General features: G+C 41.6%; 1 non-coding gene across 1 annotated transcript; it reads left to right on the plus strand.

Moving 5' to 3' along the window:
• The first annotated feature begins 70072 nt into the window (after nt 1–70072).
• On the plus strand, nt 70073–70156 carry Trnas-gga (transfer RNA serine (anticodon GGA)). The gene is given in 2 exon segments: nt 70073–70112; nt 70122–70156. It is a non-coding gene; the product is annotated as a tRNA-Ser (tRNA).
• Nucleotides 70157–72089: the final 1933 nt, after the last annotated feature.

A 72089-nucleotide genomic window follows, 5' to 3' on the forward strand; every position in this document is an offset into this window, starting at 1 on the left:
AACCTGCTGTCGCAACATTATCCCCAGTAATTCACACCTCACCTGAGACCATCCCATCATCTCCCAAACATGCTCAATTTGAGAAAGACTGTGAACAGTGCACCCTATTATAGCTCTGTCCAGGATTTCCCAGACAGAAAAAGACATAAAAGGGTCGACGGCTACAGCTCCGGGTGGCGTGTGTGGCTCACAGTATGATTACTACATACCTACCCTCTTCTAATTATCAATAGACGCATTATGAAAATCTTTAGATCGACCTATTTTTCTATTGAGAGAACATGTTATTGGAGTGATGTTGCTCGATTTCCTTTTATTTAACGAATAGATACAAATAAGTGGATTTTCCTACTACTACAAGCCCATCTTTCCTTTCGTGACTGAGCAAAAGCAACAGTTAAGTTTGACTGACTTCATAGCTGTAATCTGTAATGTGTCAGCGACAATAGGCTACTTATTCATAAATTAATAATTGCCAAACAATGTTATAATCATTATTTCTGTCAGCTTACCCCGGTGGCACCTGAATAACCATTTCAGTCGAATAATTTAACTTTAGGCTTTGTGTATTGTATCTAAAGCGAAGTTTGCGCCTTTCATGCGCGCAGTCGAGTTCCTCATCATTTCTAGTGTAACAGAATTTAACTGTTACAGATGAATGTAAATGCTCTTCCAAACAGCATCCCGTATGAGTATACCAATTGCGCCCTTACCTGTGGTAGTTCATTCTGTAAGTACTTGGGCTATGCGCGGCTGTGTTTGAAAATAATAGCTGAATATAGTCATAGGGTCATGATGTGCACGTCTGCTTACCTGCCCCACAGCTAATTCGGTGAAAACAATAACCTGTAGCTGCCATCTTGCAATCAAATATTCCACGCATTGGCTAAATTGCGAATTAATAAAGTGTTGAAAAATACAAAATAAAAGTTAAATAACTACTTTGGTAAAAAATGGTTCCATTCTAACGTCTGTAATTGATGTAGAAGACAGAGAGTTACGTTGGACAAAGTTTTTCTAAAGAAAGGAAGTTCTCCTATCAAAAAACACACAGACATGCCCTTATCAGATGCAGTAAAGTTACGTTGAGAGCATTATGAGAATGGTAACAAAATCTACAAATTAGAGAGCCATTAACGATGCATAAGAATCAAGTCCAAATCGTAATTACAATACACAAAACATCCACAAGCTCAAAACAGTTCAGAGTTCAGCATGATGATTCACAAATCATCAAACATGATACAAAGAATATTAACTCATACTTTATCTTCAGTTCCATAATTTGAAAGGAAAAAGTTAGAGTCCTCCTCTGGAGCACATTCAGACCTCTCGAAATACACAGTCACGTCACAAATTAAAGTATGGTAGAGACCATTTGCCACTCACAAGCAAATACCCACATGGCCAAATCAAGCACGTTACCACTGGAAAGTCTGTCTTCTTCCAGCATAAACGTGCAAGTGTCCAGAATGGCTCTCTTGAGCTCCTCATTCCGCTTGACTCTCGTAGTTTTCCGCTAGTGTCTGCTTTTCCATTGACTGAAGGCCGTTCTCACCAAAAATACATCGTTATTAAGCTCTACAGCTATGATCTGACTCAACATGACCAACTTTCCTTCACTATAATAATATATTAAAACATTACTGAAATAAAAGGAATCTTGTAAACATTTCGTCGCATTCAGACAGTGCACAAGGAATAAAATAAAGTTTTGTCCATTAAAAAATAAGCCAGAATTCTTGAGTAAGTGCGCTCATTATAAATTACAAGAGGTTGTCGTTAAATATTATTTAAACAATTGTAAAGAATTGTGCTTCTCACAAGCATCGTTTGGCACTCTTTTATGGAGGTGGCATGAGCTAACAAAAGCGATTGACCACCTATAAATTACCACAGTGTTTTAATGTCTCTTGCAGTCAGTATTTAAATTAATTTAGTAAACAACTCATTAAATAACACACAAGTATGACGAAATATGAGGTACACACGCTGTTTTCATTTTCTGTGTAAATGTGAAGAATATTGTGTTCTGGCAAACATTTTTGTAATAAAAAGATATAAAAGACGTATTAAATCAAAAAATAAAATAGACACAGATACATAGCTTTCGTAGATGACATCTATAGTACAATGCTATCATCTGAGATATTGTATGATGAAATCGCATGAAGCATTTAAATGTTGTTAATTCAGAGCACCATTGCGAAGGTGTTTATTCGCTGTGAAACATTAACTTCTGTAATTTAGAAGCTATTGTAGTAGTGTTCTGTCATTGGATATGCCTCAGTTTTCTGAGATCGCAGGTACATTCAGATTTGGACTAATATTTGACTGTAAATTATTATAGGTTCTAAAATAGCTGTAAGAAGCCATCTTTCAGCTGGTCTGACACTTCGACATTTCTTGGAGCATTGCCTGTCCTCTTAAGCGTCAAAATTCCTTGTAAAGTGTGTCATCCATTTCCGGTGAAGCATTCGTGCCTGAACCTGAGCTCGCCATCAACTGTTGCTGCCTCTGGAGCGGCCGCTTTGGGAATGTTCGCCAACGCTCAGCCATACAACAAATTCACCTTATCCTGTACGAATACTGGGCGGCCGATTATCTTGCCTAAATATGCGTAACGTTACACTGTCTGCTCGATTAGATTATTACCAGCCACCATATTTGTAAACGGATCGACTTGCTGTGCACCTAGCACGCATCTGAAGCAACATGTGTGCGTAATCTACACGACAAGCATCTTTCATCACAGCAGCTCAACTTGGATTCTTATTATGTGTAGTTTTACAAAATACTTACACGGCGTGAACGAAGAAGCGGAAGCAAAAACCAGAAAAATGATACAACTACTTTCTTTCGCAGTCGCACCCCAAGGTCTGTTGACTGGGTTGGTAAAGCGAGTTGACGAGCAACTTGAAGAGAGCATTAGGTAACGTGAGAACTGTACTTACGAGTGGTGCCTGCGGGCAGGGTACATGTTATATGAACGGTAACGGATTGAGCTGGATGACGTTCTGTCCGTAACCTGCGATTTTCGGTTTTTCCAAGTTATACACAAAATGTGAAGATTATTCTAAGCTGAGGCACTACACGCCGTGATATTAGGAGTTGGTTTTGTATCGCCACCAAGCAGATGTTTCCCTCATCTATGAAACGCAGCTTTGCACCATTCATCCATCGAGTTATATTTCACTTCACCGGCGGTGGTGGACCAGTGGCTGAGTGCACCAGTTGCTTTCAGCAAAGTTTTCAATAAGAGATCCTCGACGGTCCTTCCTAACGCTCTGATACAACTTTGGTCCTAACCTGAATCTTGGTCGCGTGTGAGCAACAACAGCTTAAGATGGAAATTTTCTTTGTTAGTTCATTTATTTATGCATTTATTTTCTTTAGTATTATTTACGTTAACTGAAATGCTTAAATTTTATGTGTAAACATATAAGCGTATGCTTTGTGATTAAAGTACTATGTCCAGAGAAATTAAATTCGATAACAGTAGGAAAGTTTAGTCGAGAGACCAGAACGGTGTTTGTTGGACTGGCAGCTGGCAGGCTGCGCAAGACGCACGTTACAGGCTACTAAGAATTAAATATTGGCAATAGATCTGGTGCCAAGTCAGTGAAAGCAGTTGAAGGGCAGAGAATTAGAGAGAAGAGTATTGGCATTTTCAGAATCTGATTGGTGATTTGTTGTGCACAAGAGATATGTGAAGCTACTGTAGAGATTGTTAAAAAAATTAATCATCTGTGTGCTTTAAAGTAAAGCTAGAGTGTTGAAGTTCGAATGGTGAAGTTTAAAAAGAACTGCTAAGTAGCGTATGTGTCTGATGTACTACACGTGAACACTGTGCACTTGACTGTGACCTGAAACCTAGTGGTCGCTTTCTGCTTGTGACACTAGCATTTTGGTTGTCCGGGAGAGCGACCAGCTCAGAACTGCTGTCTGTTACTTTTACATATTTCACACAAGCTCTCTTACATTAGTGAACTACCACACTTGGAGTAAAGGTAGTGTAGAGACCGATTTAGCTGCTGTCTTGGTCTTAGCGTCAGAAAGAAACCTGTACTGCAATAGTGTTTTTGAAACAGACTCTTGTGACAGGTGAAGATTACACTTTGCCTCACGACCTGATATTGGATCATCACCTTTCCCGTTCAGCCATATGCTTCCAAAGACTATATGTAAAGAAAAAAAAAAGGCCCTTGGCTTCTGATAGAGAATAGTTCGGTAATTATTTAAAGCATCTTTTGGGTGATACAGAAACTGGGGAACCAAAACAAATGCACTTCTCTTACTGAAAGTGTTGTTTCGCGGATCGTACAGAGTTAGTAAATATTGCAAACGTACCGGAACGACATCCCTTAATTTACTATATTTCACGGAATTTGTACAATTCTTGTGCAGTGAACAGAATCGTCTTCTGAAGGTCTGCCCTGTATGTTGCATATGAAGAGTTAGCTGTGAATAAATCTTGATACCATCAAATGGTTCAAATGGCTCTGAGCACTATGGGACTTAACACTGAGGTCATCAGTCCCCTAGAACTTAGAACTACTCAAACCGAAGAATTACTTAAACCTAAGAACGTCACACACATCTATGCCCGAGGAAGGATTCGAACCTGCGACGGTAGCGGTCGCGCGGTCCCATACTGAAGCGCCTAGAACCGCTCGGTCACAGAGGCCGGCTGCCATTAAATCAAGGAATGAATGAAAGTAAAATGAATCGCAAGAAAACTGTAATTTGTGATTTATTTGTTGTCACAACGGGTTTAGCTAAATTAAAACAGCATCCTTAGGTGAACTACATCGTTATTTAATGCATCTTTTGGATGATATAGAAATGGAGGAACCCAAACAAGTGCATCTCTCTTACTGGAAGCGACCTGGACCCACGTAATACAATGATCAAAATACTACAAGAACCTTTAAAAATTTGTAATTTTTTCAAGAACAGAGAAGAGACATTTTAATATGTTTTAGATCCTATGTAAAGTACTTAAAAGGCATAAAAAACTAAAATTAAAGTGTACTTGCAGCCCACCAAGATGTCCCCAACGTTCGTAGTCAAAAACCTAAGTCCTAAAGAGGTGAAGTCGACAAAATAAATAAACAAAACAGAACATCAGGCGAATAGTGTTCACTGCTGCAAGTATGTTTTATTTTTGAATTTTTTCTGCCTGTTTAAATATTTCACGTAGGACCTACAGATGTATTATCTTTTTTATTTTAAAAATTCTCGAAAAAATTTTAATTTTTTAAAAATTTTTAAAATGTTCTTACAGTATTTTTGCCATTGCATTACAAGGGATCCCTTCCTTTTTATGTAGTTCACCTGAAGAGGCCGTTTTAGAGCAATGACACAGTTTGTGACAATAAAGAAATCGCCAATTACTGTTGTCTTGCGGTTCAGTTTACTTCCATGCATTATGAAGTTCAACGGCTGCGGCTACTCTCATTACAAAGTACTCAGTTGATCACGGAAGTTGAATACACTTGTAGCCCTCGCTCCAAAAGATAGCAACATAAAATATACTCCCGATTTGTTGCAATATAACAGCAGCATATAACTGCACGTTTCTTCACTACTTTTTTTCCGCTTCTTGTCTTTACTTCACAACTTACATGAGTTTGATAAAAAGTAGCCGGCCGTTGTGACCGAGCGGTTCTAGGCGCATCAGTCCGGAACCGCGCGGCTGCTACGATCGCAGTTTCGAATACCTCCTCGGCATGGATATGTGTGATGTACTACGTTAGGTTTACTTAGTTCTAAGTCTAGGGGACTGATGACCTCAGACGTTTAGAGCCATTTGAACCATTTGATAAAAAGTAGTGGCAACACGGTCGTAATTGATATCAGATTTTATTTATAGACGTTCGCCGTGTAACATGCCCTCAATATAGTCGTCCCGCATCTCGTTCACCTTCCCGCGTCGAATACCGTCAGGGCAATCTCTTCTGCCGGTGTCTCGCAAGAACCGCTCTGTGCAACGGATGATGTCTTCCCTTGTGTTGAATCGGCGAGCAGGTCGTAACCGCACAGACTCACATCGGGTGAATAAGGTGGATGCTACAGTGTCTTCAACCCCTGCGTACGCAGAAGCTCCTGCACAATGTTCGTAGTCTGTTCGTGCATTGTCATGAAGGATAACGGTACGCAATGCGCAGAAGGATACATTGTTGCGCACTCCCACCACGTGCCACTTCCATGTTGATCCGCTCTTTGCTCGTGTTTCCCAAACACCTGTTAGGCTGCTTGGGCTGGGCTCCTCGCCTTCTGCTATCAGCCACATAAGGCGCGCATGCCATATGGTGCGCATGACCCATGTTACGGCACTGTGGCCACCACTTTTTATCCAACACATGTACAAACAAAAATTTATACAAATACACTATAGTGGCACACAGAATTTTCACGTAATAAGGAACAGTTTATGCTAGCCAGACATTAATGCTAAACGTCATTAAGGAGTTTGTTTCCGGTTTAGAAAAAACTATCGGTTCGCTGGCTGTTATGGGGTTGCGGTTCGAATTGTCTGCGAACCGCCACCCAAGGACGTTTGTGTGGTGAGCGGGTACCTGCCAGACAACCGATGAGGCGCCAGTGAAACAATATTGATAAACCATCTATTTATTATTCCGTATACATCAGCAGTTACGACGTCCAGACAGCCAGCAAACGTAGGGCGTCGTTACAAAATGCTCGCTAAGGTAGTCACTGACCAGCACGCGCTTGCAGCTGCAGGCTGGTGTGGCAAGAAAAGCTGTGTCATCAGCACAGCGACATAGCCAGGACGCCGGCCCCGTTTAGCTGACTCGATGCACCATCCAAGTTGCCCATCGACCGCTAGGAACCTGCAGTCTAGTCTAGCATAGCCACGATGTAGTCTGTGTGGAGGACGAGCAGCCACCAACAGCGGAGTCTGTTCGCAGAAGAAAGTTTCCCATCAGAAGTGGTAGTGGACAAGGAGCTGCACGCCCCCAGTCACGAACCAGAGGCTACCAAGAGACTTTCCGGTTGCAGAGTGGCAAGTTCCCATCGTTGGACTCTGCATGAGCACAGAAGCACGGCTAGTAGCATCTACGTCCACAGGAGAAGACGTGTAGACGGATGGAACTCTTAGATAATTAGACGTCGACTATTAGGTCCGCCCTCATAGGTGCAAGCTAGCTACTTCTAACTGAAATTAGGAATATTTGTGTGGCTACTGCACTGGTTTTTTCTACTCAAGTCACAACAAAACCTCAACCTGGACAGGAGATAATCAGCTCACGGCGCCGTGGTCGTGCTGCCTCTGTTATGTGTAGATACTCCGCTGCGTTTGGTCGCTGTGCTGGGTGACAGCACGAGTTACAGAATAGTAGTTACCTCCAGATCATCACGATACACTGCGTAATGTGCCCAGCTGGCTTCACCCGCTTCTCTGGGTTCTCGCAGCGCCTCAGCGCGATGTCTTAATTTCATTCTGCCGTGACAAGTATATTGTTTTGCGACTCAGCCATAAGGGTATGTGATGCCCCTAAATCCTGATAATTACCTTTCAACCATACGTGCACCAGAAGGGCCAAGTAAGTATAGCAAATGCTCCTCTGCGAGAACACTTTTAAATCAATAGCTTGATTAGTTCAATAACAAAAGAAGGACTGTAAACAGTATTTTTGATCAAACTATAAATGCTTGATACATTTCTAACGTACATGTAACACTCTTTATTTATTTATTTATAATTTTGCTTGTATTGTCAATGTTTTTCGGTGACAAAAGATGGAAGCAATGAACTTGCTTACACTTGATAATGTCTGTAGGTGATGAGTGGTTCTGCTAGCTCCTGTGCTATATCTACTAAATCTAATTGGCGATTTCTCTTTGAATTTTTCGAAATCGCACAAGCTACAGATGATGCTAAATGAGCAAGGCTATAATACAGCAGTTTCTGGAAACCGAATATACAGTAGAGCTATAAAGGATGTTGATTAAATTCGTATAGACACTTGTCCTTACATACATTGGTGACAGAAGAATTTAGGCATTAGGAAATAAAAAATCGTGTCATAAAATCATACAGATTTCTTTCAGGAATGTAGATACGGAGTCCAAAAGTCTTCCAACTGCTAACGACTCATTTATGTAGAGCCCCAAAAGAGAATTTCAGAAAGAAAAACAGGTAATTTGTGGTTTAGAGCGGTGTGTTACGCATAAGGTAAGAGGTTTACGGTGGAAAAAGAGGCGTTGTCGGGCTGTTTGCGTAGTTCTTTTTACACGCTTTGCTGTTACCTACGCTCAAATAGCTAGAAATGCCTCAGGTCTGGTAATGACAGGAAAGCCACGTACATGGCACTGATCAGCAGAAACCTGCTTGCCTAGATAGCGTTGACTTTTTCTTATTACAGCGAACCTAGACAGTAAATGGATGCCGATCCTTTCGCAACTCAAATAAAATTCATGGTCGACAGAGTATCATGCACTAGAACTAATCCAAACAAAGGTTAATAACTAATCCAAACAAAGGTGAATCGTTCAATAATACGTAAGCGGCTTCTGCACAAAATAATTGATACACACAACATACTCTACATCAAATGCGTTCCATTAACACCAATTTAGCAAAGACACGAAGATACTTACAATAAAAAAGATTTACGAACAATAAAACTAAATATCTGGTGCTATGTTTCGACATTACGATAATAAAATGTTCAATAAACAGGATAACAAATTATTTACACAACATCCGCTTGACAATGGAGAGGTCAGATCTCCCAATAAAAAAGAGTCTCAGAATACAAGAAACATCTGCTCAATAGAAACTACAGTAGTTCGTGACATTGATTACGCAACGAGAGAAAGCTATTAGAAAGTACACCCATTACATTTATATATATATAAATATATATATGTTATAACCTGGTCACCAGGAGTACGAACACTCCAGACAGACTTGTCATTAATCAAATTCCAATTTATTAAATCACTGTTGCTAAAGTTTCTGCAAAATATTAGCACAGTATCACAAACTGCAGCATGTTTAATACGTTTTATACCCCGATCAACCAAACGATTATGATCAGGTGCGGCACAGTGGCCCATCTTTGGCACATAATACAGCAGCGCTTGTGCGTTGCATGCGTTCGAAAAGTCGTTGTTAGTTTTATGAAGATATGTAGATGTCCAAGCATAGGTTGCACAGTTCCCTAAATTACGAGTTGGTGGTCCGTGGACAAAGAGTGGGACGCAATAACGACCCAGATGAGTTCCATCGGGTAAAGGTAAGGAAAATTTGGTTCAAAAATGGTTCGAATGGCTCTGAGCACTATGGGACTTAACATCTTAGGTCATCAGTCCCCTAGAACTTAGAGCTAGTTAAACCTAACTAACCTAAGGACATCACACACATCCATGCCCGAGGCAGGATTCGAACCTCCGACCGTAGCAGTCGCGCGGTTCCGGACTGCGCGCCTAGAACCGCGAGACCGCCGCGGCCGGCGAAAATTTGGTGACCAAGGTATGTGAATTCATTAGTTGCTCTTTGAATCACTGTAATGTGTTTGTGACACTGTACACCGCAGTTATCCTATTGGAAGATGCCATCATCGTTAGGTGTGACACCATGTACGAAGGGACATTGGTGATCAACAATAATGTTTACATAATATCGGCTGTCGTGGTGCTTTAGGTTAATACCACAGGCCTGTTGAAAGCCGAAGTTTGTGTCCTCCACAGCATAATGCCCATCCCCAACCAACGACCTGCATTCGTGGCACAGCTCAAGTTTCGAGCATCTGTTCGTTAGACGATGGTGTATCTAGCTTACATCTATCGACCTGGCTTAACAAGATACGTGATGTATCTTTCAGAGTGAAACGCTTCCATTGATCCAAGGATGAATCACGGTGGTTCCATGGCCACTGTCATCATAAATGACGATGTCGTTGAGCTGACGTAAAGCACGTAGCGCAGAAATGAGGAAAATGTGGATATATTCAAAGTGTGAAGGCTTATGTGTTGGCAGCTCTGTGTAGCGCTTTGCATTGGATCTCTGACTGCGCTTTCTTTGTAAGAGTCTCTGTGGCTGATTGGACTCGTTGTTGGAAGTTAATCGCCAGTACTGTTGGGCAGTAGGTAGTTAGTCGCCAGCAGAGATGAACTACTGTTGGGCAGTTGGAGGTAAACAGCCAGCAGTGATGGATGTTAGATGTGAGAAGTTAGAGGCCTGAAGTGTTAGCGTAGGCTAACGACCTGGAAGTATCCGACTTGCAGATTGAAAATTATTCATGGTCATATATCTTTGTACTGGATGTCAATAACGATTTAGATTCGTTTCTGAACTGGATGTCACCTTACTAAGGTAAAAAATACATTATTTCGTTTGCAACAAAATCTGTCCTTTGCTAACCATACGCCTATTAGTAGTTAGTGGCTTTAGTAGTCAGAATCTTTTATTTAGCTAGCAGTATTGGCCCTCGCTGTATTGCAGTAGACCGTGTAATGAAGATTTTTGTGAGGTAAGTGCTTAACGAAATGTATAGGTTATTTGTTCAGACTTCTTTTCAGTCAGGGCCATTCTTTTGAATTAATTATTTGAGCTGAGGTTGTAATTTTTTGAGCAGTCAGATTGCGTTGCGCTAGAATATTGTGGGTCAGTGTTGACATGATATAAAAAGGTAAAGAGAATGTTGACATAGTACGTTCAGTTTTACTCAGCTTTTTCAGAATCAAATAACATAGAAGTTTCATCTTCTCAGTCATTCAGCAATTTAAGTACACACACATATTTAAATAAAGAAGTTTCATCTGTCGACCCTTAGCCGAGGATACCTCACTAGAATTTTCTGATTCATTTCGAATAATGAATGCATGATTAGAAATTATTTTTACTGCTAGGTGGTAATTATATAGAGAATTTCCTATGTGGTTGTAGTTTTTCATTGTTGTACAATATTCTAATTAGCAAAGCAGTTGTGGCATTCTTGTGGATAGTTTTTATTTTCAATGCTATTTTATTCTTCAGATTGTTTTTTTTTCTGTGTTATCGTGTGAAATTCTGTGATAATCATGGCGTGTGAAAGGCGCAACACTAGGCTACAAAGTAAATTGAGAAATGATAGTGACGATGAGTGTAGTGTGTCAGCACTACCTTGTAATGAAGTGACAAATATCCAAAATAATTTGGTAATTGTGCATAGGGAAATGGACCATACAGTAAATAATGGCGGAGACAGTGAAAAAATTAGTCAACAGGAAAGTATTGTCGATCGGTGGGTGAGCAACAGCTCGCCTCAGCAATGCGAAATGACAGGACAAAATCTTGCAAATACCATAGATTCAAGTTTTGCGTCCTTAACCCTTTTCGCAATAGAGTCAAGACTCACTCTCTGCTTTTCAAAATGCGAATGTTGCCAGTGCAAATGCACTGCCAAAAAGAACAAAGCAACATGTTCCAGACACTAATATATTGTTATTAAAATTAATGCAACAAATGGAACAAAATCAGAAACAAATTAAAGACACACTTGAACAAACGTGAAGGTTTAACCCCAGAGTTACTTAAAATCGAATCGAAATGCCAAAACATTTCTGACGCTGTAAAAACACAAATTTGCGAGCATTTTCAGCCTATTCTTTCGCGATATGAAAACGCCTTACAAAATCATAAAGCAGCCATAAATGAACTTCAGACTTTTGTTAAGGAAAATCCCGACACCTTGCAGGCTAAAACTGACTCAGTTGCGTCTACCGATACGGTCACCCAACTTGCACAAAATCAGAAAAACCTAAAGGACACAGTAGACACGATTTCGACACAAATGGACACTCTGAAACTTGTTACAGAAAAACAGAAGGAGGAAATCAGTACATTATCAGAAAAAGTAGTTGAACTTTCAGAAAAGCTAACCAATTTATCTACGAAGGTATATGTTGATCTGAATGACACAAGACCGGTAGCCTTTACTAACACAGAAAAGTACGAGCAAATTAGGAAATTCAAACAAAATCAGAAACAAATCAATACACAGTACAAAAGAGAAATGCGAGAAATATAAGTTCAGTTGGCTCACGTGATACAAGAATTAACATATTTCAGAGGGCACTCGCTCTTCGACACGGGAAGAGGGTTTTAGAAATAAGGAAAAGTCACAAAGTAACAACACAGGGTATTTTGGAGATTTTGAAAGGAGTTGGCAACGTGCACCGAAAATTGAGACGGAACTGCTGACACGACGTAACAATGATCGATTTGCAACTCGCTGACATGATGATTTCGACTATAAACTCTTTATCACTACACGTAAATTTAAAACATTCAAGAATTACGGTAATGATATACATCCACAAGCTTTTCTTTATCAGTTTGCCCATTGCTCATCGTGACCAAAATAAACACCACTCATACGATAACCGTCAGCAGAATAACTTCAGACGCAGCGGTCCACCTTGAAGTTACGCTTCCGGGAGAAATTCTCCACCACTTAATCGACAAGAAGGAATCTACAGAAACTACCGACATAACGACAGACGATATAATCATGACGACAGAACTGAATTCAATCAGAACTGGCGGGATTCAGACAGGGCAGGAGCCTCTGGACAAGTCGAAATCGTAGACGTTAGATCTCCAAATCCCAGTAATGACACACGACAACAAAGAGATAACAGAAAATGACGCACACCGCAGGCAGCCACATCCGCCGGCCGGCCTTGAGAAAAGCAACAGAGAAGCTAACCTTGCGAAAAATTTCAGTATTCTTTACATTCAAAAAGTAGCCTTTGGAAACTTCATCACTGCACCTTTAAAGGACATTGCTTGCAAACAAGATCTGATTTGGAAAGATATCAAAAGTAAATGGCATGAAAAGACACAAATGCAAATTCGTCGTTATTATTTGGTTAGAAACAACATACTCTTCATTCGTTGCACTGATGATGATAAGTTATGGGTACTTTGTATTCCTGACGACTTTGTTAATAAGCTCATCTGGAACGTACATTCATTGCACACTTTGGTCCACGAAGTTATCATATTCTTCGAACAACTTGTCATGTTAACAATACGGAAAAGAGAGTTCGGAGAGTCTAGTCTTTATCAAAAAGCTAAACCGTTTACCATCTCACATCGTACTCCATTGTTTCCTGCCATTCCTACTATACTAAAAGAATTTGCTGCTGTTGATCTTCTGGGACCCCTTGTCAAGATATCAAATGGATTTTCATACTTTCTAGTCGCTGTTTAACTTACTTCAAAATTTGTTTCGTTCACACCATTATGCAAAGCTACTGGACGGTCTGTATCAAACGTCTTTGTTAAAAATTTCTTACATGAAGTTGGACACATTGCTAAAGTTATTTCATATAACGGATCACAATTCAGATCTGCTCTTTGGTCACAAATGTTTCAGAATCGTAAATCAAACCTGTTTTTATTTCATTGTACTCACCACAGTGTATCCCGTCTGAACAGATTATGAAAGAAATCAATAAGCTTTGCAGTCTTTATTGTCACAGAAAGCATCAGTATTGGGGCAGATACTAACATTTATTTCAAAACATGCTGAATGAAATGCCTCATAACGCCACTGTTTTACCACCTATCCTTGTACTGAAGAATGATGAACCACCGAACAGAATCAGAGAGCTTGTACCTTTTCCGAATACATGTGATTTTCGACATAAAAACATAATTGATTTCGCTATTAGAAATATAAATTCTCCTGCAGACAAAAGGAGAAAATTTTACTGTAAGACAAATGTAAAGAAACTACATATTGGTCAGAAAGTTCTCATTAAAGCCCATTCATTGTCACATAAGTGAAAACTTTGATTCACAAATGCTTCCTGATTTACAATGGACCTTATAGGATCCGATGTATACCGCATGATAATTGTGTTGAGGTTGAAACTCTGTGTACTAAGAAAAGTAAAGGACTACAGCACATTTCTCGTGTAAAACCGTTTATTAAGAGATAATTTGCTTTCTAGCTTAATCTTTGCTATAATTTTTTTTTTTACTTCACGTTACTATTACGCCTTGTCACACTTAGAAACAGTTAACATGCAACAATGTTTTGAAGTCAACTACCCTGTCAAGAACCCATGCAACTTATTAAAACAGTTATTTTTCGAGTTTATTTTTATAGGGAACAGACGACACAGCCTCAGTGTGTGTGCAGTTCCCTTGTTAGTTGTACGATTACGTCACAACTATAAAGTCCACATTCTTGGAACATACACTAATAATGAGGTTTTACTGCAACATCATGGCTTACTTGAAAAGACATATTGTAGTTAAAGTACTTTCGGAGAGGTTACAGTCGACACAGTATCTGGCTTGTTTGACGGTTACACGATTATACTACGACGCTACTAACGAGTGACACAGTTTTCATTATTATTTTTGTGCTGCATTTGTTTCATATGCGCACAGTTTTCTGCGCTCTTCTGAAAAGTAAAACATATTTTGGTAATAACTCTTGTGACATAGCTATAATGAGACAGGTATTTTTCGTAACACAGTAATACATTACACTACAATACTTTCTTGGTCAGGGTAATGTACATAATAACTACATCTATATGCATAGCATTTTTATACTTTTGTGTATGACACGGTAAGGACGTTAACTTCCGGAAAATTTTGCTTATGAAAGACGATAAATACACTTGGCACATTTTCATCGTCAGTCGATGACAGAAATTATCTTACAGCAAGACGCACAGTTGAGCCCTAGATGACACGTATTTGAGTGCTTATTTTTCGTACTTGGAATATTTTTAGAAATATTTTCAAACTACTATGATACGGAAAAGGTTTTCGGCGATACATTTCATTCCGTTGTTGTTATCTATAACATCTGATGGTATAATTACATTAACCCTCAGGGGGGTGCATGATTCATGCATGTGGCAAGCGCAAGGAGCCCTAGCTAATATGGTATTTCCTTATACAGTTTTAGAGAGTGGTACCATATTTCTCTAACACAGAATTACTCAGCTATCTGATCAATTAACTGAGAGAGACAAATATTTTTTTTACTACGTCAGTGACACATATTTACTTAATTAAATAGTTACATTACTTCACACTTATGAAATTGTACTTTGTCTGCATTTTGGGAACTTTTCACATTTACTTTTGGAACCACTGTGATACTTAAAGAGATATGAGTGATGTATTTTGTGTGGGATCATAATTTTTTAAGTACGTTTGAGGTAGATGACACTATTGAAGCGAGCAGAGACAATTTTTTTAGAGGTTTTGAGATTACTGAAGGAAGCTACGACGATTTTGAGATGTGATTGATCTGTTATGAGATGTACATTTTGGTCAAATGTTTTTATAGCTTCTCAATACACTTCTTCCCAATTCATCACAACGCATACTCCCTTTTAAGCTAACTTAAATCTACTGAGCATAGATACATAAACTAGAGAATGGGGCAATGCAGCAGCACAAAACAACTAACACAAACAGCAATGACAAAAAATGCAAATTGGCAGAGCAAGCAACGGCATATCTAAATTAGCAAAGCAAATGCAACATTACAGCAATTATAAGTCAGTATGCAGAAAACAATAAAAATAAGTTGGTGGTAACTGGCATATCAGAGTAGTACAAAGCAACATTCAGCTGGACAATGCCTGCAAACAGCAGCAGAAAATGCAATAACTTATACCTAAATATGACAAAGCACAAGCAGAAAATATATTACACATTGAGGAACAATTAATTTTGAAAGACGAGATGAACAGATGGAAGTAGTGTTTAGGGACAACAGGTTTAGATAGGATTTTCTTGGAAACAAATGATGAGGTAAGATAATGGATTATACCTGATGAGCTAAGATAATGGAAAATACAGAAAGCATGCTTAGATAGGATTTCTTTGCAGGAAGAAAAGTTGAAATAAGAGGGAGAGTCTGTGGAATGAAGTTTTGGTTGGACTGCAGTACCAAATGTTATACTGAAAACAAATCCTGTCCTTTCGTTTTCTGTTATTCCTCTATGTGTTTATGTGTACCATTGTGTATCTGCGTTCTTCCTGTCTCTATGTATTTACCCTATAAGATTAAGTGAATTTTTTCTTCTAGTAATAAGGTGCATTTACTATGATAAGAAATACTATTATCATCAAATATAATTTATTCTTTACTTTGGATAGATGTTTAGACATTATTTATTCTGTTCTGTTTTATTTTAATGCTGATGTGTCAAGTTAACATTCAATGAACATTCTCATATTTTAATTATTTACTTATGTCACAATTCCTGGAACACTCATGTATATGCTTATTTCTGTTCCTTTGTAAAGCCTGTATTACTATAAATGTTATCTGTGTTATCATGCTCTTCAATGATATTTTCTGTACCTTTGAAATTGTATTCTTATGCTGAAAAATTGTAAATTGTATAGAAACCAGTTCTTCAGATTAAGTAAATAGTAGGAATTCATTTTAATGAACACATTTCTTTTGGTCATACTGTATGTGTAAAATATCAGAGGCTAAATGACTGTTAGTGTTTGGACATGTGTTGATAATTTAGCAATGGACTGGTTAACAGCATTGCTGGTACAAAGGACATGGCAAAAAAAAAAAAATTGTGAGTGCACAGGATGAATGTGTGAGTGTGTATGTGTTTGTGTGTGTGTGTGTGTTTGGATCGGTGGTGGATTGGTTGATGGGTGGGTGGGTGGGTGGGTAGATGGTAAAGTGGGTGTGTACCCTGAAATTCTAATAAGTTGTCCCAACAATTTATCAAGATGCCCCAGAAATTGTACCAAGTGGTCCCAAAACTGTTTCCTCTAGTTCATATTGTACTGGCTTACCATAAAAGAGTACCAACTTATCACAAGACTGTATCAACTTCCCCCAAAACTGTATCAACCTGCCCTGAAAGTGTATAAGCTTGCCCAAAACTATATTGACTTGCCCAAAACTGTATCAGCTTGGCCCCAAACTGAATCAACTATATTCCATAACTGAATTAACTTGCTCTCGGTATGATACCATTGCCATATACTATTGGATGGATAATAACGGTCAGTTTCAAGGAAAGTTATTACAGTTTCATGCCAAATTCATACAGTTTTGAGAGGATATTGAGGCAGTTTCAGGGACTGATTGATTCGGTTTTGGGGACGATTTCATACAGTTCTAAGGCAATTTGATACAGTATCAGACGGTGTGGAGCAGTTTCATGGCAAGTTGACGCACTTTCAAATGTAAGTTGACGGAATTATGGAGATGACTTGGTACAGTTCTAGGGCAAGATGATATTCAGAGCAAGTTTATATGGTTTAGGGACAAGTTATAGTTCTGGGGCAAACTGATTGTTTTAGGACAGGTTATTTGTGTTTTGGTGCAAGTTAATACAGTTTTGTGGCCAGAGTATCAGCGGTTTAACAGCAAACTGTGATACACACACACACACACACACACACACACACACACACACACACACACACACACACACACATATGGGTGCATACAACGTTCAGTATTTCCAATGCTGTATCATCCACTTCACTGCATCACTAAATTTCAACTCACATGTGTGTTCTTCCTTCATTCCTATAATCGTGTTTATGCACTTTGTTTGTTTTTTGGGTGTGTTGTGTGTGATAGAGTGTTTTAACATCGCACATTTTGATTAGATTTTTGAGTTATTTGATAGTAGTTTATTTAAAGTACAGTTTTAGAGAGCCTTGCCACCATAGTTAGCATTGGCAAATATTGCAGCATTCCTCAAAGCATTTTTTTGTACATAACCTCCAGTAAATCTAGAACAAATTCAAATAAAAAGCAAAATTATGCTGTTAACAACATTGATTAAATTACTCTAATATAGAAAATGATTTGTTATCTTCGTCCCCTGTAGTATTCACTTTGCCCTGATCACTCATATGAATAAACCATGTCTAGTAACACCCATAGATAACAATTAAGATACTACAAGTAAAGATAAACAAACTCTGTCTTTTACAACTGTCAGATGTCAACTATTTTCAGTGCTTATTTAATTTTTATTCTCAGCAGTGCACATCAAGTTCATGTAATCTCTCTCTCTTGCTTTTGCCATGGCAAAGTATAGGTGTGCCTACCAAGTCATTCTTGATTTTTTGTGATAAGTAACCCTTTTGTTGTATTGCGTTTAAAATCGACCATACTTAGGAGGTTCTATATAAAGATTGATCCCTTCATTTAGAGGGATCAAGTTTTTAGTTAAAAAATAATAAGGTGAAAAATTCAACATGTAAGTCTTTTTATTATATTGCATTTTTGACATTATCTGAAAATTTTTTAGGGTTATATACTTTTTATATATTGTTCCAGTACAAAGGTCCCTCAAATGGTGGTGAGACAGTTCTTTTTCAACTTGACAAACGCCATTCAATGAATCACTTCATATTTTCACTGAATTCACTCTTTCCCACTGTTCTTCACTGCTTTGTTACTCTTTGTTATAGTTACAGTTCATTTACATTCATAAATAGCGCCATGTCTCCATTTCTGAGTTGATATATACTGGATAGATTAGTCTAGTTGACATATGTAAAATAAGGTTGCATCAAAGGTAATAAAATTTCTTTCAAAGTTCGTATCCTTCTCTACTTCTATATTATTTATTTTTAGTTCAACGTTCATATAAGAGAGTATTCAATTGTTCAGCTTTGTTTCACAAAGCGAGTAGATAATGATCTCATTGTTCATTTGGAAAAGAATGTAAAACAGTTTTGTTAATGAAGAATACGAGTAAGATCCATGCACAAGTGACGATTGATGTCAGAGGTTGTTGGATGATACCAGATAGAAGGTCACGACTGAGACGATGGGTTACAAGGCAAGACTGGTACAAGACATATTGAATCAACTGCGCTGTCTCTCGTCCACACATCAGGTGTTCAGCCTGGGCCACTTGTGATGGAAGAGTACAGTAGTGAGATCAGATATGTCTTTTCACAACGCACAGTGGTTTTGCTGAAAAAAAAAATACAAATTTGTACCTAGAAGTTAAACATACATCATTTGAGGAATACACAGAGTTAGGAAATCGGGGCATTACTATCATTGGACATCGTTTTATAATTCATTTTTCATAATAAATTTTGTTTTATGTTTTAAGGGATTTTATTGGTTCTTTGATCAGTCTGCACCACAACAAGTGTTTAATCACTCTCATGCATCACTTATGTTCAAAACAGGCGCAGAAAACGTTCTTGTTGAACCTATTTCCGCATTTATCTCGCTCATGGCATTTGAATATTTTAATGGCACCATGGACGGATAGTCAGCGTTGCCAATCAAGTTTGTCTTGTGACACTGGGACTGTCAGCGGGTACATGTGTGGATAGCAGTAACAGCAATACCGCGAAGTAGGTATTGTGTGTGTGTGTGTGTGTGTGTGTGTGTGTGTGTGTGTGTGTGTGAGTGTGTGTGTGTGTGTGCGTGCGTTTGGCAGAGGGGTGTAGTGGGTGGGTGGGATGCAGGTGTGTCGGTAAGTGTGTGTGTGTGTAATTCCTTGTCTGACTCTTCTACACCTTGAATCGCAAGTAACCAGCTGCTCTTGGCACTGAATCCAGGTAAGGGAAGTCCTTACTTTTTTGGTGAGTCAGGGCTGGCGCAATTGTGTTTTGCACTATGCAACACACACCAAACACGCGATTTTATTCACACTTTACCCTGTCTGGAAGTGCCTTTATTCTGCTCACAAATGTTTAGCTGCTCTTAGGTGCAAGCATAGATTTCATAATTGCTTTAACACAGGTTTTCACTCTGGAGTGCCGACATATATATTACATAGACATATTTCGAGTTCATCCACATGGATCTCGTTATTTTTTAATGAAATATAAAAAAATGTCATGATAGACATAAAGGATGTTAGTTTTACATTTTTCTTTATATTCTTTTCTTGTCATTTAGAGAAATATACACATTGCGGGATAGTTACTTTCTATCTGGTTAGGTAAGGATTAGACCATTTTAAGGATTTGTTTCAGTATGGACTTTTCACTACCTAAGGCTTGGGCAAAGGATTTCTATCTATTCCACGAAAATATTTTCATCTGTTCATAGCAGAATAACGACCATGTATATCTGCAAAGTACAAGCAAATCAAACTGAAAATTTTAAAGATAGGTTCGATTAGAGCACCATCATGTCTTATTATATGCACAAACTTCAAGTTCAAAGATTCATCCACCACTTAACTAGACATAAGTATCCACTTGAAGTCAATGAACTGGAAGTTTGTCTCATTAAGGATAATGAATCTTCATTTCATACATAAAAGCTATTAAAATATAGTGCAGCTATACCCAAAACGTTAATTTCATGAGAAACATTTACAGTTTATTCTCAGTGCTTTGCTTGATAACTCATGTCAACTTCACTCATTTCAGTTGCATGGTCAAATAACCATACATTATTCACAATACAATTGAAAGACTAATATATAAATAGGCTGATAACAATATTTGCTATGAGAATGGTAGTGATTACTATGAAGATGAAAACTACTTCTCTAGGCTCCATAAAAGAAAAGTAAGACTCACTTTGCAGACAAATTTTTACTTTATCTTAAGTCTCCATTAGTGCCACATACTAACAAATTGCACACACATAAACATCTTATTGCAGTTTATAGTTATCCTATTTCAGATTAATGTAGTGGCACCACCATTTAGGATAGGGAAATTAGTTTTTGCGCTAAATTCTGAGCACAAGTTACAGCCAGGTGTGGGGTGGATTGCAGTGAGTTACACGTACCAACAGCTGCGAAGTATAATAGAGGCCACAGGGCCGTCAATTTGCTGAAAGAGCATACGTAGCGGTTTTGCATGTCGCAAATCACAGGCAGAAGCGTCCCACTGGCCAACCTAGCATGTTATGTGTACGTGATGCAAAACGGCGCATATGACAAAACAGAGGCATACAGCCACATATAAATAAGTGTGGGTTTCTAACGGGATTCATTCAAGTGTGGCAGCTCTTCTGGATGGCGGGGCGTGTCACACCACTGGGCTACACACTGCAGCAGATGGGACACCAGTGTTCCAGCCCACAGCGGCTCACTGGTTTGAGTGTCTGAGGCCAAAGTGAGGTCCGTAGGCAGCCAGCCAGCAGCAGGCCACTCTTCGGCTCACTACCATGGGCAGTCTTCCAGGCTCCAACATGCACCAGTGACATCCGGGTCGAGGGTTGCAGAGTCCGCTGCAGATTGCCGATGCTTGTTGTCGCCACGTCCTAAGCCACGCCAGCGAGGGAACACAGCACGGACCATCTTGAAGTTGTCAGTGGGTCTCACTGCAGCTTCTCAGAACGGCGCTGAGGCAACGAGGGCGGGCACAGCTGAGTCAGCAACTGGCACATCATGACACCATCGGAACTCTGCGGCTGGTCAAGGTCGGCTCCACACAGCATTACATTGCACAGGCTGCTGGGGTGCTTCTTCAGCATTGCAGAGCACTGTGATGCAGACCAAGGTGCACAGGGGCACTGTGGTTGGAAACAATAAACATTTGGAAAGCTGGGACGAGTCTTAATACAGTGCCTTCTACCTCTTCCCGCTACGTTTGGTCGTTCTGATACATTCTGTGACAGAAGTCACGACTACATTCAGACTATTACACAGTAACGTGTTTTTATACATGTTTCTTACCAAATTGTTCAGAATGTCTTGCAGCATTACATGTATGAAAAAGATAATGATACATTGCGACAAAAATATTCAGGTGGTGTTATACTTTCTATTATTTGTTTACAGGTACATGAATTTTGATACTTCCTTATTAAAGTTCCTTAAGGAATTTTTCATGTGAAACACTTGTCAGTGATTTACACTTCTTACGTTTTCTCTATTCAGGGAATGTAGTCGTCATTGTTACCCACATAGGTACTTTTTCAAATCTTGGTCACAGTAAACACCTTTAATTTAGTTTGTCTTTGGAAAAGTCCTCGATGTGGCATCAGGATAATCTTCTATAGTCTTGTATACAATAACTGCCAGTTACTGTTTCTTTTATGTAGGTCAGAACATTTTTGGTGTGATTTAAGGAGTAGTATTTCTCCAAATAAATATTCCTGCAGACATCCTATCTTTTTGTCATAGATATTCCTCATAATTTTGACAAGTTCAGTGACTACTATTAGCGTATTCTTTATCGTTTTCTCCAGCGTATGTTCGTCTTTAGACAGGTGTGTCAATGAGTTTATCTGATCGCTGACTTCTTTAATTTAGTTAATAGGTCTAAAGGTGTATGAGGGGTTGCGTAGATTGGTAAATAAATTTACTATGTGTTCAAAAGGCTAAATAAAATCCGCCCAGCGTGTATCTTTTGTACTTGCATATGATCCAGTAAAAAGATTAAATTCTCTGAAAATACATATAACTGTATTACTTTTTAGATGAAATTTAGATATCAGAATATGTTGATGTCGCAGTCTTGTAGAAAATCGTTCCATTTCTTGCAGTCAAGGTTCGATGCATAATCTGTTATTAGTGTGACAGGCTCACCAACTATCATTATGACCTGTCTAAGAATTCTTATGATGATGGCAACTACTGTTGTCGGCTTTCTGTCGTATAACTTGATACATTTGGAAAAAAGATTATGAATGGCTCACAAGTACTTAATGCCACCTCATGCAGAGGGTATAGGATCGGCAACTTGGCGGAAACGTTTTGTAAAGGTTATGGCAGTTCGCTGTAGCAGCACTTGTTGGTGGGTTTCTGACAATGCAGTCAAGTTTTCAGTAACTTCAAAATAAGAATGAACACAAATAGTCTCGGCCACAGTTACGGTAACCTGCTCAGGAAGCATAACAAGTGTTCGTTCACTGCCAATGCCTACGATCATGGTATAAGATGACCAAAAACAGAACGAAATTGATGATCACAAAAATAATGTTACTTTTGCCGTCGAGACTGTTTGTATTTATTTTAAAGTACTAGTAAAAATTACTGTTCTCCACAGGAAACATTCTCAAAAACTACTAAGCTTGCAACATTCATATGCCAAATTGGAAGCATTGGGTACACACTCACACACACACACACACACACACACACACACACACACACATACACACACACACACACACACACACACACACACACACACACACACACACACACACCAGTTATTTTTCCATGTATTACATCTAGAGAACAATACGTTATTTTCTATTTTATAGTGCTGTATAGATGAGTATAGGGTAATATCAACAGCAGCAGAAAATAGTATAATGGCAGTAATTGTCCTTAGGAATAGGAAGGTAGGACAGAGATGTGTTACTGTGAACAGTTCAGTGACATTTGTTCGCACAGAATCAACAGCAAACCAACACCGACAATGATACTTCAGGTATACATGCCGACGTCACAAACTGAAGACAAAGGAGGAAGTATGTGAAACTATTGGTCAGGTATATCAGTACATAAGAGAAGATGAAAACCTAATAGTTAAGGGGACTGGAAAGCGGTGGTAGGGAAGGAGTAGAAGAAAGGGTTACAGGAGTACAAGTGCTTGGTACTAAGAATGAGATAGGAGAAAAACTAATTCAGTTCTACAATAAATTTTAGCTAATAATAGAGAATACTCTGTTCAAGAATCACAAGAGGAGGAAGTATATTTTGAAAATGCGGAGAGATATGGGAAGATTTCACTTAGATTACATCCTGGTCAGGCGGAGATTCCGAATTCAGAATTGAAAGGTGTATTCTGGACCAGATATAGACTCAGATCAAAATTTAGTAGTAATTAAGAGGAGGTTGATGTTTAAGAGATTAACCAGGAAGAATCAACTTGTAAAGAAGTGGAATAGGGAAGTAAGTACTCAGCAATCAATAGATCCGCTTGAAGCTCTCTAAGGCTGTAGACACTGCAATAGTGAATAGCCCACTAGGCAGATCAGTTTAAGATGAATACACATCTCTGTAAAGGGCAATCATAACCGCTGGAAAGATAAAATTGGTATAAAGAAGTTAACTGGAAAGAGACCATGGGTAACATAAAAAAATACTTAAGTTCATCGATGAAAAAAGGAAGTACAAAAATGTTCAGGGAAATTCAGGAATACAGAAACACAAATTGCTGAGGAGAGAAATAAGTAGAAAGGACACTCCTGGAAACTGGAATAAGAACACCGTGAATTCATTGTCCCAGGAAGGGGAAACTTTATTGACACATTCCTGGGGTCAGATACATCACATGATCACACTGACAGAACCACAGGCACATAGACACAGGCAACAGAGCATGCACAATGTCGGCACTAGTACAGTGTATATCCACCTCTCGCAGCAATTCAGGCTGCTATTCTCCCATGGAGACGATCGTAGAGATGCTGGATGTAGTCCTGTGGAACGGCTTGCTATGCCATTTCCACCTGGCGCCTCAGTTGGACCAGCGTTCGTGCTGGACGTGCAGACCGCGTGAGACGACGCTTCATCCAGTCCCAAACATACTCAATGGGGGACAGATCCGGAGATCTTGCTGGCCAGGGTAGTTGACTTACACCTTCTAGAGCACGTTGGGTGGCACGGGATACATGCGGACGTGCATTGTCCTGTTGGAACAGCAAGTTCCCTTGCCGGTCTAGGAATGGTAGGACGATGGGTTCGATGACGGTTTGGATGTACCGTGCACTATTCAGTGTCCCCTCGACGATCACCAGAGGTGTACGGCCAGTGTAGGAGATCGCTCCCCACACCATGATGCCGGGTGTTGGCCCTGTGTGCCTCGGTCGTATGCAGTCCTGATTGTGGCGCTCACCTGCACGGCGCCAAACACGCATACGACCATCATTGGCACCAAGGCAGAAGCGACTCTCATCGCTGAAGACGACACGTCTCCATTCGTCCCTCCATTCACGCCTGTCGCGACACCACTGGAGGCGGGCTGCACGATGTTGGGGCGTGAGCGGAAGACGGCCTAAAGGTGTGCGGGACCGTATCCCAGCTTCATGGAGACGGTTGCGAATGGTCCTCGCCGATACCCCAGGAGCAACAGTGTACATAATTTGCTGGGAAGTGGCGGTGCGGTCCCCTACGGCACTGTGTAGGATCCTACGGTCTTGGCGTGCATCCGTGCGTCGCTGCGGTCCGGTCCCAGGTCGACGGGCACGTGCACCTTCCGCCGACCACTGGCGACAACTGTGGAGACCTCACGCCCCACGTGTTGAGCAATTCGGCGGTACGTCCACCCGGCCTCCCGCATGCCCACAATACGCCCTCGCTCAAAGTCCGTCAACTGCACATACGGTTCACGTCCACGCTGTCGCGGCATGCTACCAGTGTTAAAGACTGCGATGGAGCTCCGTATGCCACGGCAAACTGGCTGACACTGACGGCGGCGGTGCACAAATGCTGCGCAGCTAGCGCCATTCGACGGCCAACACCGCGGTTCCTGGTGTGTCCGCTGTGCCGTGCGTGTGATCATTGCTTGTACAGCCCTCTCGCAGTGTCCGGAGCAAGTATGGTGGATCTGACACACCGGTGTCAATGTGTTCTTTTATCCATTTCCAGGAGTGTATAAGGAAGATAAGACGAAATGGCTGCGAGAAAAATATGGAGCAACGGAAATAAAAATGATTGTCAGTAGGACTATCTCTGCACATAGAAAAGCCGCCGGCCGCGGTGCAACGGAAATAAAAATGATTGTCAGTAGGACTATCTCTGCACATAGAAAAGCCGCCGGCCGCGGTGGTCCAGCGGTTCTAGGCGCGCAGTCAGGAACCGCGCGACTGCTACGGTAGCAGATTCGAATCCTGCCTTGGGCATGGATGTGTGTGATGTCCTTAGGTTGGTTAGGTTTAAGTAGTTCTAAGTTCTAGGGGACTGATGACCAGAGTAGTTAAGTCCCATAGTGCTCAGAGCCATTGAACCATTTTTTAGCCAAAACAAACTTCTGTGAAATGTGAAGGAAGGATTGTAACATAAAGAGTGCAATGGGAATTCACTTTTAAATGCAGAGAAGAGAGTGGCTAGGAGAAAAGAATACATTGAAGGCCCCTCGATGTGATAGATTTGTCTGATGTGATAGAAGAAGTGACAGAGGTCGATTAGAAGAGATAGAGGATCCAGTATTAAAATCATAATTTAAAAGAGTTTTGGAAGACTTAAGATAAAATAAGGCAGAAGGGATAACATTCCATCAGAATTTCTAATATCATTGGGAGAAGCGGCGGTATACCATCCGACTTTCGGAAAAATTTAATCCACACAATTACTAAGACTACAAGAGCCGACAAGTGCGAGAATTATCGCACAGGCAGCGTAACAGCTCATGCATCCAAGTTGCTGACAAGAATAATACACAGAAGAATGGAAAAGAAAATTGAGGACCTTCTACAGGACAATCAGTTTGCTCTCAGGAAAGGAAAAGGCACCAGAGAGGCTGTTCTGATGTTGCGGTTGATAATGGAAGCAAAACTAAAGAAAAATCAAGACACATTCATAGGATTTGTTAAAACTCACGTTAAAACCTTCAGCTATCATTTATTTTCCACAATTCGCTACTAGTTCCGATCCATGTCCATTATCAAGGTTACCTGGCATAAACGGCAGCAAGGTTGTGGTTTAACTTTCCTGCCATTTACTTCAGCTATGTTTGATAATTGTCATGGAGCAAAACTAGTAGCGAATTGTGCAAAATAAATGACAACAAAGGGTCTCACCGTGAATTTTAGCCGTTATTTGGTGGCTGAATATCCCCACCTGCGCACATATACGAATTCATATGATTTTTGTACCTGGAAGAAGCGTTCGACAATGTCTAATGGTGTAAGATGTTCGAAATTCTGAGAAAAATAGTGGTAAGCTATAGGTAGAGACAGTTAATATACAAAATGTACAAGTGCCAAGAGTGAATAATAAGAGTGAAAGACCAAGAACGTAGTGCTCGCATTAAAAAGGGTGTAAGACAAGCATGTAGTCTTTCGCACCTACTGTTCAATCTGTTCATCGAAGAACCAATGATGGAAATGGAAGGAAGGTTCACGAGTGAAAGGATATCAATAATACGTTTGGCTGATGACATCGCTATCTTGAGAAAAAGTGAAGAAGAATTACATGATCTGCTGAACGGAATAAACAGACTAATGAGTACAGAATAGGAACTGAGCGTAAATCGAAGAAAGGTGAAAGTAAGGAGAAGTAGCAGAAATGAGAACAACGGGAAACTTAACATCAGGATTGATTGTCACGAATTAGGTGAACGTAAGGAGTTCTGCTATCCAGGCAACAAAAGAACCAGTGATGGACGGAGTAAAAATGATATCAAAAGCAGACTAGTAATGGCAAATAGTGCATTCCGGGCCAAGAGAAGTCTACAAGCATCAAACATAGGCCTTAATTTTAGGAAAAAATACTGAGAAAATACGTTTGGAGTACAGCATTGTATGGCAGTGAGAAATGGACTGTGGGAAAACTGGAACATAAGAGAATAGTTGTGATGCTACACACTAATGTTAAAAGTGAGGTGGACTGATTAGGTAAGGAATGAGGAGATTCTGCGCAGAATCGGAGAGGACAGAAATGTATAGAAAACACTAACAAGAAGAAGGGACAGGATAATAGGACATCTGTTAAGACATCAGGGTATAACTTACATGGCTCTAGAGGGACTTGTAGATGGTAAAAACTGTAGAGGAAGACAGAGATTATAATACGTCCTGCAAATAATTGAGAACGTAGGTCCCAAGTGCTATTTTGAGATGAAAAGGTCGGTACAAGAGAAGAATTCGTGGCGGGTCGCATCAGACCAGACAGAAGACTGGTAACTCAGGGAAAAATGTGTTCTATGCCCTCCTCAGATGAATTTTGTATGAGTAATGCTTCCAGCTTGTGCCACCAAGGATCTGAAGATTATAATGTGACCATGCACACATATCTAGATAGAATTACTTATAGTGATCATCTTTCACTAAGATATTCCGGTAATCAGTAATTCGTTCAGGCATGTTCGTAAGATCAGTTAGTCCTATTGGCAGATGCGACAAAGGCGTCTTCTTCTACATTACCCTTATCTTCCATGTGCTGTATCTCAAACCTACATTCCCGGTTAAAGAAATTTAATTTCTTCTTGACCTAAATTCTATTTAGGTAAGTTGGCTGTCACTTCTGTCTGAGTAAATTTACGTAATATTCTATCACATAAAGTAAGATGGTCCTCCTGTGTAGCAGCAGAAATTAAAATATCATCTACATACATTGCCATTTTATCTAGCAGGCCTGATACTAGAACTGTATCTAGTGCAACAATAAACACACAGGAACTGACATTGAGTTCAGAGGTTGATTCACAGAACAGATAACTTCTTCCAACATGAACAAAAGTTGTATACTTCCTACATTCATTAGACGATAGAAGCTGTCAATAGGAAGTGTGAGATCTATGCTAGACACAAAGCGTACACCACGAAATTTCTGCAGTAAATCCTCTGCATTTTCAGGTTGTCTACAAAATGTTACAATTGTTTCGTTAATGGCATGTGCATCCAAGACAAAACTAACTTGGCCATTAGGTTTATTTACTGCTAGTAATGGCCTACAGTACAGGGAGTGAGATTGTTCAATGATATTCCAATGAAGTTTTCGTGTTCTTTTTCGGGCAGCAGCCTCCTTTTCACCAACTGAATGTAATAAGTATTTTGGCAGACTGTATCATGTGGCATCACGTCCACGTGGTACACATAGGTATTTATTGTACCAGGTTTTCCACCACATATAAGTAAATACTTCATAAGTATGTTTCTTAATTTTAGTTGTTGCTCTGAACTGAGATAGGATGATTCCATTACTCCATGCCTTGTTACTCTCACTCTTAACACAGACACAAGAAGTATTATTTTCACATACGGCCTTTCCAATCAAGGATTTTGTCTTAATACCCTGGTAGTAGTGTCCACCGTATTGTATTGCAGTTCGTTTTAAATCAACTGTGATATCTTCGCCCTCGGTGCCAAATAGCATTTACCCAAAGGAAACTCTAATTTTAAGTCCTTTTCTCGTAAAAATTCGGTGCCAAGTAAAACTCGACTACAAGATCCTTCAGGAAGGGGGATGGTTTTATTTCATATTGTAACAACCACTTGTGCTTGCTACTTAAAAGGTTGCGATTTCCCCCCTAGAGCTTTGGCGGAGTGATAGCTCTGTATCTGTTAAGTCGGCAGAATGTTTATCTCCTTGATCTTATTAAATAAATTCCATGTCGCAACTTTAAGAGAAGCATGTATGTCATAAGTGAAGTACGAGTTAAGGCATACCGTGAAAATCGATAACTCGTGATATGTTCTTTGCAGGACTGTGCGGCTGGTCCCAGTGGAGGTTCGAGTCCTCCCTCGGGCATGAGTGTCTGTGTTTGTCCTTAGGGTGATGTAGGTTAAATAATGTGTAAGCTTAGGGACTGATGAATGTAGCAGTAAAGTCAGAAAAGATAAGATTTCACACACATTTGAACCATTTTGTTCTTTGCATCTATAGATGTTACGTTGGCGAGCTTCCACCGTTGAAAGGCACATCATTGGCAGGTGAGGCCTCTTAGCAGCCAGCTCCGCCATTCAGGAATCAGTTCCTGATAGCACCAAGTGTGGAAAACGAGTGGCTGCGAGTGTTCTGTATCGCCCTACTGCTCTGAGGTCTGGTATTCGCTATTAACAGGAGATGAGAAGGCTGGTCAGATACGACGAGAGGATGTGACTGAGCCAGACAGCATGGGACTGACCGTACAAATTCCATCGCCGTCCCAAGCAGCTAATGCATGAAGTCGTCGCTGGGTCAGTGTACACACAGCCTGAGCCCAGTCTATAGCAAGGCTAGCATGTTGGAATCAGAAAGGCATCGATTCAGCTACCTCTGCCCGATTCGGCGCTGTCGCAGGTAGAGTGGATAGTAGCTTGCAGAGGAAGAGGCCGTCTGCCATGGTGCAATACCTGCAACAGCCACATAGGTCAACTACCACCGACAGATCTCCATCAAAAATGAGTATATTGGGTGAGCGTGTTTCAAACAACAGGTTTGTAACAGTGTATGCTAGTGACCTGTCGCATAAAATTTATTGTACCGCACTTCTCGTCGTCTGATCTGGTGCACGATTAAAGGCTGCTGGCGTTCTGGCTTACGCATTCGTCTCCCCCCCCCCCCCCCCCTCCATCAGCCACTCCTTGTCATTCCTCGAAGTTGACGAATCCACTTTTAGATGTGCTTCTGTCGATAGTATGCAACAACTGGTCAATTTTTTGTTGCTCTCGATTACCTTATAAAGGCAGGAGGATATGTTTAAGGTTTCCTGAGAAGTAGCTTGTCAGTTGTTGTGGATTTGGATATTTGTGGTAAGGTCAGCTGAGGTCATCGGTCCCTAAGCCTACACACTACTTAAACTACTTAATCTAACTTAAACTGACTTACGCTATGGACAAAACACACATCCATGCCCGAGGGAGGACTCGAACATCCAACGGGAGGAGCCGCGCGGACTGTGGCAAGGCGCCTGAGACCGCGCGGCTACCCCGCGGCGTACTCCTTGTGTTGGGGTTCCGTAACCGATACTATGAGTAGTGTTGGCTGATCGTAATTTGTTACTTGAGCTACACAAGAGAATTTAGAGGGAAAGATTGTCTCCTAGGGTAAAGAGTGATCGTATTAATCAATTATTTCTGCATGTACAATGAGGATAGGAGATCTGAGTTGAATATGTAAGTGAAATACACTCCTGGAAATGGAAAAAAGAACACATTGACACCGGGGTGACAGACCCACCATACTTGCTCCGGACACTGCGAGAGGGCTGTACAAGCAATCATCACATGCACGGCACAGCGGACACACCAGGAACCGCGGTGTTGGCCGTCGAATGGCGCTAGCTGCGCAGCATTTGTGCACCGCCGCCGTCAGTGTCAGCCAGTTTGCCGTGGCATACGGAGCTCCATCGCAATCTTTACCACTGGTAGCATGCCGCGACAGCGTGGACGTGAACCGTATGTGCAGTTGACGGACTTTGAGCGAGGGCGTATAGTGGGCATGCGGGAGGCCGGGTGGACGTACCGCCGAATTGCTCAACACGTGGGGCGTGAGGTCTTCACAGTACATCGATGTTGTCGCCAGTGGTCGGCGGAAGGTGCACGTGCCCGTCGACCTGGGACCGGACCGCAGCGACGCACGGATGCACGCCAAGACCGTAGGATCCTACACAGTGCCGTAGGGGACCGCACCGCCACTTCCCAGCAAATTAGGGACACTGTTGCTCCTGGGGTATCGGCGAGGACCATTCGCAACCGTCTCCATGAAGCTGGGATACGGTCCCGCATACCTTTAGGCCGTTTGCCGCTCCCGCCCCAACATCGTGCAGCCCGCCTCCAGTGGTGTCGCGACAGGCGTGAATGGAGGGACGAATGGAGACGTGTCGTCTTCAGCGATGAGAGTCGCTTCTGCCTTGGTGCCAATGATGGTCGTATGCGTGTTTGGCGCCGTGCAGGTGAGCGCCACAATCAGGACTGCATACGACCGAGGCACACAGGGCCAACACCCGGCATCATGGTGTGGAGAGCGATCTCCTACACTGGCCGTACACCTCTGGTGATCGTCGAGGGGACACTGAATAGTGCACGGTACATCCAAACTGTCATCGAACCCATCGTTCTACCATTCAGAGACCGGCAAGGGAACTTGCTGTTCCAACAGGACAATGCACGTCCGCATGTATCCCGTGCCACCCAACGTGCTCTAGAAGGTGTAAGTCAACTACCCTGGCCAGCAAGATCTCCGGATCTGTCGCCCATTGAGCATGTTTAGGACTGGATGAAGCGTCGTCTCACGCGGTCTGCACGTCCAGCACGAACGCTGGTCCAACTGAGGCGCCAGGTGGAAATGGCATAGCAAGCCGTTCCACATGACTACATCCAGCATCTCTACGATCGTCTCCATGGAAGAATAGCAGCCTGCATTGCTGCGAAAGGTGGATATACACTGTACTAGTGCCGACATTGTGCATGCTCTGTTGCCTGTGTTTATGTGCCTGTGGTTCTGTCAGTGTGATCATGTGATGTATCTGACCCCAGGAATGTGTCAATAAAGTTTCCCCTTCCTGGGACAATGAATTCACGGTGTTCTTATTTCAATTTCCAGGAGTGTATGTATGCTGGACGTAGTCTTTAACATTCAGCTCCAATAATCTGAAGTAATCGCTAACATTTTGCAGGATATGAGAGCACAGGGCCATCTTCGCGTTTTATTCGGCGAAAGGACGGTTACAAACAACGATGTGGACCGTTTGGTTGACGGTATTGAAGATTTAAGGCAGGCCGATTATAGGCACGAGCGGATTGAAGTCGCCGGTCCGTTAAACAAGGATTTTCTGGGTAGAAATCTTTATTGAAAAGAGGATGTTGTTATCGTTACAGCTTGCCCGGACATTTTTCTCCCCAATGTTGGGCTGAATAGGGAAGGCTGAAAGCAGCTGCGGCCATGAGTAGGTAGGGTGACGCGTTTTGTACATTTTACCTTGGTCTTATAATAAGGTTAGTTCAGTTGCTTCCTTTTGTGCGTTCTACGCTTAGCCACGAGCCTGTCCGCACCTTGGTGACTTGCAGAGCAGTGTTTCTTTCTTTGGTACTTAAGGCACATGGAGGTGCGCAAATTTCCTAACCTATGTGCCGTTTGTCAGACTTTCATGACTGTTAATGGTCAACTGTTGTCTGAAATTGGTTCATTAAGTGTTCACTGTAGAATTCTTGACTTCTTCTGGCCCCTGAACCTTAACGTAAGCAAAGGTTTGAGTACTGCTTGGTTGTGATTTTGTTCAGGAAAAGCCGCCCGGGGTGGCCGTGCGGTTCTAGGCGCTACAGTCTGGAACCGAGCGACCGCTACGTTCGCAGGTTCGAATCCTGCCTCGGGCTTGGATGTGTGTGATATCCTTAGGTTAGTTAGGTTTAATTAGTTCTAAGTTCTAGGTGACTGATGACCTCAGAAGTTAAGCCGCATAGTGCTCAGAGCCGGTCTAGTTATGGATTATGTGGGAAGGCAGTTTTATTTTAAGTTCGGTCCGTTCCAAAAATTTAGGTTGTGTGGGTGTTCTAAGTTACAAGGTGTATGTAGTGTAGTTACCGAATTAGGACGGTTTGATGTTGGTCATCTACCGGCCAACTAGGAACAAGATTTGCTCTCTGTTTTGCGAGAATTTCCCGACGTTTTACGTAGAAATTAGCCATGACGACCAAGATAGACTATCATATTCGCTTTTCAGATGACACTATAGTACGACAATCACCCTACAGATTGAAACCTCCAAAAATGAACTTTTTACGACAACCGGTGGAAAATATGTTGCGCAAAGGACAAATTAGTCCGTCTACCTCGCCGTACAACTCTCCCATTTTTTTAGTGGCTAATGGCAATGGGTATGGCTATAGGTTGGTAACGGATTAGCATACCTTAAATAGCAAAGTTATTTTAGTATCAGTTTCTCTGCCTGACTTGCAGAGCTGTTTTAGTAGGTTTGCTGGGCACAGTATTTTGCTCTGCTCGACTTAAATCAGGCCTATTATCAGATGCTTGTAGCAGAAGATTCACAGCCCGTCACGGAGTTTTGTATCGATTGAAGTTTATATAATTTTGATAGAATGACTTTCGTGTTATCAACCAGAGTTACGGGTTTTCCTAGGATTCTGCATTCAGTGTTAGGAGATGTTATATTCAAGTATTTATATAACTACCTTGACGAAGCAGCGATTTATGGGAAGTTGTTTTCTGTACGCCTCTAACATCTGAAGCAAGTCGTGGCAAGGCTGTAGGAGGTGCGGCTCACCGTCAAACGTTCCACGAGTAATTTGGTTCGCAAGGAGATTTCCATCTTGGGCCGTCTGGCCTCTGCCACCGACATTAAAGTTGTTCATTCACGTAGCCAGGTTAAATATATTTTGCGACCACCTATGCGTATCTCGTTCTGTCGGCGCAATCAACTTCCTTAGGAAGTTCGTCCCAAAATTTGTGGAACTTGCTACTCCGTAAGACCGGATGCACAAGAAGCGAGAGCCATTTCGGTGGACCGACAACTATCAAGTGGCTTTCGATGTCTTGAAGTCCGCATTGAGCAACGCTTCGATCTTTGCTGTTTCAGATTTTGAGTGGCCGTTTATTGTCCAGACGGATGTCCGCATCTCGTGGTCGTGCGGTAGCGTTCTCGCTTCCCGCGCCCGGGTTCACGGGTTCGATTCCCAGCGGAGTCAGGGATTTTCTCTGCCTTGTGAAGGCTGGGTGTTGTGTGTTGTCCTTAGGTTAGTTAGGTTTAAGTATTTCTAAGTTCTAGGGGACTGATGACCATAGATGTTAAGTCCCATAGTGCTCAGAGCCATTTGAATCATTTTTAACCAGACAGATGTCTCCAACTGCGGTGCTAACCCCATGTTGGTACAGGAGTAGGATAGTGATCGTAGGCCTGAGATTTACGCATGGAAGTCCTTGACTCAGAAGAATTCTATGTATTCCACTTATAATTAGAGGCCTTTGCTGTTCTCTTCGCAACTGATAAGTTTACGTTTTACGTAGAACTCCGAGAGTTAACGTTCGAAACTTATAATCGAGCCCTTAGCTCACATCGCAAATGTCCCAAAAATCTGTTCATCGCATGATTTGACCAGCTGGCAACATGTAGACCCACGAAGAGGCCCCTTTCAACCTCTCCGTTGCTAATAACGCTATCTCACACAAGTCTGCAGCATCTCTGACCTTCACTGTGATCACGCACCATTTGACTGTTCACACCGCTTATATACCTTACCAGGCATGGTAAAAACGTAAACATGAACAACAGTAATGCATTCTGGTCAACGTTGTACCAGTCACAGGAAACCGCAGTTCTGATCAGTTACTTATATACCCGACGATGGCGTTGCAGTGTACAGAGTCACAAAGATATCTGACAATGTCCTCTGGGTGCCTCGCTTTTTTCAGTGAGCAGTGAAAAACCGGCCAGATCGCCTGTTAGGCAGTGCGGGATTTCGGCATTCCACTTTTTCGTCAGGCACATTAGGGGTCACGAAAATATAGCCAACGAGGCTCTTCGTAGAATGTTCACAGAGGAAGGCACCGTACCTGCACATTTTAGGGAGGGAGGATATTTGTGAAGAGTTTGGCCTATTGGCTGAAATACCATCTGTTCTATGACTTGCGCGAACGGCAAGAGCAACATCCTGATTTATGTTCTACTAAGCAGGGCGTGGTAACAGGGGAGGAAGTTCCGAGATACGAACTACAAAAGAGGTGGCCATGTTATTGCACACAGCGGGACGGAAGCTTAAATATTTGTCTTTCTCGAAACTTCGTTCTGGTCATAATTAAGTACTAGCATGAGTCTCTAGCAGAGGGTCATTGAAGGGTTTACAAAACTATTCATAAGGTTAAAGGGGCCCATACCTGGCCAGGTTCACCGTCAGAACATGCGGAGCTTGGAGTGGAAGTGCCAGGCTTTCAGTATCACCAACCAGCCATGGGGGATATGAGTATATTTTTGTGGCTCCGGGCGCCTTTTTGCTTTTTATTTCGTTGATGCCCAGCAGAGGGGTAACTGCAGTGCATGGAATTCGTAATTTAACTGCATTACGTTTCCTTGTCGGGCCTCGCCAAGGTGCTAGTTAGTGATAACGCTCCAGCATTCCTACCGCTGGAGTTCTTACCACAGGAGTTCCAAGAGTTTTCAGCACGGCGTCACCCATCCCACCACCACGCCATACTCTCAGCTGTCCTTCCCTTAGAAGGTCAACCTCAACCTAAAGGCCACGTTGATTATTTTTCACATTGCCACCCAGACCAAATGGGAGTGCCTATTGCCTGGATTGAACGTAGCATGAAATAGTACCAACCATGAGACTCACAGAATAGCTCCAGCTGCCACATTCAAACAGAAGCCAGAGTCAAAAATTTAAAGGAGAAAACGAAAAAAGCTTTAGTTCAAATGTAGAAAGCACGAAAACATTTAAAAGAATTTAACACTTAGCGATGAATAGTAGCGATTCATCACTCAACAAACAGAGACGTGAAATGCATTTACCGAAAATGTGCAGCGGGTACCTCATGAAAAGGAACCCAAAATCCTCGAGGACATTCAGATCATAACAAGAAGACACCGATATGTGTATTGGGAGAAATAGTGTACAAGAAAATTCAAGATTTAAACAAGAATATAGAACACGTCCATTTTACTGAGCTTGTATAACATCAATTGTAAAGAGTGCAATAAATTACTTCAAGGTGTACACAAAATCATTGATGTACCGCAATATCATCTCCTGTCATTGATTCACATATACCCAGCGTCCAAATGGCACACGTTGCGCAACGATACCGTAAGCCAGACATAGGGGCAAATCCTTCAATGAATGACTATGCATCCGTTTTGTCGGCAGACATATCCAAGGAGCCACAGAAGCTGTGGAACAATGGTAAATTTTCAAGGAATCTGAACGAGCTTTTCTGTCCAAGTACTGGTCATGAGACTTCCAAGAAAGGCTAAGAAAAGAAGTTCTCAAGCCCGAGATATAGATAGAAACACGGCAGCCTCATGAAATATTTTCAGAAGTACTTACATAAAACGAAACACTGGGGAGAGGCAATATCTGACAGATACGTTATACAGGGTGTTTCAAAAACCGGTATATTTGAAACGGGCCGGCCGTGGTGGTCTCGTGGTTCTAGGCGCTCAGTCCGGAACCGCGCGACTGCTACGGTCGCAGGTTCGAATCCTGCCTCGGGCATGGATGTGTGTGATGTCTGTAGGTTAGTTAGGTTTAATTAGTTCTAAGTTCTAGGCGACTGATGACCAGATATGTTAAGTCGCATAGTGCTCAGAGCCATTTGAAACGGCAATACAAACTAAACGAGCAGCGATAGAAATACACCGTTTGTTGCAATATGCTTGGGACAACAGTACATTTTCAGTCAGACAAACTTTCGAAATTACAGTAGTTACAATTGTCAACAACAGATGGCGCTGCGGTCTGGGAAACTCTATAGTACGATATTTTTCACATATCCACCATGCGTAGCAATAATATGGCGTAGTCTCTGAATGAAATTACCTGAAACCTTTGACAACGTGTCTGGCGGAATGGCTTCACATGCAGATGAGATGTACTGCTACAGCTGTTCAATTGTTTCTGGATTCTGGCTGTACACCTGGTCTTTCAAGTGTCCCCACAGAAAGAAGTCACTGGGGTTCATGTCTGGCGAATAGGGAGGCCAATCCACGCCGCCTCCTGTATGTTTCGGATAGCCCAAAGCAATCACACGATCATCGAAATATTCATTCAGGAAATTAAAGACGTCGGCCGTGCGATGTGGCTGGGCACCATCTTGCATCAACCACGAGGTGTTCGCAGTGTCGTCTAAGGCAGTTTGTACCGCCACAAATTCACGAAGAATGTCCAGATAGCGTGATGCAGTAATCTTTTCGGATCTGAAAAATGGGCCAATGATTCCTTTGGAAGAAATGGCGGCGCCGATCAGATCTTTTTGAGGATGCAGGGACGATGGGACTGCAACATAGGGCTTTTCGGTTCCCCATATGCGCCAGTTCTGTTTATTGACGAAGCCGTCCAGGTAAAAATAAGCTTCGTCAGTAAAGCAAATGCTGCCCACATGCATATCGCCGTCATCAATCCTGTGCACTATATCGTTAGTGAATGTCTCTCGTGCAGCAATGGTTGCGGCGCTGAGGGGTTGGCGCATTTGAATTTTGTATGGATAGAGGTGTAAACTCTGGCGCATGAGACGATACGTGGACGTTGGCGTCATTTGGACCGCAGCTGCAACACGGCGAACGGAAACCCAAGGCCGCTGTTGGATCACCTGCTGCACTAGCTGCGCGTTGCCCTCTGTGGTTGCCGTACACGGTCGCCCTACCTTTGCAGCACGTTCATCCGTCACTTTCCCAGTCCGTTGAAATTTTTCAAACAGATCCTTTATTGTATCGCTTTTCGGTCCTTTGGTTACATTAAAACTCCGTTGAAAACTTCGTCTTGTTGCAACAACACTGTGTTCTAGGCGGTGGAATTCCAACACCAGAAAAATCCTCTGTTCTAAGGAATAAACCATGTTATCCACAGTACACTTGCACGTTGTGAACAGCACACGCTTACAGCAGAAAGACGACGTACAGAATGGCGCACCCACAGACTGCGTTGTCTTCTATATCTTTCACATCACTTGCAGCGCCATCTGTTGTTAAAATTGTAACTACTGTAATCCCGAAAGTTTGTCCGCCTGAAAATGTACTGTTGTCCCAAGCATATTGCAACAAACGGTGTATTTCTATTGCTGCTCGTTTAGTTTTTATTGCTGTTTCAAATATACCGGTCATTTTTGAAACACCCTGTATGAATACTCAACTCTAACCTTCCCGTGCGTGTTAGAGAAAAACTTCTTAACGCATTAGAAAATGACACAGATAGCTTTTTCTCCACTGGTGGCGTGACATGTATGTATAAGTGCCAGCTTGCGCCAGATCGATATGGACAATTTATGCACGTACTCTCTGATTTGGCTAGACAGAGCCTGGGACTTAACGCCAGGAGAAGGCAGTGGTGGCCGGTGAGATGCATATTTAGAGGCATGTTGTGCTGGGTGTAATGGAGGGCAAACGCAGGATATAGTACTTGGTGTGGCTCGTGGATGCAGTGAGCTGTGGGATGGTGTTGACTCAGAAGAACCCGATTTGGCGAGAAACTAAAATGACTCCAGAATGAGATTTTCACTCTGCAGCGAAGCGTCTGCTGTAAGGTGTCTGTGCGGCCGGAGCCAATGGGCAATTAGCGCTCATATGTGAGGCGGTAATGGAGCAACCGTTGTGGAATCTGCCTCCATTCAGTATCGAGAACATGGTAAGAATACTGATGACTCAAGATGCATTTGTGTACGTAACAGCATCCCTAGTGTTTTGGGTCTGACTGTGTGCTGCTCAGTTTCATTGTGACTTTAATAGTGATGGCGTGTGACTACTGTGTTTTGATGAAGATTGGGCTGAAGCCATTTGTGTAACTGTAAAGGCTTTTGTATGTTTAATGGGAGCGCTGCTGTCAAATCAGTTCGGATTGTTAATTTAGCTGGTGTTCCCAAGTTTGGCTTCTCTTGCTAAGACTGGCAAGCGAGTGTCAGCAGCATTAAGATGCCTATTGTAAGCACTGCATAATGAAACTGAAGCTCTAGCCATCATGCCCTCTTTAACTGGATTGTGTTGTTCATTGGGCCCCGGATATCATTTCCTAAGTTATAGTTTATATAACACAGTATGCTTTTAAGTTTACGTTCAGTTGTTAGGACGGGTCTTGTGTGGCGAATTGTGCGCTGGCTATTTGCCATTCTGTGTGTGCGATTATCAGGTTCCTAGTGTGTCGTAATTGTGAAGTGCTTCTCAATTAAGATCTGTCACACCGTTTGGTTAAGTAAATACGCCACACGACATTATTGATAATATGAGCTCATTGTAACTGCCTGTTATGTGTGTTACAGGTTTAAATTAGTGGTACAGGAAAGATTATTATAATGGGACGGTTATTACAATTATTACAGTACATTCATTTCTGTTGGACCTGGCACCAGGATCTGCATTGTGTCGGTGGTGTTTGTTTCTCATGGACTTAGGTACGTTCTTTTTAATGTCATCTGCTTCAGTGTGTGTCTGTCTTGGCGATATTTTTTTCATTTCAGTGTTGTTGTTTAATCAGTTCTTGCGGTAGTATTCTCTTGAAATACTTTTTCAAAGTCACTAAAAGCGTAATTATGAACAATTGTGAACTGCTAAAAGTGGTCGGTAATTAGAAATTCTGTGAGGTTTCTGCGGAGAATGTTTTGGTTTGACTCATTGATGTTAAGTTTATTGGACTAATAAATCAAATTTGTGAGTACTGATGAATAATGTTTGCCGTCTCTGTTTAAAACTGCATCTCATGTACGCTTCCCAGAGCCTCTGAATTTATGTTGTTACTATTCTTTGATGGGACGGCGGAAGTGATGCACATCATATTCCACATACTCAGAAGTGAACGACTGGGTTCGTGGCTGGATGGGACCACGTAAATTGTAAGAGTTAGCTAATCCTATACTATAGCGGTGGTCCAGTCAGAGACCCCTAGGAGAGAGCCGGGTGGAATGCGGTGGTGAGGTTCTAGAAACGCTCGAGAGCGCCAAGAAAAAGTCATTGGCAATAACACATAATTTTGGGCAGTAATACAGGACGTCTTCCATAGCGCCGCGCCTCAGCCGGGAGGGCGGGGTAGCGCCTCGTTACCAGCGGAATGCTGGCGTGCGATCGACTCGCAGTATCGCCCGCGTGGCGAAGTATCGAGTGACGGCTGCGACTTCACGGGCGGCCGTCGACCCACGGGATTCTGCGGCCTCCTGCCCTGCGTGTCGATCTCCGAAGTCCACTCGTGGACCTCGAAGGTTGGCACTCAGGAGTCTCGACCCAGGCCCACGTGAAGTGTTCACTGGCTCCCAGTGATCAGCTCTCAGACCCTGTTTGGGAAAAAGGAGCCAGTAGCATTAGTGTCGAGAGGAGCAGCAGTGGCGCTCTCAGCCACTTGAAAGCGGATGATGGACAGTTTCCAGATCAGCATCTAGCAGGTCTAGAGGGTGATGGTGGCCTCCACGCCCTGTCAGTGTTGTCATGGAACTAGGCAGTGCAGCTGGCAACAGCGGCGAACTTCCAAATGAACTTGTGGTTCCTCAGACGGTCTAAGACTGCTAACCTACCGAAGGTCGACTTCATAGCTTTCCCTGTCACTGGGCAGCAGCAACTGACAAGAGCTGTGACTACACACTGGGCAGTCGACAATCAACACTCAGCAATCAGCAGTCAGCAACGAGGCAATTGTTAAGAATGGTGGGGTATTTTTTGTTGGCGTTTCCCCATGCGCTCTGCAACTATGACATCATGTGTCCTCGTTTTCCCTCGCTTTCAGCTCTCCTAATGACTTCAGACCCACAGAGCTTCATCTTTCAGAAGCAGTTTCGTGTTGCCTAACCGCCGGAGCACTTAAAACTGCGTTGCCTCTAGCCTTTTTTACGAAATTGTGCTTTGTCACTATGATGATAGTATCTATCGGCTTCCATGGCGTCATTATGCTTTACTTGGGCGCTCGTTCGTTCCTTCGTGCAATGATAGTTTCCGTGTTTGCCATTAGCTCGCTCAGCGCTTCCCCCTAGCTTGCTGTCTAATGGTCTATGACACAGGTGATTCGCCTTCTGGGAATTGCCAAGGTAGAACTTGGACGAATATGTCTTGGCGTAACATCTCCCCTTCCCTTCAGAAAATTCGTCTCGAATTTTTCTGTTTGGAGTATCCTTAATAATCAAATCCTGCATATTTACACATTTGAAATGTCCCCTTAGAAAAATTTATACAAAACTGTGCTTAAACTGACACACAATATTTTTAGCGCAACGCAATCTGACTTCAAAAATCCCTACGAAAGAATGGCCCTGACTAACATTAACCTATACGTTTCACAAATCACTTACCTCAAAAATCTTCGTTACTCAAGCTACTGCAATACAGCGAGCGCCACTACTGCCAGCTAAATAAAAGATTCAAACTACTGAAGGCACTAACTACTGATAGGTATAGTTAGCAAATGAAAGATTTTAATACAGAACAAACGAACAAACAATGTATTTACCTTAACAGTCATTATATATATACTCCTGGAAATGGAAAAAAGAACACATTGACACCGGTGTGTCAGACCCACCATACTTGCTCCAGACACTGCGAGAGGGCTGTACAAGCAATGATCACACGCACGGCACAGCGGACACACCAGGAACCGCCGTGTTGGCCGTCGAATGGCGCTAGCTGCGCAGCATTTGTGCACCGCCGCCGTCAGTGTCAGCCAGTTTGCCGTGGCATACGGAGCTCCATCGCAGTCTTTAACACTGGTAGCATGCCGCGACAGCGAGGACGTGAACCGTATGTGCAGTTGACTGACGTTGAGCGAGGGCGTATAGTGGGCATGCGGGAGGCCGGGTGGACGTACCGCCGAATTGCTCAACACGTGAGGCGTGAGGTCTCCACAGTACATCGATGTTGTCGCCAGTGGTCGGCGGAAGGTGCATGTGCCCGTCGACCTGGGACCGGTCCGCAGCGACGCACGGATGCACGCCAAGACCGTTAGGCCGTCTTCCGCTCAGACCCCAACATCGTGCAGCCCGCCTCCAGTGGTGTCGCGACAGGCGTGAATGGAGGGACGAATGGAGACGTGTCGTCTTCAGCGATGAGAGTCGCTTCTGCCTTGGTGCCAATGATGGTCGTATGCGTGTTTGGCGCCGTGCAGGTGAGCGCCACAATCAGGACTGCATACGACCGAGGCACACAGGGCCAACACCCGGCATCAAGGTGCGGGGAGCGATCTCCTACACTGGCCGTACACCTCTGGTGATCGTCGAGGGGACACTGAATAGTGCACGGTACATCCAAACCGTCATCGAACCCATCGTTCTACCATTCCTAAACCGGCAAGGGAACTTGCTGTTCCAACAGGACAATGTACGTCCGCATGTATCCCGTGCCACCCAATGTGCTCTAGAAGGTGTAAGTCAACTGGCCAGCAAGATCTCCGGATCTGTCCCCCATTGAGCATGTTTGGGACTGGATGAAGCGTCGTCTCACGCGGTCTGTACGTCCAGCACAAACACTGGTCCAACTGAGGCGCCAGGTGGAAATGGCATGGCAAGCCGTTCCACAGGACTACATCCAGCATCTCTACGATCGTCTCCATGGGAGAATAGCAGCCTGCATTGCTGCGAAAGGTGGATATACACTGTACTAGAGCCGACATTGTGCATGCTCTGTTGCCTGTGTCTATGTGCCTGTGGTTCTGTCAGTGTGATCATGTGATGTATCTGACCCCAGGAATGTGTCAATAAAGTTTCCCCTTCTTGGGACAATGAATTCACGGTGTTCTTATTTCAATTTCCAGGAGTGTATGTGTATATATATATATATATATATATATATATATATATATATATATATATATATATATATATATATATCAGTTCGTGACACCAATTCTAACAAATTTCAAAACTCCGCCATCTCTCTTCCCACGTCCACCACTGCTCGCGGCTCACCTCCAACTGCGCAACGCTACGAGCTGTTAGCATCCAGCGGCGCCGCTGCCCAACAATACAATGGCAGACAACAATGCAAACCAGCCACAGACTGCACACGGCACAGCCAGTGATTTTTCATAGAGAGTGCTACGTGGCGTTACCAATAAGAAAACGTAAACAGCCTACTTACATAGCCCCCATGCTCCCCACAAAAAAAATTTACAAATTGTTTTAGGCAGTGGCCAATACAGATTTGAAAATTTTTTTCATAATTACAATAACAAAGAAATGAAATGCACACACTTATCGATACAATGTTGGTCAAAAGCTAAAATTTTCTCACAGTCCATAAAGACAGTCCTGATCATTCATCAAAGTAAAATTGCAGTGTTTTTCTCAAAGTCTGCGTAGTTAAAGAAAATGCACATGGAAGTAGTGGATTTCCATACAGTCTTGAAGAAGTAGTGTTGTCCTTCCAACGGAAAGACAGTGCTGACTCTTGACTTGCAGACAGGTAATGGGCCACAACAGATCAAACCCACAGCAGAGTCAGTCGCAGTTTTAAAGAATATTGGTAGGTAGGTCGTCACAGAGTAGACCCACTGTAGTCCTGGTTGAGATTACGGTATTGGTGGGCCATCAGAGGTGCAGACCCACTGCAGTCCTTGCAGAAATAATGGTATTGGGGAGTCATCAAAGGTGTATACCCACTTCAGTCCTTGTAGAGATAGCCAGCAGCCATCTGTTTGACTGTGCAGGCGCACAATCACCATTGAAGAGTCTTGCGGATAATATAGCAAGTCCATAACCCACCACTTGTCCACTCACAAAGTTTTTAGAATTGTCCTTAGATCCAGCAATGCTGTTATCCAGTCCCTTGCTGAATTATCAAAACACTTGCATACACTACCAGTCCCTACTTCTCACATATTCTGCATATACTATGACCAACAGAAACGTGTGCAGTGAAATGTAATTTACAAGCTACTTAATTTGATGAACTGGTGTCAATTACAATTTTATAACATAAGAATACAATAACAATGGTACAAAATACATCTTTAAAGAACATAACAATACAGATAACATTTGCAGTAGTACAGGCTTTACAAAAGAATCGAAATACCAAATACATCAGTGTTACAAAAATTACGACATAATTACATACAGGAAAGATCAGAATAACTTTTGAAAAATCAACTTCACACATGAGCATTAGAACAAAACAGAATAAATAATGTGTAAACATCTTTACGAAGTAAATAACATGTTATTAATGCAAACATTTTTTAAGAATACAATATTCCTCATCATAGTGAATGTAGTTTAGTATTAGAAGAGAAAAAATTATATGAAACAGTACACAGAGACAGGAAGAAAATAAATACACAAGGGTTCACAAACACATAGTGGGATAACACAAAAGGAAAGGACAGGGTTTGTTTTCAGGGTAACATTTGGTACTGGAGTCCAACCCAAAACTTCATTCCATAGGTCGCCCCTCTTATTTCAACATTTGCTCCAGCCAAAAAAAATCCTATCCAAGCTTGCTTTCTGTATTCTGTTCACATCCTCTTTCAAAAATAGTTTTTCTCCACTGTACACTACATTTTTGGCCAAACCATTTTCTTATAGCTTCTCATTGCTTTTCTTCCAATTCATCATAGCTAGTTTCTTATATAGTCTACCCCCTCTTAAGCTAACTTAAACCTACTGAGCTCAGATGCTTCACTAAGGGACGAGGCAACGCAGCGGCACAAAACAATTAATACAAACAGCAATGAAAAAAAATGCAAGTAAGCATAGCGAGCAGCAATAAATGTAATAACTTATATCTAAACATGACAAACCCACAAGCAGAAAAAATAGTATACGAAAGACAACAATGCAGATAAGATAAAGTTATAATCACATCTTAATGTCTATGTAATTAAAGTGTTGCACTACAAAAACTAATGATACAACAAATTACCAAGTACTTGAAAAGAAAATTATGTATACAGTTACTGTTATTAGTCGCTTCTTATTGCTCTTTCCATTCCAAGAGCTCCTTTTTCGAAGAATGTGGATCATAAAATAATTATTTAATAGATCTGTTGACAGAAAGTGTTCACATTAGCAAATGCATTTAATTTTATTTTATAAAACCAATGCTGCAACACAGCTGGAAACCAGATATCAAATGAAGTAAGCAACTATGAAAGGCAAAGCATAAAAATATCATTCAATAGTCATGTGACATTTCATAAGATAGTACAAATTCTTTCAACTCTCGTAGAAAGACGCTTGTCATTATCAGGTGTGCAGATGTAAGAAAGTATCTTTCCAAGTAATAAGCGTGTCGTTTTTGCGATGCTTTCTACAAAGGAATGTCAATAGCGAGGATAATGGCCTCTTTATTTTTTCTCTACCTGTGCCTCTGAAATGCACACACTAATGGCTTGTTTCCGGGTGGCTGGCACACCTGGCCGCTCGCAACGCATTACGTCACGGTCACTACCTTTCTTACCGAAATATTTACGACAGCAGTTTCCGCTACAGTGACAGTCTCATTTAAAAATATTTTCACAGGTTGAGAATTTGCGTTACAAATGTATAGAAAATAAAATCCGATAAATATAATAGTGTCCCAAAAATTTTCGCCAGCATAGTGATACATTCACGCATATACACCCATTTCATAACTCTTAAAGTACGATTCTTGGTTTCCAACAACCTTTTTCACAAACCAGAGTCCCTAACCACTACTCATTATTCCTTACCTTATTCGTCGACACTTCTTCAATATTTCATCATAATAAAATACGTAGCATAATCAAATTCCTTATATAGCATCAGCTTATTGATGATAAACATACCTCAACAGCATAATACACATAGTCATCGTAATAATAACATCATAACACCTCAGTCAACTCTCAAAATCGTCGTAGCTTCCTCCAATAATTTCAAAACCTAAAAAAAATTCTCTGCTCATGTCAAAAGTGTCATCTACCTCAAACGTACTTTAAAAATCATGATCCCATACCAAATACATCATTCAAAGCTCTCATAATATCACAATGGTTCCGAAAAAATATGAACAGTTCACAAAATACAGACAAATACAATTTCATAAGTGTGACGTTATCCAACGGTGTAATTACGTAAACATCTGTCACCGATGAAGTAAAATAAATGTTTGTCTCTCTCAGTTAAATAACCAGATAACTGTGTAATTTATGTGTTAGAGAAATATGGTACCGATGTGTAAAGTTGTATAAGCAAATACCATATCAGCTAGGGCTCCTTGTGCTTGCCAAACACATGGTACACAAAGTAGGCGTGTACCCCCTGAGGATTGCTGTAATTATATTCTCAGATGTTACAGATTACAGCAATGGAATGAAATGTATCACGGAAAACCTTTTTATCATTGAACTTCAAATATCTTTAAAAATAAATGTTTTAAGTACAAAATTAGTCACTCAAATACGCGTACTGTAGCACTAAACTGTGCGTCTTGTTGTAAGATAATCTCTGTGGAAGTGTCGTAGTTATCGTCCTCCGAAAGCTACATTCTGCAGAAGTCAATGTACTGACCTCATGATAAACAAAAGTGAAATGCTTTGCGTATAGATATCATAGTTTCTACGCTTATTGCTGTGATGAAGTAAGTACTGTACTGTAACGTATTGTTGTGCTACAGAAAAGGCTGTCTCATGGTAGCTATACCACAAAGTTACTACTAAAATATGTTTTCCTTTCCAGAAGAATTCAGAAAAACTGTGCAGATATAAAACAGATACACCGCAAAAGCACAATGTAAATTGTGTCACACATTAGTAGCGTCGTGATATAATCGTGTAGCTGTCAAATAAACCAAGTTCTAAGTCATCTTTAATCTCACATAAAGTACTTTATATCCAGAATGTGTTCCCAAGTAACCCAAAATGTTGCATTAAAACCTCATTAACAGTATATGTTCTAAGTATGTAAGCCTTACAGTCGTTACGTAATCGTGCAACTAACAAGCAAGAATGTACAAATAACATCACTGTGTCGTCTGTTCACTATAACAATGCATTCGTAATTTCTGTTTAAAAATGTTCCCTAGGTTGTAGACTGGATAGTTAACTTCAAAACATTGTTGCATGTTAACAGTTTCTCAGTGTGACAAAAAATACTACAAATATGAAGTGAAATGTTTTATGGCAAAGACAAACTTAAAAAGGAGATTATCTCTTAATAAACGGTTTTACATGTAAAATGTGGTGCAAACGTTTACTCTTCCTAGTACGCAGACTGTCAACTGAAAAGCAATTATCATGTGGTTACGTCGGTAAGGAACACTGGAATTTTGCTCAAGGTTAGCTTATGTTATTTTTCTCGGAGCCAGCGGGCGCACGCGGCTGCCTGCGGTGCGAGTCATTGTCTGTCTCTTTGTTGGCGCGCGCCGTTATTGGGATTAGGAGACCTAACTTCTACAAATTCACCTTGACGAGAAGGCCCTGCCCTGTTTGAAGCTCGCCAGTTCTGATGGAATTGAGGTGTGTCGTTTTGTCGGTAGTTTACATAGTTTCTTGTTCGTGGGTCATGTGGTGGAGAATTTCTCCCTGAATCGTAACTGCGTGGTGGACCGTTACGTCTAAAGTTATTCTGTCTCCCTTGATAATAATTATTTTGGTTCCCGTATTGTCTGTTTCTCTGATTGTATCTGTGATAGTCATTACCGCGGAAATGCGATCTTTCTCTGTAATTATTGCTACTCTGCCAATGGTTGTCATATGGGTGGTGTCTGTTTTGGTCACGATTTACGTTCTAAGAATAGCCTTGTCGTGTATTATTTCTGTCATTGCGGAATTGTGACGGATGTGACCTGTGATTGTTGTGCTTCTGTTTTTGCGTTCCGCGATTGTCAGTGTCAATTTTCAGTTCTTGTAACAGTCCCTGAAAAGCTTCAATGTCGTCTTTGCAACGGCCTGCCAAAATAATATGCCGTAAATGTTCAGGCAATTTGATTAAGCAAATGCGGATGAGTTCTGACGGGCTGTATGAGTTTGAAAGATACTGATTCTTATGTAACATGTCTTCAAAATATTTCACAAGACTTGAAAATTCAGATTGTTCGAAATTTTTCATCATTATGATGCCATGTTTTACTCGGTCTTGTGTGGCTTGAGACCAATATGCTGAGAGGAAGGCATGGTAAAATTCTCCTTCACTGTGGCAATCGTGAATGACCGATCGCATTTTTAGAGCTGGTTCATTCTCTAAATAGAAACACATAAATTCTAATCTGTGCTCTAATGACCAGTTGGGGGGGAAACAATGAGAGAATTGATGAAGCCACGCTTGTGGATGAATGTCGTTGCCAGAATTCTTAAATGTTTTGAATTTACGTGTAGTAATGAACAGCTTATAGTCAAAATCATCGTGTCGGCGGGTCGCATGTCGGTCATTGTTACGTCGTTCCATCTCAAAATTCGGTGTACTTTGCCAATTTCTTTCATAATCTCCAAAGTGCCCTGTGTTATTATTTTGTGGCAGTTCCGTATTTTTATGTCCCTCTTCCCGTATTGGAGTGCGAGTGTCCTCTGAAATACGTAATTCTTGTATTACCTGTGTCAGCTGATCTTGTACTTCCCGGATTTCTCTTTGGTGTTGCGTATTAATTTGATTCTGATTTTGTTTGAATTTCCTAATTTGTTCGAACTCTTCTGTGTCATTAAAGACTACCGGTTTTGTGTCATTCAGATTATCATCTACCTTCGTAGATAAATTATTTAGCTGATCCGAAAGTTCAACTACTTTCTCTGATAATGAACTAATGTCCTCCATGTGTCTTTCTGAACCAATTTTCAGAGTATCTACTGTGTCCTTTAAGTTTTCTTGAGTTTTTGCAAGTTGCGTAACCGAATCGGTAGATGTAACTGAGTCAGTTTTAGCTTGCAAGGTCTCATGATTTTCATGAACAATAGTTTGCAGTTCTTTTATGGCTGCTTCGTGATTCTGTAATGCATTTTCATGCCGCGAAAAAATAGGTTGGAAATGCTCACAAATTTGTGTTTTTACGTCATTACAGACTTTTTTCGACATTTCGATTCGATTTTATGTAATTCAGTAGTTAAATCTTCACGTGTTTGTTCAAGCGTATGTTCCACTGAGTCTAACTTTTGAAGTTTTTGTTCCATTGCGTCTAACTTTTGAAGATTTTGTTCCATTGTGTCTAACTTTTGAAGCTTTTGCTGTGTTTGTCTCTGATTTTGTTCCATTGTGTCTGACGTTTGAAGATTTTGCCCCATTTGTTTCTGATTTTGTTCCATTTGTTGCATTAATTGCAATAATAATGTATTAGTGTCTGGAATCTGTTTTTCTATGCTTTTTGGCAGTGCATTTCCACCGGCAACATTTACATTTTGACAGGCAGAAAATGTGTCTTGACTCATTTGAGAAAACGGTGAGGACCCATAACCTAAGTCTACAGTATTTGCAATATTGTGTTCTGTCATTTCGGATTCCTGAGGCGAGCTGTTGCCGACTGATCGATCGATAATTGTTCCCTGTTCGCTAATTGTTTCATTGTCTACACCATTATTTGCCGCCTGCTCCATTTTCCTATGCACAATTACCAAATTATTACTTCGAATGTCTGTTAATTCACTACACAGTGGTGCTGATAAGCGACGCTCGTCGTCACTATTATTTCTGATTTTACTTTAGAGCCTAGTGTTACGTTTTTCACACGCCATTATTGTCACAATATTTCACACGATAACACATACAAGCACAATTTTAAGAGCAAAAATAGGAGAACACATTAACATAGCACTGAAAATAATATCTAGTTAATTGCAAGCGAAGCTGCGAAATACTTGGTGCAAATCTACATGCATGCCACAACTGTTTTACTGTACAACAATGAAAGACTGCAACTACAAAGGAAATTCTCTCTATGATTACGCGCTAGCAATAAACAAAGGCTACACTAACTACACAAACTACAAGAAAAAATCTGAAGATTCCAGTGAGGTATCCTTGGCTAAGGGTCGACATATGAAACGTCCCCTTAGAACAATTTATACAAAACTGTGCTTAAACTGACACACAATATTTTTACCGCAACGCAATCTGACTTCCAAAAATCCCTACGAAAGAATGGCCCTGACTAACATTAACCTATACGTTTCACAAATCACTTACCTCACAAAAATCTTCGTTACTCAAGCTACTGCAATACAGCGAGCGCCACTACTGCCAGCTAAATAAAAGATTCAAACTACTGAAGGCACTAACTACTGATAGGCATAGTTAGCAAATGAAAGATTTTAATACAGAACAAACAATGTATTTACCTTAATAGTCAGTTCGTGACACCAATTCTTACAAATTTCAAAACTCCGCCATCTCTCTCCCCACGTCCACCACTGCTCGCGGCTCACCTCCAAGTGAGCAACGCTACGCGCTGTTAGCATCCAGCTGCCGCTGCCCAACACTATAATGGCAGACAACAATGCAAACCAGCCACAGACTGCACACGGCACAGCCAGTGATTTTTCATACAGAGTGCTACGTTGAGTTACCAATAAGAAAATGTAAACAGCCTACTTACACAATATACAACTTTAATTATTCTTTTACTACCACACAGCCAATCCACGTGATTTGGTCTTTGCAGAAATAATTTCTTATACATTAACGCAATTATTCGTATACTTATCGGCCAATCTATTAGTTTACAGCTTACTATGAGCTTTATTCACAGGCCTCTCAACATGCACAAGTAAATCTGAGTGGTGTACTGACTTTCGTTTAAAACAGAAGTAGATTACAGAAATCACAATCAGAACCATACAGCGGTAGTACTGTAGATGTCAAGCTTATAGCCTGTACGCTGTTGTCGATCGCGGTATTCTGCTATGTCTCGGAACAATTGTTCGATTGTAATTCTTCCTTTCTGCGTTGCTACTAGTTAGTCTAGTGAGCGTAGAACGTCTGGATTCAGGCTATTATTTAGGAAGGTTAAGTTTTGGGTAGGCAAAACGTCTAGTGGCTTCTCGAGCCAGTACAACACAGGTTGCTCCCACTTAAGTGTGGTCGTACCAGTGATCGTATCTGGTAGACGAAATGTTGATCCTTCTAAGTCACAAGTTGTACGGTTTATTATCCTTCCACTATCCAGTAATTCCGCTCTATTCATACCTGCAGGTTTCCCATGTACATAGCACTTTACTATGACTACTTCAGATGGAAAAACTGAGGAGACACAATGGGTGCCTACTCTCTGGAAATGTAGATATGACGTTAACGCTTCTCTTTGATATTCACTTGCTTCGGCTTTTCCCAGGAATAAGTGGACCTCGCATGCATGTACGCAAGTCGGTACCATTCCACTTGGAGAGATCATAACACTTTTCCTTTGATATCTCTGTAAGTCTTCCAACGACACTGGAGCGTAATCATCTCTTTATTCTGAAATAATTATCGCACCTTGGGTGTGTACCTGAACTTGTTTTAGTATGTCACCTGAGAGAAGGGAAACTTTATCACACTCTCCCCCTCCCATAAGAAGCGAGATTACCCGGAAAAAACCATACAACGTATCGATCCCTCGATAATGGAAAATATAAAATATTTTAAAACATACCATAAATAGGACATGGCCTCCTAATTACCTACACAACAACAAACGAAGTACAATATAGGCAAACAACAATGTCAAATCTCATCTATCGGTGGAGCCCAAGGACGTAAGGCATTTTAGATGCACTCTGTTGATCAGCCGTCTGTTTCTTCTTTGTTCCATGAGATGCTGCTGGAATCTGTAGCAATGCATCGGCAGTTCCCTTAAAAGGCTTAGTATGTCCTACACGAATAATCGAAGTCTTCGTTGGCATTTGTATTTTAACATCATTTCCCCTACTTGGTATGGTCCATCGTATGGGGTCATGTGTTTCTTCGTTTTGCCTTTTGATGCGTATGGGTTTGCTACTAATACCCACTGGCCAATTCTGTATTGCGCTAGCTCCTCTAAGCGTTGTGCTATCTACTCTTGTCGTTCTATGGCTTTCGTATTTACGCGTTTTACTTGTTGCCAAATGTCTCGCAATTTCTTGGCGAACTTTTTTACTGAATCGACGTCAGATCGAAGCTTTGGCTTAATCACATCCAAAGGTGAAAGCAATTTTATCCTGCGTATTACTTCGACTCGCTAAAGACTAGTAGCCATATGCACTTTAGAACTGTATGCGATGGTTACAGAATTTAAATATATGACCAATGTTTCAATAATTATCGCTAATATAATAGCTCAACATCCTCTGAAACCTGCAATGAACTGATTCTGTTCTCACATTGTCTTGAATGTGCAGAGGGCTTGTTCACAGTTTGCAAATTCGGAGCAGTCGACACAATTGCTTCATAAGATTAGGCATGAAATTGGTACCCTGGTCTGCAATTAGCGTGTCTGGAATTCCAAATGTGAGCAACCAATTATACTAACGCTTGAGCAGCAGTACTCACTTTTTGGTCAGGAATTTCAACCATTACTAAATAACGCGATAAATTTTCAATGATCGTCAATATGTTTTTATTTCCTGTTGGTATTTTATTAAATGGGCCTAAAATATTCAGCCCTAGGGTTCTGAGAGGTTTATTTGCTCCTGTTAGACGTTGTAAAGGAAATGGTCAGTGGCTAAAATCAGCTTGTTGTGCACAAGATATGCAGTTCCTGACACATTATTTAGCATCTCGCTCTCTAGTCCTTCACCAAAACTTTTTGGCAACTCGTCTATCAGTTGCTCTTCACCCACCATGGCCTGACATAATATGGAGATATGCTTGTGCCAAGATTTTGTTCCAGAGAGTTGTAGGTACTAACACTCGTAATCCACACTTTGTTGTTTTGCACAGCAAGCCATCACGTGTCACAAACTGAGGTTGTGCCTTCCATTTTTGACAGTCAGCATCAGCAGTTTGAGCCTCCTGCCATTCAGCAATGCTCTGCCCAGTTTCAGCTTAAACTGTTGGCGTTAGTGTACCCTCTTCCTGGTTTGTGTATTACTTCGTAATCAAATTCGTTCAAATGGAGTGCCCACGTTGTTAATCAGCTGCAAGGGTCCTTCAGTCCTAATAATCATTTGAGAGCATTGTGATCTGTCTCTGCCACAAACTTTTCTCCATATAAAATAACAGTGCAATACGTTGTACCATAGATTACTAGTAACATCTCCTTCTCTGTTGTGGAATAATTTTTCTCTGCTTTCTCCTTCTACATTTACATCCACATAGATACTCCATAAGCCACCATGCGGTCCATGGCGATTTGTACACTGCAGCAATACTAACTATGTCCTTTCGGGTTCCACTCACAAACAGAGAGAGGGAAAAACGACTATCTATTGAAACTTCCCCTTTGTATGTAAAGAGTGACAGTGCTGGAAAAACTCTTAAGTTATTTGATTTTCAAACAGCTGAGCAAAACTGTACGTACTCAGACCTCTCTTTACCTATTCTGATCATCACTAAACTGACACACAATACTTTTAGCGCTATGCAACCTGACTTTCAATAATCCCTGCAAGAGAATGGCCCTGACTAACAATAAACTATACCTTTCATAAATCACTTACCTCACAAAAATCTTCGTTACTCGAACTACTGCAATACAGGGAGCACCAATACTGCCAGCTAAATAAAAGTTTCTGACTACTGAAGGCACTAACAACTGATAGGCATTGCAAATGAAGGATTTTGATAGAGAGCAAACAATGTATTTACCGTAATAGTGTTCAAATGCATATATATATATATTTTTTTTTCTCTGTCCCCACATCCACCAACGCTGGCGGCTCACCTCCAACTGCCCAACGCTACGCTAGCGAAAATTCCAACAATGAGTCCAACCAGTCACAGACTGCACACAGCACAGTCCGCGATTTTCATACCGAGCACTACGTGGCGTTACCAACATAGAAACCTAAACAGCCTACTTACCGTATATGCCTCCGTATGAGCCCCAATTTCTCGTATCTTATCTTCATGGTCCTTACAGTGGAATCATTTAGCTTCAAATGATGGTTCTCTAAATTTTCTCAATAGTGTTTCTTGAAAAGAGCATCGCCTTTCCTCCAGGGATTCCCATTTGAGATCCCAAAGCATCTCTGTAGCACTCGTGTGTTGTTCCAACCTACCGGTAACAATTCTAGCAGCCTGTCTCTGAATTGCTTCGATGTCGTTTTTCATTCCAGCAGGTAGGGATACCGAACACTGAGCAGCATTCTACACGCAGTCTCCTTTACAGCTGAACCACTCTTTCTTAAAATTCTCCCAATAAAGCGAAGTCGACTATTCACCTTCCCTACCACAGTTCTCACATCCTAACTCCATTTCATATCGCTTTGCAACGTTACACCTGTATATTTAAACAACTTTACTGTGTCAAGGACGACAGTAGTAATACTATATCTAATAGAAATACTATATCCGAACATTACATGTTTGATCTTCCTACTATCTGGGTTAACTTACATTTTTCCACATTTAGAGCTAGCTGCCATTTGTCGACTAGTAATTTTGACCTTCCCACAGACACTCAATTTCGACACGTTACCGTACACAACAGCATCAACAGCAAACAAACGTAGATTGCTGCCCACACTGTGTGCCAAATCATTTATGTATGTATATAGGGAACAACAGCAGTCCTATCACACCTCCCTGGGGCATTCCTGACGATACCCTTGCCTGTGATGAACACTTGCCGTCGAGGACAACATAATGGGCTCTATTACTTAAGAAGTCATAGAAACACATTTCTGTGAACTTATTCCATAGGAACATACCTTCGTTAACAGCGTGCAATGGGGTACCGTGACAAATACTTTCCGAAAATCTAAAAATATGGAATCTGCGTGTTACCCTTCATTGATAATCCGCAGTGTATCTTTTGAGAAAAGGGTAAGCTGAGTTTCGCACGAGCGATGCTTTCTAAAACCAAGCTGACTCGTGGACATAAGCTTCTCAGTCTCAAGAAAGTTTAATACATTCGAACCGAGAAAATGTTCAAAGATTCTGCAGGAAATCGAAGTTAGGGATATTGGAGGGTAATTTTGGGAGTCCGTTCTTTTACCCTTCTTATATACTGGAGTCACCAGCGCCTTTTTCCAGTCAATTGGGAACTTACGCTGGGCTAGAGACTCGCGATAAATGCAGGCTAGGTAAGGGCTAATGCCGTAGAGTGTAAAATCGAACTGGGGTTCTGTCTGGAGCTGGTGATTTATTTGCTTTCAAGTTTTTCATTTGTTTTTCTGAACCAGAAATGCTTATTACTATACGGGAGTCTGTTCGATTATCAAATGACGGTATGTTTGCATTATTCTTCTGTGTGAACGATTTCTTGAATGTAAAATTTAAAACTTCGACTTTCGTTCTGCTATCTTCAATTGCTACGCAAGACTGATTAGAAATCTTAGACCCGCTCAGAGATTTAAATAGGACCAGAATTTTCTCGGGTTCTCTGCCAGATCTTCTGATAAGGTGTGATGGTGGTAGTTGCTCAGCGCACCGAACTTTTCACAGACGCACGAATCGCTACTAACCTTAGCTTGTCGTCATTTGTGCGTACTCTTTTGAACCGAGAGTGCAACAGCCTCGGCTTCCTCAACGTCTTCCGAATTTCGTTGTTAATCCTTGGTGGTTATTTTCCATCCTTTATCCACTTACTAGGCGCATATATCTCTAAATCACGGATTACAATCTACTTAAACTTTGCTCATAGTTGCTCTGTATCCGTCTTACTGGAACTAAGGGACGTCAATTCACTAAGTGAAATGCTAACAACTGCTTATATGCTGTATGAAGTAGAAATAATCTCCTAGCCTTCTTCACTGGTTTATTAACTTTCGTGATCATAGTTGCTACTATGATATCATGATGACTAATCCCCGTTTCTGTACTGACATTGTCGGAATGTGTACGCTAAGGACGCTCGTTACCATCTATATTCTGTCCTAGTCACATCCAAGAGCCGTATTACTTGTATTACAAAACAGAATAAATTATTTTTCAAAATCGGTGAATATCAAAACTGGATCCCAAGTCAGCACTCGCTTTCAAGTATCGAGCGGAGTCTGACATTCGGTAGACCATTCAAATTTTGCTCCTTTCTGTAACGAACGGGTCAAATACCGGGAAATATCAGCGAAGTCCATTACAAATTGACAGTAATAATTACAGAGATTAGTCAAACACTGTAAATGTTTAACTGTCTTCGGTAGGGAAAAGTTCTGAACTGCTGAGACCAAATATGTATCTGTTTCACACTTTCCTTGCTAAATATGCTCCCAAGTTTATTTACTTCCGTTGGTGCAAAATGACATTTATCGATGCCTAGCATTAGTCATGACTTTCTCAGTCTTTTGAATACCTTCTATAACCGTCACACATGCTCTTACATCCCCTTTGAAAACATTATTATGTCATCAAGGCTGAGCATACAACCGTCACACATGCTCTTACATCCCCTTTGAAAACATTATTATGTCATCAAGGCAGAGCATACTTTTTTTTGTTTCAGTCCTCTAAGTACACCATCCATTAATCTTTGAAAAGAGGCGGGTGCATTCTTGAGTTACAATGACATTCGACGTTATTGAAAACTACCTCTTGAGACGAAAAAAGCTGTCTTGATGAATCTCTGGAGCTACTTCTATTTGGTGAGATCCACTGTTCAAATCCAATGTGGAGAAATAGCTATACTGCCATAAGTTGTCAAGAGTCTCTGTTATGTTTGACATCGGATGCGCATTGGTCGTCGTTCATGGATTGAGGTATCGATTATCACAGCAAAATCTGTACTTTTTAGTGCAGTTTGGTGACTTTTTTGGGACCAGAATTGTGAGGAACCCTCAGGGCATATCACTATATCCAACAATGTCGCCCGCTAGTTGCTGGCCGATAAATTCTTACATTTTATCGGTTGCATCCAGCGGTCACAAAGTTTCCATTGCGTCTCTATGGTTTCCCTGTAAATGTTTAACTTTCTCATGTAATGCAGATTCATCGATGACGTATTTGTGGCAGTAGCCCTCACTTGACCTGTCTATATTCTCTTCCACCAAAACATGCAAATTACCAGTTAGTAAACCTTTTGGCAGACTCACTTCGCCCTTGTCAAAATTATCAAGACTGACCAGAACCATAAAATGTACGTCCGCGTCACTGACGTTTACTGCACTTCCGCATGTAAAACAGTATGACTTATTCAATTTTCGTTGGCTTCCAATGCCTCTACAACATACAAATAATCCTTAGGTAAATTCGTATCTACGCTCAACCAGATCAACTTCCGTGTACCTTGCGGTTTCCTGCCTCACGAACTGATCTTTGTTGCCTGAGTTCGCAGTTTATTGGGTACCACCTTCATGAGTGGTGAACGTTGTTACAGTGTATCAATTTTAACTGTTGCCGGAGCGGAAACAATGTCCCTGTAAGTTTAATTCTACGCTGCAAGAAGTAAATTTTTGCGTGGTGTTTAGCAAGAAAGTCGGGTCCCACGATCGCACAATACCCCTCACCAGCACGCGGAAATACTTCTACATGCTCTCAAAACACATATTTATCACGTTAAACCGGAACAGCGTTACCGACAAAGACTTCGCGTATTAATCACCTACTCCACATAACGAATAGCGTGGCGCCCGCGGTCTCTTTCTACCTAAGAGAGCCAGAAATTTGTTTTCTGTAGCATTTGCTTTGCCTAGCAAACAACACTCCGTTTTTGGATACGTTTTGGGAGTCTCGCGTTCTGCTGGGAATGCCGTCCGACGGATGACGGAACCACGTTCCCGTTTAACGACCGCTTATTTGGACGTTGCTTGTCCCATGCTTTCTTCCGAAAACTCGTCACATTCATAACTTCGGGCTGACGTCATTGCTTCCTGATGTGGTCTTGGCACTCACATCTAAAACACTTCAGAAGAAAAAACATCGCTACCACTTTGTCTTCGAGTAGCAATGTCGATCTCCTACAACACCTTAGCAATTCTAATGGGAGTAGGAACACTTCGGTTCTCCATTCTCACTCTCCTTGACATATCAGCAGAAATATCTCTTAGAAACACATCCAGAGCCCTATTTTCTGGCTCATGCAGAACCACTCTATCGGCCTTCGTATTCTGCGTTTGTAAGTATAGTTTCCTGTCAGAGAAGGATTCCAGTGATTCGCCGTGTTTCTGTGACAGTCCATTGAATAACATTTGCGCTTTATTGAGGGCCTTGTACATGATGCACGTTTCCGCGTCACCCACCAAAGTTAATCTAGCCATATTCAGGGACGTTTTTACCGACCAGTTTCCCAATTTGGCGGTAGCGTTTACACCACTAATAAAAATAGAAGCATCATCGATTCCTTTCCCCGAAAATTACATTAGGAGGTTAGCTGTTGCGGTATCGATGGAATGAGTGGGTATACTCAACACAGTTTTATTTTCTACTGAGTCAAAGAGTCTTTCGCCCCCCACGACTTCCCATTGGTTTATTCTCCTACGTAATGCTTAAATGTCTTGCTCCTGTTGCGTTGTAGATCAAAACAACGCCACTATCTGCCCCTTCAAAGCTTCCACTGTTTAATTCAGAGTCGCTACTTGTGTTTCTGGTATTTATGTAAACTCCGTCTGCCATTGTGTCAGAAGAAAAGGAAACTGCACATACAGTACGCAAAAAGGAATTAAACTGTGCTTAATCTTTGCACTTTGTGCTTTGTGATCAACCACTCCATACATACTACAGGAATTGACACGGTTTGAACACATGGAAAGTTATGGTGAGATAAATGACAGAACGCATGCCTCAGTGGCCAGAAAGCAAACAAATATCAGTTACTCTCCACGCCACATTGTTGCGAACTTCAGTTCATAGTTGGTGACCTCACATGGTCGCCAGATATATGGGTCCAGTTTCTGGTGTGCTCTTGGCACTCACATCTAAAACACTTGTCCTCGTTTTCCTTCGCTTTCAGCACGCCTAATGACTTGGGAATTTCGCAGCATCATCTTTCAGAGGATGTTTTTTGCTGCCTTAGCTTTTGCATACTTAAAGGTGCATCGTACCTAACTCTGCTCTGTCAGTAGTATGACAGTATCTCTCGGTTTCAATGAGGTCATTGTGCTTCGATTACAGACAGGGGCGCTCGTTCTTTCCTTCGTGTGGGGATAGCTTCCGTGTCTGCCACAACTAGCTCAGCATTTCCCTCCCAAGCTGACGGTCTAATGGTCTTGGACACAGGCAGCTCGCCTTCTGTCAGTTGCTAAGGTAGAACTTGGCTGGAGTTGGGGATACTAACTTGGTGCATAACAATATTGTGAAATTTTGGTATTCATTCATTATTTTGTGTAAACCTTGGGTAATCATTATGATAAATACTCAATGTTTAGACTTAGATTGCTAAACCTGCCTTGTATTGGCGGAACAACTTTCAGTGTACACCTGATCAAGTTCTCTGTTTTCTTGAAACTGCGAAGTAACTAAAGACAACGCAATATATACATTTGTTACTTTAGCATACCTGAGAAGTTGTGTTTCAACTGTGTTTTTATGTGGACGTAAAAGATGGAAACTAGATAGATAATACCTGTATATGAACGCTTGAACGTTTCTTTGATGAGATTTGTCTCTAGGTTAGTCTATGAAACCTAATGGATTGTTTAACGTGTAATTTTGGAGGCATTGTGTTGTTTTGATGTTGTTAACACAAAGGAGGAAATACAAATTGACTCATGTTAAAATTTAATGAAATGTTGTTTAACATACACCAGCAACTTACTGCTCCCACCCCACCCACTGCCCTATAGCCACAGTTGTTAAAATTTATCTAATTCAGGAGGATGCACATGGGGCATCGAGTCCACTCACTCACACACACACACACAATAATAATTCTGGTTGCAGCAACAAATCTCATAACAGTGACCAGGAACACAGAAACAGATCTGATAGTCGTCATCACCATGCGCTGTATTCTACAGATATGTGCTCTTGCTCATGTTCTAGTAGCCGACACCATGCATTGCATTCCAGCATCACTGTTGCCAGTTTGCAGGATGACAATTATCCTCTTACATCAGATAGTCATCTGTAGAGCTATAGGAATAATTGTCATTACTTGTGTCGTTATCAAGATTATCGAAATAGTCACTGAAATCAGGACTGACACCGATCAAATTATCAAAAGCTGTCCATCACAATAATACAAGTGTGTACTGATCCTAAAACCAGATCACAAAACTAGATGTTACTGGATTTAGCGCCATCAGCCCAGTTATAGAGAATGATAGGTGCACGATAGACTCAATAGTCAGAATCACTATGGTTCAGATATGTGTGACTCCATTGTGCATCAGAGACAAGAAACTACGAACCTGAAGTACACTCCTGGAAATGGAAAAAAGAACACATTGACACCGGTGCGTCAGACCCACCATAATTGCTCCGGACACTGCGAGAGGGCTGTACAAGCAATGATCACACGCACGGCACAGCGGAAACACCAGGAACCGCGGTGTTGGCCGTCGAATGGCGCTAGCTGCGCAGCATTTGTGCACCGCCGCCGTCAGTGTCAGCCAGTTTGCCGTGGCATACGGAGCTCCATCGCAGTCTTTAACACTGGTAGCATGCTGCGACAGCGTCTACGTGAACCGTATGTGCAGTTGACTGACTTTGAGCGAGGGCGTATAGTGGGCATGCGGGAGGCCGGGTGGACGTACAGCCGAATTGCTCAACACGTGGGGTGTGAGGTCTCCACAGTACATCGATGTTGTCGCCAGTGGTCGGCGGAAGGTGCACGTACCCGTCGACCTGGGACCGGGCCGCAGCGACGCACGGATGCACGCCAAGACCGTAGGATCCTACACAGTGCCGTAGGGGACCGCACCGCCACTTCCCAGCAAATTAGATACACTGTTGCTCCTGGGGTATCGGCGAGGACCATTCGCAACCGTCTCCATGAAGCTGGGCTACGGTCCCGCACACCGTTAGGCTGTCTTCCGCTCACGCCCCAACATCGTGCAGCCCGCCTCCAGTGGTGTCGCGACAGGCGTGAATGGAGGGACGAATGGAGACGTGTCGTCTTCAGCGATGAGAGTCGCTTCTGCCTTGGTGCCAATGATGGTCGTATGCGTGTTTGGCGCCGTGCAGGTGAGCGCCACAATCAGGACTGCATACGACCGAGGCACACAGGGCCAACACCCGGCATCTTGGTGTGGGGAGCGATCTCCTACACTGGCCGTACACCTCTGGTGATCGTCGAGGGGACACTGAATAGTGCATGGTACATCCAAACCGTCATCGAACCCATCGTTCTACCATTCCGAGACCGGCAAGGGAACTTGCTGTTCCAACAGGACAATGCACGTCCGCATGTATCCCGTGCCACCCAACGTGCTCTAGAAGGTGTAAGTCAACTACCCTGGCCAGCAAGATCTCCGGATCTGTCCCCCATTGAGCATGTTTGGGACTGGATGAAGCGTCGTCTCACGCGGTCTGCACGTCCAGCACGAACGCTGGTCCAACTGAGGCGCTAGGTGGAAATGGCACGGCAAGCCGTTCCACAGGACTACATCCAGCATCTCTACGATCGTCTCCATGGGAGAATAGCAGCCTGCATTGCTGCGAAAGGTGGATATACATTGTACTAGTGCCGACATTGTGCATGCTCTGTTGCCTGTGTCTATGTGCCTGTGGTTCTGTCAGTGTGATCATGTGATGTATCTGACCCCAGGAATGTGTCAATAAAGTTTCCCCTTCCTGGGACAATGAATTCACGGTGTTATTATTTCAATTTCCAGGAGTGTAGATTCAGTGGTTGCCAGATTATCTGTAACTGATTGTGAACACAGATGCTGAATTAAGTGTCACATCAGTGGGTTTCTCTAGAAGAATTTGTAAGCATATGAAGGTACCAACATTTCCTGTGAATGGCTAACACGTGGATTGTGAGTGAATAGTCCCAGACCCAAACCAATGAAGTGTAAGGCCATTTTATGTAGCGAGGTACACAAAATGAAGTAAGAGCACTCTTTCCTGGTAGTCGAAAATTTGATGACAAAGTGTTGGGTAGGAATGGACCTGTTAGACCAGAGGGATTCTGGGATCGACATCTGTGCTAACCAGTTATGTTTGAGGATAGGTCATGACTACATCACCACTAGTTTGCTTCATAATGATATGGACCATGGGCACTTTTGCCAAACATTAAAAATATCATACATTTGTGAGATCACAAAAAATAAACCACTAAAAACATTGGAACCACCTCCTGTGCACCGAACCATTGTACATAAAAGTAATGATGTGATGTATAATTTCATCAGAGAGGATACAGTCTGACCAAAGTAAACTGAGCGCGCTTCAGAACTTTCCTGTTAGCAAGACTTGGAAACAACGTCATTTGTTGGTGTCATATCCTTCAATTGGTGGTTTCTGCCAAATCAACCACTCACCAGTGCAGCTCTGTCAAGTTTGCTCAAGAAACATACTCATTCAACTAATGGGTGTCATTGGAACTTTAACCACATAAAGCAAGCCTTATATAGTTTGAAAGTTCATTATCATCCTGATATGAACAAATACTTTTGTCTGTTGACAGATATGTCAGTTCTTGGTCTTGACACCTGTTTACTTCAGTTTTTTAATACTGAAGGCAAACCAGTGATACATACCATAGGTTTTGCCAGTCAGTTACTGTGCAACTGTGAGTGATCATATTGCAAGACTGAATTAGAAGTGCTTGTCATTGTGTGAGTCATTATGGTGTTCCACTACTACCTGTACTGATATCATACCAAAGTATAATGTGGCCACCAAGCATTACGCTTTCTCTTAAACTACAAACTAGCACAAGAGAATTTAGCACATTAGTCGTTAGTGTTATAGGAATGTGACATCGAAATTACTCACATAGCACGCAGATTCAACGTAGTAGCTTTTGTTTTCATGTCGATCAAGTGCTCTTCTGTACTGAACACGAAGATCACGTCAAAATATACCTCATGAAAGAAGACACTAGGCCAAGCCTTTAAAAGTCTTCATCAAAGGTGGATTACATCCATTTACACTGACAAAGCTGCTATAGCATGTATCACTTTCCACAGTGCAGTACAGGTGTAAAGTATGTAGTACGCCTTTATTACGTATTTTACAAGTTTTTAATGATGTATGGCACTCATACAGGCATAATTAAAATCGTTATCAAACATGTGCTGGACCATTTCACATCCCAATTTGACAACAGCATATTCATTCTATCAAAAAAAAATTAAAGTATATTTGTAAGCCATAAAAGAAACAATTGTTCCAAGAATAAGATATTAAAATTGTGCTAATTTCCAAGTACCAGCCAGAAAGCAATATGGCTCCACAGATCCTCTGTGAAGTTCATTAGGACACAGTTTGTGGTTCCTGTTTCTGTCCAATATAGAGGTATTCATGACTTCTGTCACACTTCTGCTAATTTTACGTCACGTAAACTTATGCTTCGCTTATCAGAGAACAATGAATGGACTACAGGCCATACTAAAGATACCTAATAAAATAATCTGCTGGGAGAAAAAGTTTCATGAAGCTGTAGGTACAGCTTTTGACAAAATACAACAAGACTGCCAGTACTTTAACTGTAAAGTGTTCTTGACAAGCCCCTTATAAGTAAGTGGCCAGATTTTGATATGCTGTTATCCAAAACCTTCTTTATTAAGTAAAAGAAATCGCAAATTGCATTTACTATATACTGGGCCTTTTGCAACAGCCAGATTACTGAACCCTAGATGTTACATGTTGGTCTATTTAGACTCAAGTATAATTGAAGGCCTACATTCTCTTCAGGATAGAAAGATATTTCATGATGAAAAATAAGCAGTGCAACACAGTATAACACCTCATTTGTGTAAAACGAGAAAGTGTATATATTAGAATTAAGCATTTGTGCACACATTTTATTTATGCTGGGGCATTCTTGTTTTCACCATTTCGTTATGTTTATATGTGTAAGGGTATTTTTGTATCCTTCTAGGTGCGATACTTCTGTTTGGGCCAAAGCTAACACACCACAGTTTAGTATCTATTTCTTAAAATATATCTACTGATAATCTGCGCCACATATGCATCAATTTAGTGTTTTTGAGTATATGTATTCATTATTAATTCATGCAACATCAGAATGTCTGCTTAATTATTTCAGTCTTGTTCCTCAGTACACGTGATTTACAATTATGTGTAGCTGAATATGTCATAATTACATTTCCCTGACTAGTCATGAAATATTGCACTATTTCTCTCGTCTTGTAGCTAGACTACAGTGCCTTCAGCACCCATAGAGGACCCATTCCTTGATTACTGTTAAAATCATTCATCTAAATATTAACCATCCTGTATTGGTGTAGCAGTTGGATACACTTATTTTCTCTCTTTGGTTGAATTAGTAGGTATGTGAAGAGATTTGTAACACTTGTGGGTTCTGCAGCATGCTCAGACTGAGGAAGGTGTTCCACGCCTAAATAGTTACTTGCATTACATCACATGGTTTTACGTATGGTGAGCATTTCATTGGATTAGATGTACAGAAAATCACAGGGCACAGCACAGAGTGGCCCCCATACAATCCAAACCTCAGTCCCTGCAACTTCTTCTTATGAGGTTCTATCAAGGACAGATTCAATAGGAATCCCTCTAAGTAACTGGGGGACCAAAATTCCGCCATCAAAAGTGAGATTGAAATTACAATGAAAGTAACACCCTTATCTACTTACAGGCGTTGACAGACGTCAACGGGGACAGATGAAAATGTGTGCCCCGACGGGGACTCGAACCTGGGATCTCCTGCTTACATGTCCGAAATAACATATACCATCTTAGTACATAAAAAGTGAGATTGATGTACTTGAGTCCACCACACTCCAGCGCACTACGACGAGTTTCTGAACTGGCTGTATACCACTGAAACTAAGGACGGTAGACATTTTAAGCATCTTTTACATTAGATGTCATTCATATATAAAATAGGGTCCATATCGCACGCATCCAGTTGTCTATTAGGATAATCTCACTTAATTTCTTATCATCATCCTCCCAATGCTCATTGACAAAGTTGACTTTGATATATATGCATGTACAATATTAACATTGTTTGCATGCTATTGTGGAATACCACATTTCGTCTGTTTAAATGACGAAAATAGGTTCAGGTACCTGAAACTAGTCATGAATTAAACAAAAACGCCGAATCTTGCAACTTTGGCTGTTTGCTATATCAAACTGGTAATACAATTGCTATCTCGTTATTAACCCAGCATGCTGCAAATCCATAAAACAATTTATGTCAGACGAACAAAACGTGGACGCATACTCTGTCATGCATGTGAAATTCTTTCATCTGAGCTCAACAAACACTACTAACTCCTCAAAAATGTTCAAATGTGTGTGAATTTCTAAGAGACCAAACCGCTACGGTTTTCGGTCCCTATACTGACACACTAGTTAAACTATGTTATGCTAAGAACAACACACACGCTCACCCATGCCCGAGGGAGGACCCGAACCTCCGGCGGGAGGGCCGCGCAATAGTGACATGACGCCTTAAACCACGTGGAGTGGCCTAACCATTGTCAATCAAATTCAGTGAACTCAGTGTTGATTGCTGTTTTCAGGGCACCGCCCTTAGTGAGGTTCAGTGATGCTGAGAGAGAACTCTGGAACATATAAGCATTAAGACGTGAGCGCCTGAGTGGGTGTTATCTGAATTATCTGGTCGACTGGTTATTTTGTCACAGTTACATAACCATAACGTGTGGATGGCAGACACGATATGATGTCTCAATTGAGCAGCATGGATTTCACAGAACTGCCACTGGGTGTCGCCACTGGTTCCACGCTCCCTTCACTCTTCTGATGATGACAAATTAATGAATTTTTTCGTCGCAGGAGGCCACTGCGTCCTGACGATACGTCTAAGAGGCGCACACTATCATTGTGGAGGAATTTTGAATTAACTGTTGGGCCCGGCCGTGGGGGCCGAGTCGTTGTAGGTGCTAAAGTCTGGAACCGCGCGACCGCTACGATCGCAGGTTCAAATCCTTCCTCAGGCATGGATGTGTGTAATGTCCTTAGGTTAGTTATGTTTAAGTAGTTCTAAGTTCTAGGGGGCTGATGACCTCAAAAGTTCTAGGGGACTGATGACCTCAGCAGTTAAGTCCCATAGTGCTCAGAGCCATTTGAACAATTTTGTATTCTCTCGACTGCACGCACTGAACAAAGACACCCCTTCAAAACAGCGTGAGCAGAACCATTGGATGCCGTTGGACTCGGGTAGTAGCTGTGTGAATTCTAGTAATTTAATTAGAAACATGAACTAAATAACGTTAGCAAGATTCCTAATATCACAAAGACGAAACTGTACTCGTTTGGGTTCTATTAACTCTTCATGTATATTTGTGTCTCCCGGTACCTTTGACCAGATCAGGTCCTCAGTTATAAATTTGTACTAATTACATTCTCCTCCAGGAAGAGCACTCTTATTTTCCTTACTAACGTATGTCACACGATCTGTTTTGAACACTTTCATGTTCATCTTCCTGAGTCCACCAGATTTTGGAGACTCCTCTCGCCTAGTGTGTGCACACTGCGGTTTTGAAACCATGTATCCAACTAGCTTGCCAATCCGTCCTGTTGTCTATCATATTGTCTTAATTACCATAACTGCCAGTTAGCAATTAATGAAGAACATCTCACTTGAAGTTTAAATTGGTTTTCTTCCAGAGAGGGCGAATACTAAAATGTGCGTATCCCACTCCTAACGTAAAACACAATTCCTTCTAGAGCGCATCTGCTGAGAAAATAATTCTAATTATCATAAATGTTGGCTGACAAGACGGTCACACAACACTCTGTAAAGCTCAAAGCATCTCAGAGGCAATAACTCTTGGAATAATTCTGTAATTAGTATATTTGTTGTAAAGGATTATTCCACCTCCATGGCCAATTGGGAATTTTGTAAATCTTTCTCGTATATCTTTACTGTCTGAACTACTAGGTTAAATAATTAATTACATTAAGTTTGAATATTTCTCTTCCAAAAACTGAATTATTTTGAAGATTTTCTTAAATTAGTTCTCATGTCTTACACACACACACCCCTCTCCATAGTGAATTAGTGACAAACTAGTACTAGATAGGACTCATAAACTCAGTGATAAAGGTTGTTTCTGCGAAGTGACTCATGAGAAATACTTAACCACATAATTGACGAACAGTAAAGTTTGTGTAACTACTGTTGGAGCAATTTTTCATAATGTTTCTATAAAAAATATGTGGTCTTATGTAGTATCCTTTTTATCTCAAACATTGAAATGAATAAACTATATCTCCTAGCACGCAGAGAGATTAATTAATATGCTGCAAATAATGTAAAAGAAAATCCATCTTTTATCGCTGACCAATTTCAGTGATTCTCGACGTTCAACTATTTTTTTCCTCTTGGCAGCACACAGTGAGTTCATATAACCTGTTTCTCCTGTTTTAGCCATGACCAAGTATACACGAGGTACGTGGTCGTCCTTGGTTATATGCGTTAAATAGTCTTTTTATTGTAGTGCATTGCAAAATCAGTCGTGGTCAGCAGCTTCTACAGAATGTATTGCTTAAGACAGAAAAATTTTCGATTAAAAAATGGGAAGAAAAAATCCAATGCCTACGTCATTTTATTATAATCATTGAAAATCCGTTGCTAAACACTTTTGTTTTGTTTATATGTTCCCAGCATTTAAAAAAATACCATATGACCCTACATTCTGATACAAGGATTGTGCTGATTCCGCGAAAGCCTTAAAATACTTTATTACTTTAAAGTATCTTTAAAATCAGTAAGAAGAAAGGTAAGATATGCAACGAAGACCAAGCCATAGACATCGCCTTCTTAATAAATAATTGTTGTATACATATTTAATTGTTGTATTTTTTCGTAAATTAATAACTATTTCCTTTTGCTTTTGTTCTTTGAATAATGAGTGGTACGCTCCTTTAAAAAACTGGATCGGAGAAGAAGAAGACCACAAGGCAGTCAGAAGCCAGACGAAGAATAAAGAGTGCTAAGGTAAAATATTACTGAAAATTTGTAAAAAAGACTCTCTAAACTATCGATAACATTCCTTCAGATTGAAATATGAACCATTTCTACGTATTTTGGACGTGTAGATATGACTGTAACATTTGACAAGGATCATAAAACAATTTGTATGTGGATATATACAGGGTGGTCCATTGACCGTGACTGGGCCAAATATCTCACGAAATAAGAGTCTAACGAAAAAACTACAAAGAACGAAACTTGTCTAGCTTGAAGGGGGATACCAGATGGCGCTATGGTTGGCCCGCTAGATGGCGCTGCCACAGGTCAAACGGATATCAACTGCTTTTTTTTCAAATAGGAACCCCCGTTTTTATTACATATTCGTGTAGTACGTAAAGAAATATGAATGTTTTAGTGTGACCACTTATTTTCGCTTTGTGATAGATGGCGCTGTAATAGTCACAAACATAAGGCTCACAATTTTAAACGAACAGTTGGTAGCATGTAGCTTTTTAAATTAAAATACAGAACGTAGATACGTTTGAACATTTTATTTCGGTTGTTCCAATGTGATACATGTACCTTTGTGAACTTATCACTCCCTGGAACGCAGGCTGTTACACCACATTAATGCAATAAATGCTCAAAATGAAGTCCGTCAATCTCAATGTATTTGGCAATACGCGTAACGACTTCCTCTCAACAGCGAGTAGTTTGCCTTCCATAACGTTCGCATATGTATTGACAATGCGCTAACACATGTTGTCAGGCGTTGTTGGTGGATCACGATAGCAAATATCTTTCAACTTTTCCCACAGAAAGAAATCCGAGGACGTCAGATACGGTGAACGTGTGAGTCATGGTATGGTGCTTCGACGACCAATCCACCTGTCATGAAATGTGCTATTGAAAACTGCTTCAACCGCACGCGAGCTATGTGCCGGACATCCATCACGTTAAAAGTACATTGCGATTCTGTCATGCAGTGAAACATCTTTTAGTAACATCAGTCGAAGATTACGTAGGAAATCAGCATACATTGCACCATTTAGATTGCCATCGATAAAATGGGGGCCAATTAGCCTTCCTCCCATAACGCCGCCCCATACATTAACCCGCCAAGGTCGCTGATGTTCCACTTGTAGCAGCCATCGTGGATTTTCCGTTGAGCAATAGTGCATATTATGCCGGTTTACGTTACCGCTGTTGGTGAATGTCGCTTCGTCGATAAGTAGAACGCGTGCAAAAAAATCTGTCATCGTCCCGTAATTTCTCTTGTGCCTAGTGGCAGAAATGTACACGACGTTCACAGTCGTCGCCATGCAATTCCTATTGCATAGAAATGTGGTACAGGTGCAATCGATGTAGATGTAGCATTCTCAACACCGACGTTTTTGAGATTCCCGATTCACGCGCAGTTTGTGTGCTACTGATGTGCGCATTAGCCACGACAGCAGCTAAAACACCTACTTGGGCATCATCGTTTGTAGCAAGTCGTGGTTGACGCTTGCTGTTTCCTTAAATAACCTAACTATCCGGCGAACGGTCCAGGCACTTGGATGATGTCGTCCAGGATACCGAGCAGCATACATAACACACGCCAGTTGGGCATTTTGATCACAATAGGCATACATCAACACGATATCGACCTTTTCCGCAAATGGTAAACGGTCCATTTTATCACTGGTGTTGTATCACGAAGCAAATACCGTCCGCACTGGCGGAATGTTACGTACTATTACAGCGCCATCTATCTCAAAGCGAAAAAAGTGGCCCAACTAGAACGTTCATATTTCTTTACGTACTACACAAATATGAAATCAAAAATGGGGGTTCATATTTAAAGAAATGTAGTTGATATTCTTTTGACCTATGTCAGTGCCAGCCCGGGTGGCCGAGCGGTTCTAGGCGCTACAGTCTGGAACCGCGGGACCGCTGCGGTCGCAGGTTCGAATCCTGCCTCGGGCATGGACGTGTGTGATGTCCTTAGGTTAGTTAGGTTTTAGTAGTCCTAAGTTCTAGAGGACTGATGACCTCAGCAGTTAAGTCCCATAGTGCTCAGAGCCATTTGAAGCATTTGAACCTATGTCAGCGCCATCTAGCGGGCCAACCATCTGGTTTCCCCCTTCAAGCTAGACGAGTTTCGTTCTTTGTAGTTTCTTCATTTGATGCTTATTTCGTGAGATATTTGGCCCGGTCGCTATCAATGGACCACCCTTTATAATTTGAGTCTTCATTGTGCCTTATACCAAATGTAGACCAAAAAAATTATTTTAGTTACTTTCTTCCATAGCTGTAATTAATTTACACTTCCTGTTTGTTTGTGTGCTTGCCTGATTAGCACAGTATTATAACCAATATTTATTTTGTACAGCTATAAGCATGATCAGCTTAGTTTTACCACATCGCCTCAACTAGACCTAAACATGAAGTTTAGCTGCCTATTTAGCATTCTGTTTTTCAGCTCCATGTGTTTAGACGTGAAACTAGCATTGGGACTAGTCGTTTGAGGGTTCACGATCATGTTTAGGCTTGAATTTCAGGAACATGTGTGTTTGTGTGTGTGTGTGTGTGTGTGTGTGTGTGTGTGTGTGTGTGTGTGTGTGTGTGTGTATGCATGTGGATGGATGGGTGAGTGGAAAAAATACACGGTCCAGTCACATTAGTATGACCATTGATTTCAACGTGCAATAATCACTCAGAGACGTCAGATGGCAGTACTGACAGTGGAGGGTAAATAAAGTGTGTCGAGGGAACGCAGAAAAGAGTACAGTCGTTGTCATAATTCAGAAACCGAGCGGTTTATCTTACGTCCAAAACGACACAGTCATTGCCTTTCAGGCCAAGTGTGGAAGTAATTCTGAAACGGCTGAGTTTATCAATTGTTCTCGTGCCGCCGCGGTTAAAGAATACCGTTGACGGCAAAATGTTGGTATCCAAAGCTGGCACGGAGGCAACCGTTGTGCACCACGGGCCATATTTGACAAGGATGAACGTCGGCTGTGGAGATGTGCTACGTGTGAATAGATGTGCAACTGTTGAGCAACTGCCTGCTCAGATGAACCAAGGCACTACGAACAGGGTCTCCTCAACGACAGTTAAGTCAAAGTTGCTGTGTACGGCCCTCCACTGGTCCGGGTCATTCACCCTTGTTGACTGTTGTTCATTGGCGACGAAGACAGGCGTTTGCATGGCAATATCGCTACTCGACGTGGCCTTTTCCGAGGGAAGACGTTTAGTAAGAATGTTTTGGTGGCATTCCCTGAATGATCTCGTTATTCTATAAGGCGCAGGGATCAACACATGTGTGCATCTTCCCACCCCTACACGCAAGACGCGAGGGTTAGCCGCGCGGTCTGAGGCGTCAGTCTCGCCACGTCAGCCGTGTTGTGCGGGAGTGTGCCGAGTTTCGTGCACCGCGATCTGCTGTGCTCCGGTGTGGTAAGTCACAGTGCTTCTTCCAGCATTGCAGAAATTTTACGTTTTTTGAAATTTGAAATATGATACCTTGATGGCCCACTTGAACAGATACTTTGAAATTGTTTGATGGAAATTACGCCCGACCTAAATTACACGACATCGAAAATTGGTTGGAATACGAAGTGAAACTTAATTCAGAGGATGTCATTGGAATACACCTTTTGATAGTGAGCAGCGCTGTATTAGTCAAATTGAAGAATGCCGACTTATGCGACAAAATAGTTGAGTCTTGCGGAGGAATAATGAAGTTTAAACATTGTGATGGAACGTAGGCGAAGTCATCATAACACATGCAGGGTTTGGAATACGGACTATCAGGATATTCGCCGGCCGGAGTGGTCGAGCGATTCTAGGCGCTCCAGTCTGGAACCGCGCGACCGCTACGGTCGCAGGTTCGAATCCTGCCTCGGTCATGGATGTG

Source organism: Schistocerca gregaria, chromosome 5, assembly GCF_023897955.1.
Source record: "Schistocerca gregaria isolate iqSchGreg1 chromosome 5, iqSchGreg1.2, whole genome shotgun sequence".
Taxonomy (NCBI): Eukaryota; Metazoa; Arthropoda; class Insecta; order Orthoptera; family Acrididae; genus Schistocerca; species Schistocerca gregaria.